Here is a 72,089-nt window from a genome sequence, read left to right as displayed (position 1 = left end):
GTAATTTTCTATATTTTGTGCATTACCTTTCTTAAGCAAAGGTACAACTTTTGCTTGCTTTAACTGCTCTGGAAATGTCCCTGATGTGAAAGATTCATTTATTTTTTTTTGTTCAGGGGCCTTGTATAAGCACTATGCATTGTTTCAGTACACAAAGAAATGGCTCTGAACACTATGGGACTTAACATCTATGGTCATCAGTCCCCTAGAACTTAGAACTACTTAAACCTAACTAACCTAAGGACATCACACAACACCCAGTCATCACGAGGCAGAGAAAATCCCTGGCCCCACTGGGAAACGAACCCGGGAACCCGGGCGCGTACACACATTGGTACTTCATCTAAGTCGACTGCCATTTTAGTTTTTAGTTTTTGCACAGTTTTATTGACTTCATTCGCTGTGGTTTGGAGTAACATCATTGTATTTAGTGCAACATTATTTACAGGTGTTATATTTGTTTTGGGAAATCTCTGCTGTAGCTTCTCTGCAATACTTGCAAAATGCTCGTTTACATAGATTCCTATGTGTTGTTGGATCATTTGTTAACTTATCCCCCTCCCTTAGAAGTATCTTATTCTGTGTCTATTTACCTCTCCCCGTTTCCTTTCTTATAACACCCCATCCTGCTTTGCTTTTATTCCCTGCATTATATATTATTTTGTCATTAAAGGACTTTTTTGCAGCAATCAGCACCTTCCTATAGATATTTTTGTATCTACGATAGAAATTTAAGAATTCTGGATCATAGGAAATCTTTTTCATGGAACTGAGGTGTTTAAGTCTTTGGGAGGACTTCTTAATACCTGCTGTTATCCATCTGTTTTTGTGAGATGTTGATACAGATATGCATACTTTAGAAAATGCTTTTTCAAAGTTTAATTTAAACGATGTGGAGAATTTAGAGAATTTCATATTCACATTGGTTTTCTTATACAATTAATCCTAGCTTTGTTTTGCTAGCTCTTTTGAAAATCTTTTATTTTGATTTCTAATAAATGTCGTTTGTAGGTTTGTAGTTTAGGGAATGATTCGATTCCTGATTCTTCTGTTGTTATTTGACAGAGATGGGCTGATAGTCCGAGATCTGTTTCAGCTACATCACATTTTCCCTATCCATATTTGTGGCCACATGGTCAATTACTGATGCAGTCATTGCAGTAACCCTTGTTGCACTGTAGACCAATAGGGAGATGCCAAAACTTTAAACGATCTTTATGAAGGTGCTGCTAGCTTCATTTATGATATTAGTGTTGATGATAATGTCCCTACACATAATTATGTTGACCTTTGTACTTGAGTCTTTATCTAAAACCTCTGTTGTTTTATTGAAAAAAGTGACCACACTACCACTGGGAGATCTATACACACACAAAATTATATCAAGTCATTTTAATTCAACAGCTGATATTTCAAAGTGTTTGTCTTCGCTTACTGTACTAGGGTCATGTCTTGATTTCAAATGTGTTCCTTTTCTGATATAAATGCATGATTCTCCACCCCTTGAAGCAGTTCTGCAGTAAGAGTTTACCCTTTCATCCAGTGATAATACTACATGTTGGATTTCTGTATCTCTACACCAGTGCTCAGTGTCACAAACTACTGTGCAGTTCAAAGATTGGAGCTCAGCTTCTAATAGTTGTATTTTATTTTTAGTTGGTTGTTTAAGTGTCTGAAATGCCCCATTTTACTCTTTCGAACGGTTTGTTTTTCTTTGTGACATCTGCTATGTGTGATATTTGAAATGTTAAAATCTGTCTTGTGAGTGATTGTTTCAGTGTTTTTTAAATTGCTGGAGATACTTTTTATTCAGCAGAACCTGTTGTCAGGATTTATCCTAAAAAAACTACTTTTCCTACCCATGACCACATGTATTTGTCCATGGGTGGCCTGAGATCCACCACCATTTCATGAATCAGCTGTGCCAATCTTCCCTTCCATGTAGTCAATGCATAGTGAAACTCCATCTGTTGATAATCCCGCTGGGCACCAGAGAAACATAAGCCAAACTGGTTGTCGTCAGAGCCATCCCTGAACCCACATTGATTCACCTCACAGCTCCATCAAGGTGTAGTCAATCATGACACTGAAACAGCTCAACAAAATGTACATTGGTGCCATGAGTCAGGGAAGCTATCTTGTCCACATCATCACCTACGTCCTATGCCCCATCCCTGTCCAAACTGTTTGCTCTCCCACCCACTATCACTACATCGTCCTCTTTTGTAAAGTCCTTACATTAAGTCCCTAAGTCCTCTATCACATCACTTAGCCCTGCATTTGGCTTGAAGATACTGATGGCCTGGTATGCTGCCCATAAACTCTCCTGTAACTGTGGGCCTACATCTCGCGCTACCAGCAGCACTTTGTTCTTCCTAACACTTTGTATATTTCTAGGCTTCTATGCCTCAGTTGAAGTGTGCTGAATATTTCCTGATCCTCGTTCTACCTGAGGCTCTTCTCCACTCAACTCTGGCAATGTTAGATACTTGTTTTTGGTGTTGTTGATAAAATTGTCAGATCGCGTTCTCTTTCTTCCTATCCACCTACCAGCTACGAGTTCCCAACTACACTCCTCCCCCCCCCCCCCTATTTCCCTTTATCCTTATGAGTTTCTTCCTTGCTTCCTCCAACTGTGACTGAAGGGTACAGATTTTCTTTTCCTGTTCCCCAATCAAAATGTCCCTACTGCATACTCTGCAGTTCCAGGAGAGAGCCTCTTCTGTTCTCCCAACGTTCTCCACACTGCATCCCCCCCTTCCTACAAGATTGGCAACAAATGCATCTATTCACTACCTCTTGGGTAAAATATTCCCGAGGCAAAATAGTCCCCATTCGGATCTCCAGTTGGGGACTACACAGGAAGACGTCGTTATCAGGTGAAACAAAAGTGGCGTTCTACGGATCGGAGCGAGGAATGTCAGATACCGTAATCGGGCAGGTAGATTAGAAAATTTAAAAAGGGAAATGGATACGTTAAAGTTAAATATAGTAGGAATTAGTGAAGTTCGGTGGCAGGAGGAACTAGACTTTTGGTCAGGTGAATACAGGGTTATAAATACAAAATCAAATAGGAGTAATGCAGGAGTAGGTTTAATAAGGAAAAAAAATAGGAGTATGCGAAAGCTACTACAACAGCATAGTGAACACATTATTGTGGCCAAGATAGACACGAAGCCCATGCCTACTACAGTAGTACAAGTTTATATGTCAACTAGCTCTGCAGATGATGAAGAAATTGATGAAATGTGTGATGAGATAAAAGAAATTATTCAGGTAGTAAAGGGAGACGAAAATTTAATAGTCATGGGTAAATGGAATTCGAGAGTAGGAAAAGGGACAGAAGGACACATAGTAGGTGAATATGGATTGGGGCTAAGAAATGAAAGAGGAAGCCGCCTGGTAGAATTTTGCGCAGAGCCTGACTTAATCATAGCTAACACTTGGTTAAAGAATCATGAAATAAGGTTGTATACATGGAAGAACCCTGGAGATACTAGAAGATATCAGATAGTTTATATAATGGTAAGACAGAGATTCAGGAACCAGGTTTCAAATTGTAAGACATTTCCAGGGGCAGATGTGGACTCTGACCACAATCTATTGGTTATGAACTGCAGATTAAAACTGAAGAAACTGCAAAAAGGTGGAAATTTAATGAGATGGGACCTGGATAAACTTAAAGAACCAGAGATTGTTCGGGGTTTCAGGGAGAGCATAAGGGAACAAATGACAGGAATGGGGGAAGGAAGTACAGTAGAAGAAGAATGGGTAGCTCTGAGGGATGCAATAGTGAAGGCAGCGGAGGATCAAGTAGGTAAAAAGACGAGGGCTAGTATAAACCCTTGGGTAACAGAAGAAATATTGAATTTAATTGACGAAAGGAGAAAATATAAAAATGCAGTAAATGAAGCAGGCAAAAAGGAATACAAACGTCTCAGAAATGAGATCGACAGGAAGTGCAAAATGGCTAAGCAGGTATGACTAGAGAACAAAAGTAAGGATGTAGAGGCTTATCTCACTAGTGGTAAGATAGATACTGCCTACAAGAGACCTTTGGAGAAAGGAGAACTACTTGCATGAATATCAAGAGCTCAGATGGAAACCCAGTTCTAAGCAAAGAAGGGAAAGCAGAAAGGTGGAAGGAGTAAATAGAGGGTCTATACAAGGGCGATGTACTTGAGGACAATATTATGGAAGTGGAAGAGGATGCAGATGAAGCTAAAATGGGAGATATGATACTGCGTGAAGTGTTTGATAGAGCACTGAGGGACCTGAGTCGAAACAGGGCCCCGGGAGTAGACAACATTCCTTTAGAACTACTTACAGGCTTGGGAGAGCCAGTCCTGACGAAACTCTACCATCTGGTGAGCAAGATGTATGAGACAGGCGAAAAACCCTCAGACTTCAAGAAGAATATAATAATTCCTACCCCAAAGAAAGCAGGTGTTGACAGATGTGAAAATTACCGAACTATCAGTTTAATAAGTCACAGCTGCAAAATCCTAACACGAATTCCTTACAGACGAATGGAAAAACTGATAGAAGCCGACCTTGGGGAAGATCAGTTTGGATTCCGTAGAAATGTTGGAACACGTGAGGCAATACTGACCTTACGACTTATCTCAGAAGGAAGGTTAAGGAAAGGGAAACCCACGTTTCTAGCATTTGTAGACTTAGAGAAAGCTTTTGACAATATTGTTTGGAGTACTCTCTTTCAAATTCTGAAGGTGGCAGGGGTAAAATACAGGGAGTGAAAGGCTATTTACAATTTGTATAGTAACCAGATGGCAGTTATAAGAGTGGAGGGGTACGAAAGGGAAGCAGTGGTTGTGAAGGCAGTGAGACAGGGTTGTAGCCTGTCCTCGACGTTATTCAATCTGTATATTGAGCAAGAAGTAAAGGAAACAAAAGGAAAGTTCGGAGTAGGTATTAAAATCCATGGAGAAGAAATAAAAACTTTGAGGTTCGCCGATGATATTGTAATTCGGTCAGAGACAGCAAAAGACTTGGAAGAGCAGTTGAACGGAGTGGACAGTGTCTTGAAAGGAGGGTATAAGATAAACACCAACAAAAGCGAAAGGAGGATAATGGAATGTAGTCTAATTAAGTCGGGTGAAGCTGAGGGTATTACATTAGGAAATGAGACACTTAAAGTAGTAAAGGTGATTTGCTATTTGGGGAGCAAAATAACTGATGATGGTCGAAGTAGAGAGGATATCAAATGTAGACTGGCAATAGCAAGGAAAGCGTTTCCGAAGAAGAAAAATTTGTTAACATCAGGTATAGATTTACATGTCACGGAGTCGTTTCTGAAACTAATTGTATGCAGTGCAGCCATGTATGGGAGTGAAACGTAAACTATAAATAGTTTGGACAAGAAGAGAATAAAAGCTTTCGAAATGTGGTGCTACAGAAGAATGCTGAAGATTACATGGGTAGATCACATAACTAATGAGGAGGTATTGAATAGAATTGGGGAGAAGAGGAGCTTGCGGCACAACTTGACTAGAAGAAGGGATCGGTCGGTAGGACATGTTCTGAGGCATCGAGGGATCACAAATGTAGTATTGGAGGGCAGTACGGAGGGTAAAAATCGTAGAGGGAGGCCAAGAGATGAATACACTAAGCAGGTTCAGAAGGATGTATGCTGCAGTAGGTACTGGGAGACGAAGAGGTTTGCACAGGATAGAGTAGCATGGAGAACTGCATCAAACCAGTCTCAGGACTTAAGACCACAACAACAACACTACCTTATAACAGCTCCCGTATTTCTCACTCATGGTCAGTTTCGATAGAATAATTAAATTTAAAGGGTGTTTTAAATTTGTGAAGAACGCGAGATTGGCTGTGTGTAATCAAAAAAGACACAAAGATCTTATGTGTGTATTGTTTTTTTTTTTTGTACTGATATAGAGGTACGATGACAGTAGAATGAATTTATAATGACTTTGCTTTTAGAGAATTTACGTTATCAGGCGTGTTTGGTCAGGTTTTTAACGTTTATAACTAGGAAAATTTAGGCCTGGATCAACTCTATCTAACTTGTAAATAATACGAATTGTGTTACCTAATACGATTTAGAAACGTTTGATTACACTTCTTTTGCGACAATAGACACTGATGAAACTACTGGCTGAATTTTTTTAAACCGATTTTGCACTATTAAGAAAACTTGAATAGAATTTTTTATGTTTAAGTCATGCAAAATTTCGAATTATGTCGTGATTATCGGGACTTCAGATAACACAAAGTTTTTTCGAGAACAAACTCTGCTGAGACGCTAATATTCAGTTGTTTGACAAGAACGGACACAACAGGAAGTATAGAAAACAAAGAAAATTTAAATTTGACACTATTTCCTCTTAAACAAGTTATTTTTGGCGGACGAAGAAAATACCTGTGATCTCACTCGGCGGTCATCTTGAAAACAGTTAGATCCCGAAAGCGAAATTGAATGGTCGGATTCGGTGGACTGTTCCTATGTCGAAAATTTCGTTATACTTGACGCCAATGAAGGTGCAAGTAACTGCAATGTTGTACCAACCAATGATGGTGTTTCCGAACAAAATCTAGTCGTTGTTACTGAAAAAATAAAGAAAGAACCACCTGATTATACAATACCACTGCAATGAAGAGTTCAAGTAATAAAAAACTTTCAACTCAAGAAACCGAAGAAGCCACCTGATATAGGTGAACGGCATATGAGGGAAATAGGAAGGCTGTAAAGGACTTATTGTTACCCTAATCATGGAGCATGGGGCAGATTTGTATCTGAATTTGAGAGTGTAATGAATACCTTGTCTCATGAATCTACTAGGTTCACAAATGAGGGATTGTTACTCAGTAATAAGAGCAAATGTTTAACTGGGGAAATACTATAGCTCCCACCATGTACAGATTTTTGGTTAGCCCAGATGAAGGAACTGGTAAAAGAAAAAAACAAAGCAGAAAGCAGAAGCGAGATCTAAAAGACACAATAGGAACCTGAAGTTGGCCAGTTTCAAGATCAGAGACTGTTTTCTGAAGTCTCATCAAAATTCACGTGAACTTAACCATGAAATCTCAAAATTAAAATATATAAATAATGGGGCATTCATAATACAAGATACACCTCAGAACAATGCTTTTAGTCCATCCAAATTCCAAGAAGCTCGGTGGTGTACGTAACATAGTGGATTTCAAACCATATGTCCCTAGAAATGAGTAACGTAGTATATCCAGACATGATACAAGAATAAAAATGTGTACTGCACTGTAAACGAATTGTATAGTTATCTTATAAAGTTACTGTACGTCGTTTAACTAAAATTTATGTCTTAATAAAACTGTTGGTATCTCCATAAAATTGCTGATACTTCGTTGTTAAGTTTCACATTTAAAATTTTTTATAAAAGATGTGAAACCCTGTATTGAAACGACTAAAGGCAAAATGTTGCCAAATTGAAGAGAAATGTGGACTGCCTTAAATATGGAGTGGGCAGCATAAAAGACGTGCTAAAGTGGGGCAAGAAAGTAGACTGCCAAAACCCAAAGTTAGGCAAAGATGAACGGCCAGATGCTATAGCAGCAGGAAAATTACTTGATTATTACCCTGGATATTGTTGTATGCATTGTGGCATGGTTTTCAAAGATGAACTGTCTGTTTGAAATAAGGGCAGTGAGAAAGTAACACTAGTTTCCATTTATTTTAAATGTATATGTAAACATCAAATAATTGACTGCTATTATTATAAGCTGCATTGCAAATTTCTCGCTTAATAATTTCAAAATTGTGCTATAGGATGTATTACACATACAGTGTTAGAATTTCCTGTCATATTGTTAGGTTTACACTTGTATATGTATACCTACATGTTTTGAATGCTTACAGCATGCTACTCAATATTCTTGGTAATATAGAAAAATTTTGTTTGCTACTTAACTTACTGTTTCACAAAATGAGTCAATTATCATAGGTGTACAGAATTGAATGTTGATGCTTGTGTCTTGTTTTGGTAGTGATGTGTGAAAGTATATTGTGTTATAGTGTATTTTGTGAAGTATTTTTTGCATGTACAACTCTGGTTAGAATTTTTTTGACTGCTCGACATCATTTAGGTGTTATTGAGGTTTCGTTGATGTATCCCTAACAGGAAACATCAGTGAACCATGGGACATCTGTTTTCAAACTATTTTGTATCTGTACAGATATTTTTGACTCAATTGGTAGTATTCCTTATGTAGACTGTTGTATCTGTCATGGAAATTCTCTGACTAAGTACACATGTTTCACGTATGTGAACCTTGTGAAAGACGTTGTTTACATTAAGCTTGAGGATTTAAATAGTTAATGGTTCAAAATGGTTCAAATGGCTCTGAGCACTATGGGACTTAACATCTATGGTCATCAGTCCCCTAGAACTTAGAACTAATTAAAAATAACTAACCTAAGGACAGCACACAACACCCAGCCATCACGAGGCAGAGAAAATCCCTGACCCCGCCGGGAATCGAACCCGGGAACCCGGGCGTGGGAAGCGATAACGCAAAAATAGTTAATGGAATGACTGTTACGTAACGTACTGTAAATGACTTGGTCCATAGTTATGGAACATAGGGTTGAATGTAAAATATTTGGGGAAGCCCCGCAGCTACAGAAGTAGCCCGGCAGAGTGGAAAACGTGTGGATGTTGCAAAGTGGCAACTTGTCCTTTGTGACAGGTAAGGTGTCTGGACTGAGCAGTGCTGCGGTTAATATCTGGTTAGCAGAAGCGCATAATTGTGGCTCATATTCGTGGCGTTTTGAGACCAGAAGAGCTTAAGGACAATATTTAAGGGCATCAGATGCTGCATTTGGTGATACCATTATCCTGGTATGATTTTTGGCTCTATACTCGTAAAAATATAATTCTGACACTAAGAAGATATATAATTGGGTGAGGCCAACAATATTGCTATGATTGCATCGCTGTCAGGTTAAGAGTCACTGAAAATTGCTCCTGCCGTGCCAGCTGCCTTGTATTTGGCTCTCTGTAAATGGACCCAGTATTTGTGATATTTGGATGATTTTAATAATAATGGTGGTTTTGCTAAGAACTCTGTCTTATTCCCGTGACTATCTCAAATCACAAACCTCGACATGAATCCAAGCCTAGTGAATTTAATTCCGAGTGTCCTAGTCTATGATGAGAATGTGATTCATCTTGAATTTAATGTTGTGTTGTCAGTTGAACAGTCAATTATATCTTCGATTAGGCCAAAATACTGCTTATGAAAGCACATTTGTTATTGAAGAGTTACACTTTCTCGTGTTTTACTTAATTAGTGATAAGAATACTTACCATGTCTTATATGTACTGGTGTAGTTTTGTTAATGAGCATGGTCCTTCGAACCATGAGTGTAAGCGTCCTCATCCACTAGGCTAGTTAGTTAATGAAGCAATGCAAAGGCTCTTTCAGAGCCAGTGTAATTAGATTTGTAGTTACTTCTAACTGAACTAAATCAAGTTGGTTAATACACAGGTACAGGGACCCTGTACTAAGCAGTGGATATAGTATGACCATTTGCAGACCTCCTAATTTAAATTCAGAATCATTTCAAGCTTTTCCTTTTTCTGTATTGCTGCAAGTTTCGTGTGTGGCGGTAACTGGTTTTGTTAACTATGGCACCTAGTTCGTTTAAGTAACTTGTTGTTGAGAGGCATATGTTACTGTTTACTATCTTATTGTCCATTTGTTTGTTAGTAGTACATTTATCTTCAAGGTTTGGTTACTGTGTTGTAGTGCGAATGGGCAGAAAGAAAGAGTTTAGGGTGTATTTCAAGGAAGGTTATATTGGCCCTAGCACTGCCTTCTGCTTTATTATATTGCTTGACACAAGAATTCCTAATTATGTCGGCGACCGGTTTTATTATGTATTGTTACAATTTGCTTTTGTGCTGGGAGAACGTTTGTTCTTGACACACCGTTTACTATTGATTATACTCTCCTGGAGTGTTTCGGAAACGAATCTCAGTTTGATCGTTCTGCTTTCATTAGGTTATCTCACGGTCACAACTACTTTAAAACTTCTCGCAGAGGTATAATGTTAACATCGTTTGCCTTTTCAAGTATTCTGTGGTACCGTTACACTACAGTAAATTTGACATTTTCTCTACCTCCACTGGCCGAAAACTAAAATGCGTTACATTACTTATAGGCCGACTGTCGTAATTGTTTGCAGACGCTGCTGCCATTTAGAGCCTAGGGAATTCATCAGAAGATCACAGCCAATTCAAAAAAGACTTAGACACGATATTTTTATGGTACGAACAGTGCAACTGTTTGAAGAAGGGAACGTGTCAGGTCACAGAAATGAGTATGAAAAAAAAATCCTTTAAATTTCCGTTACACGATAAATTATACAAAATTAAAGGATGCCACGTCAAAAATACAGGGTGAATCATCTATAACTTGTGAAAAGAGTGTACTGGGGCACACTTATATTCGGCATCCGAATATTGTAATATTACTAATGTAGACTGCAATAAAACTATTATATTATAGACGATGCAAGCCTCTGACGCGTCCTATAAAGCGGATCCCTGACTGTGCACGATCACCAGAGCCAAAGATACTGATTCTGGTTAGAGGAAAAAAAAAGTTCAAATGTTTTTGAATTCGTAAGGGACCAAACTGCTGAGGCCATCAGTCTCTAGACTCACAAACTACTTGAACTAACTTAAAATAATTTATGCTACGAACAACACATACACCCACGCCCGAAGGAGGACTCGAACCTTCTTTGGGAGAAGCCACACAATCCGTGACATGGCGCCTCTAACCGCAGGGCTATTCCGCACGGCGCTCCTATGAGGTTGTAGTGTTGCAGTAAGAGAGGACTTGGCGCAGGGCAGTGAGTAGTTGTCTATGAGCGAAAGAGGATGGGATAGACCGTGGTTGTGGTGTGCTCTGTGAAGTCACCAAGTGTTAGATTATAATGTAGGAATTACGAATACACGTATTATTGTAAATGTAAATATTGCAGCAGAAGTCTTCTCGCAAGCAAGGTAAAGATGCTAAATATTTATGGCTTTCGTTTTGTCAGCGCGTTAGTGTAGATGAGTTGGCTGTTAATTAGAAGTTGTTGAGTAACCCATAATGTACGCAAATAGGTTTGATATAATGGCTAATTACAGTTCCCTTTTGTAAGGTTTCTAAGGCTAGTTAACACAGATATACATAATTTGATGATTTGTCTTCATACTTTTTTAGTGGCGTTAGATACTAATCGCTGTATAAATCTCATTGTTAGGGACTCATTTAGAAAAAGGATGTAAATTTTCTGAGTAATGTAATTTAAATTACCAGATGTTTTAGAAAGTCATACTTAGCTTAGAATACAATGTCGCTATTGAAATTTTCAGTGTTAGTAAATCACCAAAATCAGTACCGCCTACCTGTCCAGGTCAAATGTTTTTCAAAGACATTGAATTTCTGTTTATCAGCCCGAAAGAATTTCATGTATATTTCAAAGTCTTGCTGTCAGCATTGCACACTGCTGTGCCTGTAGCTAGAATATATTATTCTTGTTTATGAGAGACCAGAATATATCGCCATCCACCGTTGCTCCTCTAGGGGTAAGACGATTTATTTATTTGTTATGTGCAAAGCCAAATTTATCAGTTTTGAACAGAGCCAGTGCATTCATTGCCTAAGGGGATGAATGTATTTTGCAATGACTGTTCATTCATTGGTATTGGGAGTTGCTTTGCCCGTTCACATAAAGTTTTGGCTAACAGTAACACAGAGTAAGTATACCATTTGCAGTTACGACACTCTACACGACATTTCCAATTTTTTATTCATTCCCAATTCAGGTATTTATTCAATGCATTACTAAGAAGATCATTTACTGAACGTTACTCTTTCTTCCAAGTAATTTCTAATACTTTAAAGAACGTTACAGTTGCACTGCAAATACTGTGGAAGTGGAAAGTGCTACTGATGAGCAGAGTTCACAGAATGAACTGACAGTAAGGGACTTGTATTGTTACCCAATACTTAATGTAGGTTGCAAGTGCTACTCTGAGATGAAGAGGTTAGCACAGGAGAAGAATTCTTGGCAGACGCATCAAACCAATCAGAAGACTGAAGACGAATAAAATAATAACACTTATAAAGTGTAAACTTAAAAAATGTATTTCTGTCCAAACATACGCTTTTTTAAATGCAACAAGGCCTATTGACATTACCACACTTAAAGCAGAGTAAATAAGACGTCAGTGATGTTTGTTGGAGGATTGTAGTCGAGTAGTTTACGAGAAAACGTGTTTTGAAAAGTTTCCACACAGACACTTCTTGTGGCATTCAACCTGAGCACTTGCTGCGTACAAAGTTGTTTTGTTTGTTTACAGTGTGCTTGTGTCTTCCTTGCGAACATTGCGACTTGCTAGTCAGTTAGTGTAAGACCGTCCAAGTAGTAATTACGTGTAACACCTAGACAACGTATTAGTAGGATACAATGGACGACATTTGAAGAGGAAATTAATGTTCTGGCTGCTGTCACAGTTGATCGGCATGTAAGCTCCCGTAAAATGGCGCGACGAATTGACATGAGTAGGGCAAGTGTCCTATGCGTTATCCATCGACATAGATTGAATCCCTGCCACATCTCTCTCCTACAAGAGATGCATGGAAACGATTATGAGACTCATGTTAACTTCTGTACATGGGCATTACGACAGGATACTCCAAATGTATTCTATATCTTGTTCAGTGATAGAGCCACACTTTCCAATCATAGCTAGAAAAACCACCGAAACCTGCGCTTTTCGTCAGTTGAGAATCCCCTTTGGCTTCGTCAGATGAGATCTCGGAGTCCATAGGTTGCAGAAATGTGGAGTGGTAGAGTGAACCATCAGATCACAGGACTGTTTTTCGTGGACGGAACACAGAACTCACACAAATATCACAGCCTCCCAACAGTCCATTTTCCACGAATGCTACAAGACGTTCCCCTCCAGACTACGAGGAACCAACATGATGGCTGTCCAGCGCATTGCGCACCAACTACTACAACGTGTCTTCACGAATTGCTTCCAAATCGTTGGATTGGGCCAGGGGATCTGTACTTTGGTTGGCCCGTTCAGGGGATATGACGCCTGTAGACATTTTATGTGGGGAAGCTGAACGACGCTGTCTACAAGGACGTACCAACTGCACCAGATCATACGCAACGAGATATTTCTGCAGCGTACTCGGTCATCCCCGCTGAAACGCTAGCACGAGTGCATCAGTCGATCCATACCAGGCAGAAAGCGTCCATTGCCGGTGCCAGTAGTCTTTCGAACACATCCTGTGATGGTCAGTTGTCTCGTTACTGGTCATAATCCACATAACTAGTGTTGTTATTTAGTATGTGCTACCACAGGTATTGCATAAGTGTTGATGCGGGAACTTTTCAAAATACGACGTCTCTTAAACGACTGGCTTGAGTATCCTGCAACAAACACCACAGACATTATAATTTACCCTATTTTTAGTCTGTTAAGGTCAGTAGTCCTTTTCCATTAAAAAAATGGTATAATTGCACAAAAAATAACTTTCTTCGTATTGTTACAATCTGCTGATTACTTAACAATACGAGCGCCTGACTACCAATTCAGTCAGTGAGAAGCGCACATCAATAGCACTTCCCATTTCCGCAATATTTGTGGCGCAGTATTTAGGTGATTAGCTCTGTAGAACGACTTAAATAGGAACTGCCCCACAGATAACATAGTGGTGAATGCAAACCAAGGCTTGCGTTCTATTGGGAGAAGAGCTAGAAGATGCAACAGATCTACAACAAAGACTGAAGACGCGGTTTTGCGAAGGGCATCGAAAAAGTCCAGAGAAATATGGAAGATGGTGCCACGGAACTGATACGTGAGTTGGGTGGCAAGCTTTAAAACAAAGGCGTTTTCCGTTGCGGCGACATCTTTCAGCGATATTTAAAAAAAGAAATGGTTCAAATGGCTCTGAGCACTATTGGACTTAACATCTGAGGTCATCAGTCCCCTAGAACTTAGAACTACTTAAACCCAATTAAGGACACCACACACGTCCATGCCCGAGGCAGGATTCGAACCTGCGACCGTAGCGATCGCCTAGAACCGCTCAGCCACACCGGCCGGCAGCGAAATTTCCCTCACTGACCTTCTCCTCTGAATGGCATAATATTTTTCTTTTCTGGTCGCCATCCTACATAGGAAGGAATGATCATCGTAATAAATTAAGAGCAGCCAGAGCTCGCGCAGAGAGAATTCGTTATTCGTTTCTTCCTTGCGCTATCAGAGAGGGAGAGGTTAGAGAAATAGCCTGAGGGTGGTTCAAAGATCCCTTAGCCAGGCACTTAAGTGTGAAATGCAGAGCAGCCATATAGTTGTAGATGAAGTAGGGAGAATAAAGAATTCATACCGGCAGGAGAAAGTAAAGCATTTCGGAAAAAGAGGAGTCTCAGGTGATCTTGTGTGTACTTACTGTTGTTCTTTCGATCAGTTGACCATCATCGCACCACATTTAAGGCAGCACTGACTTGGGCTTAGAGGTAACACGGAATAGTAATAGACACACGCATGGAGCAGAAGACATTCGACTGACCAAAAACACTGACACTAAATAAACCCGACGGAATCTCCTTTTTACGATGAAGCCATAGCAGTCACTGTAGTCGAATATACGTTAAGTCTCAAGTTAAAGTGAAATTTATTTTAAAGTTGCATATGTAGAAACTTTAGGAAAAATTTGTTTGAAATACACTCTAAGACGAAAGTAACTACACACCGCGAAGACATTTTCCGAATGGGATGGAGTTCGTCGGCTGTGATATACAAGTAGAGACAAGCAAATGATTTCAATTTTAGAAAGATTGGATGAAACAAGAGAACATAAATTAAGCAAGTCCGTGACGCATTTGTGAACCATCGGCCCTTATGCAAGCAGTTATTCGGCTTTGCAAGGACTGAAAGAGTTGTTGGAGGTCCTCCCAAGGAAAATGTGTTATTTTCTTGTTGTTGTTGTTGTGGTCTTCAGTCCTGAGACTGGTTTGATGCAGCTCTCCATGCTAATCTATCCTGTGAAAGCTCCTTCATCTCCCAGTACCTACTGCAACCTACATCATTCTGAATCTGCTTAGTGTATTCATCTCTTGGTCTCCCTCTACGATTTTTACCTTCCACGCTGCCCCTCCAGTGCTAAATTTGTGATCCCTTGATGCCTCAGAACATGTCATACCAGCCGATCCCTTCTTCTAGTCAAGTTGTGCCACAAACCACTCTTCTCCTCAATCCTATTCAATACCTCCTCATTAGTTACGTGATCTACCCACCTCATCTTCAACCTTCTTCTGTAGCACCATATTTCGAAAGCTTCTATTTTCTTCTTGTCCAAACTATTTATTGTCCATGTTTCACTTCCATACATTGCTACACTCCATACAAATACTTTCAGAATCGACTTCCTGACACTTAAATCTATACTCGATGTTTACAAATTTCTCTTCTTCAGAAACGATTTCCTTGCCATTGCCTATCTACATTTTATATCCTCTCTACCACGACCATCATCAGTTATTTTGCTCCCCAAATAGCAAAACTCCTTTTCTACTTTAAGTGTCTCATTTCCTCATCTAATTCCCTCAGCATCACCCGACTTAATTCGACTGCATTTCATTATCCTCGTTTTGCTTTTGTTGATGTTCATCTTATATCCTCCTTTCAAGACGCTGTCCATTCCGTTCAACTGCTCTTCCTAGTCCTTTGCTGTCTCTGACAGAATAACAGTATCATCGGCGAACCTCAAAGTTTTTATTTCTTCTCCATGGATTTTAATGCCTACTCCGAACTTTTCTTTTATTTCCTTCATTGCTTGCTCAATATACAGATTGAATAACATCGGGGAGAGGCTACAACCCTGTCTCACTCCCTTCCCAACCACTGCCTCCCTATCATGCCCCTCGACTCTTATAACTGCCATCTGGTTTCTGTACAAATTGTAAATAGGCTTTCGCTCCCTGTATTTTACCCCTGCCACCTTTAGAATTTGAAAGAGAGTATTCCAGTCAACATTGTCAAAAGCTTTCTCTAAGTCTACAAACGCTAGAAATCTTTCTTCTAAGATAAGTCGTAAGGTCAGTATTGCCTCACGTGTTCCAACATTTCTACGGAATCCAAACTGATCTTCCCCGAGGTCGGCTTCTACCAGTTTTTCCATTCGTCTGTATATTGTAGCTGCGACTTATCAAACTGATAGTTCGGTAATTTTCACATCTGTCAACACCTGCTTTCTTTGGGATTGGAATCATTATATTCTTCTTGAAGCATGAGGGTATTTCGCCTGTCCCGTACATCTTGCTAACCAGATGGTAGAGTTTTGTCAGGACTGGCTCAACCAAGGCCGTCAGTAGTTCTAATGGACTGTTATCTATTCCCGGGGCCTTGTTTCGACTTAGGTCTTTCAGTGTTCTAGCAAACTCTTCACGCAGTATTGTATCTCCCTCTTCGTCTTCATCTACATCCTCTTCCATTTTCATAATATTGTCCTCAAGTACATCGCCCTTGTATAGACCCTCTGTATACTCCTTCCACCTTTGTGCTTTCCCCTCTTTGCTTAGAACTGGGTTTCCGTCTGAGCTCTTGATACTCATACAAGTGGCTCTCTTTTCTCCAAAGGTCTCTTTAATTTTCCTGTAGGCTGTATCTATCTTACCGCTAGTGAGATAAGCCTCGACATCCTTACATTTGTCCTCTTGCCATGCCAGCTTAGCCATTTTTGAGACGTTTGCATTCCTTTTTGCCTGCTTCATTTACTGCATTTTTATATTTTCTCCTTTCATCAATTAAATTCAGTATTTATTCAGTTACCCAAGGATTTCTACTAGCCCTCGTCTTTTTACCTACTTGATCCTCTGCTGCCTTCACTACTTCATCCCTCAGAGCTACCCATTCGTCTTCTACTGTATTTCTTTCCCCCATTCCTGTCAATTGTTCCCTTATGCTCTCCCTGAAACTCTGTACAACTTCTGGTTTAGTCAATTTATCCAGGTCCCGTCTCCTTAAATTTCCACCCTTTTGCAACTTCTTCAGTTTTAATCTACAGTTCATAACCAATAGATTGTGGTCAGAGTCCGCATCTGCCCCTGGAAATGTCCTACAATTTAAAACCTGATTCCTAAATCTCTGTCTTACCATTATATAATCTATCTGATATCTTCTAGTATCTCCAGGATTAATTTCTTATTGTGCTAATTTCTGCCCAATTAGAGCGTTAGGTCGAGAAAATACCGAGCTGCTTGGAGAGCATTGCCCAAAATGCTCAAATCGTTCTGTATTGGGGAGACACGTGGCGACGTGGCTGGCCAAGGTAAGTTTTTGTAAGCACTAAGACAAGCAGTAACTTTTCTTGCCATGTGTGGGTGAGCCTTATCTTGCTGAAATGTAAGCTTTGCATAGCAGAAAACCTCTGGTTGTCATCTGCAGCACCCTTACACTACAGCGGTACGTCGACGATATAGTGCGTCCCATTATGTTGCCCTTAATGATAAGCAGTACTGGGATTACATTTCACTACATAACGGCAGTCAGCACAAGTCGAAAATCTGTACTGCTTTTCTTTGTGATTGCCAAATCCTGCCTTGGCCAGCAAGGTCACCATATCTCTCCCCAACTGAGAAGGTTCAGAGCATTATGACCTGGCCGTCCAACCATCTCACAATCTTTACGATCTAACGCACCAATTGGACAGAATTTGGCACGCTATCTCTTCGGAGGACATCCAAAAATTCCATCAATCATCGCTAAACCGATTAGCTGTTTTCGTAATGGCGAAAGGTGGACTAACACATTGTTCAATTTGTGAAGTTCTTTCTTCTGAATAGCTCACCCTTTTTTTCCTAAAACTTAATATCTGCGTGCGTGCATGTACATAGGATAGTACCATCGTGGAACGTCTTTTTTTTTCTTCTTTGAACTGTAGAGGAAGACAGAGATTGGAATACGTCAAGCAAATAATTGAGGACGTATGTAGAAAGCGCTACTCTGAGATGAAGAGGTTAGCACTGGAAAGTAATTCGTGGCGGGCCGCATCAGACCAATCAGTAGACTGATGACCAAAAAAAAAAAAAAAAAATGTTTGTCTGGGGTGGGCCTTCCACAGATGTTAACCGTAGTCCATAATTTGTGGTAATATGAGATGTGTCACGATGATTTTGATTTTCCATTATTTCGTCCACTGCGTATCTCAGTCATGTTTTCCGTTTAGGATGCATACGAGGCGCTCCACAGATTCCCAAAATAAAGCAATAACAAATTCAAAATCAAAGACTTACGTATTTATAATGTTTTTGCTGACAAATCAGAGTCCACGTGATGTGATGCATTTCCTAACAATAGTTTCCAACACCTTTATGAAACTACAAGTGATCTGTAAAAACTGCCTTGAGTTAGTTAATCGCTAACTTGTGGATATAGTCTTCCTTTTTCTGTTCTGTCTGGAGGAATGTTGTTGTTTTGCACATCTCCAGTGCCACAGGAAAAGAACAAAATCAAAAATGAGTTTTTAAGATTTTTTTCAGCCTTTCGTACGTTGCTACTGAACAATACGTCGCTCTGACGTTTGTATTCAGGTTAGTTACGAGTGACCAACCACTGAAACAAGGACATGGTCAATCACTGTAGCATGTCTTAGCAAGGTTCACCTATATTGCCCATTAGCTTCTGTGCGAAAATATGTGGGACATACTTTGCATACAGCTACATATTGTCAAAATTTTCTGTTACGATCATCTGTAGTCATTGTTTTCGGTAATGTTCGCCATTTTTGTCATAGAAGACACCTAGTTGATAGATTAAACAGCTCCGATAGTTTAATTACTAGAGTTGCGTACAGTGGCCACTTGATTCGCGATCCTTCACGGTACTACGGCCCTCGTGAATACACTTTTGCCAGTAAAAAATTATTGTGAGGCTGTGTGAAAAATCATCTGATTTACAGTATCTGATATGTCTTGGTCGCCGAAGAATTAGCTTTCATTGTCCGTCTTTACATCCGTCTGCCTAGTGTGGCACACTGCACCTCCTTTAAAAATATAATGTCTGTACTTTTAAGCAGTTCGCTGTACCAATGTAGAAAGGTCAGATCAATGAATTTTCCAATTAAATACTCCTATAATTATTGAAAATGACGTGCCCTTTTTCATCGACGATACTGTACGGTTAGAATAAGTACATTCGCTATTATGGCAACAGTGCCTGTTATTGAGTGTAGTAGCGCTTGAACTGTGCTTTGCATACCATTCCTATATAGTGTGTCATCTATTGCTGCACATTTGAAGTTTCCGCCGCTTGAGCTGCGTGTTCTGGTAATTTGGATTGGCGCTTTCCGCAAGAGGTCGCTTTCAGATTGAGGGTGACGATGCGGGGCGGAGCGGAACAGGCTGACAGTTCCTTGTGGACCACCAAGTAAGACAAGAGGCAAGCAACATGAAAAGAGTTGCAGGTGAACACCGGTCGTGGCCAACTGTAACGCGTACATTGACAAGCTGCGGTTGTGATTCACTACTAGTTACCAGTGTCTTCTTGTTGGTGTTCAGGAAAATACGGCTGCTTATAGTGAGTTGGTTATGGTAAGACTGTGCACAGCACAAAGCGACGTGTGCTTTTAAGGGTCACATTTGCTGGTTGAAATCAATGGTAGTTTAAAGTGATACCGACTGTATTTCAGTGTGGCGGTGTGCACCAGAATAGGTAAAACCAGCTTGATTCAGTTCACTGTTGTGTAAAATCGCTTCACAGTTATGAACACACAGTACCAATATTTCACCATCCTGTATCTAATTTTGTTAACACTGCTATGTCATGAAGTCACAGTAAAAATGAACAATAATAACGAAAATCTAAGATTTTCATTTTTTCCTCACATATAGTTATGCCTGAATTGTGCACAAATTTCTGTTGTATGCTTTTAACACTCGCAATAAGTCTGTGGTGGTTACTGGCTCATCCCAGTACCGGGTCATGTTAATATAGTTTTTAAAGTATTTTCTTAAGGAACCTGACTTCGGATTGTACATTTCTGAATTGTAAACAACATTATGGAGTCGCTCTTGAGTAGACGCTGAGCACAATTGATCAAGGAACGCCTTCTCAAAGTCGTGGAAAGTCTTGCAAGTTTCTGCTGCATTTAATTCCCAGAGCGACGCATCACCAGATATATGTGAAACCACAAACTGTATTTTTTGTTCTTCCGACCATGATTTTGGAAGAACACTTTCAAAGTTTCGAATGAAAACTACTGGACGGAGATGTATGTTTTTCTTACTTTCTTCGCTAAATATTTGAAACTGTCTATGCTTAATCAGGCTTTCTTCATGCATCAAAGTAGTTAAGTGCATGGAATTGCTATCATTCGCCGGTGGTGTGGTTACTTTATTACAAGTACATTCAATTTCACCATTGTTGTTCCTTGGTGTCACATATTGCTCTGGTAATATCGGTTGATTACCAAAATTTGGTCCTCCTTGTGGTGCATTATAATTAGCCGTTAGATTATCTGCGATCTTTTGCCTGTCAGTACCAGTGTTGTCATTACTGCGTACTGTCAGATTTTCAAAGTTTTGATTGGCAGAGCTCAGCACCCTGGCTACTTCTGTTCGGACTTGCTTTCGGATTTCCGAGGGAATGTCCTCCTGCATTGTTTCCATAGCGCTAGCCAAAGCTTTAAATTGGTTCTCTAGTCTATCTACTTCAGTTTGAAGGCTATTGACCTGAACTGGAATGTTTGTGAACGTTTCAATAGTGGTTTTTACTGCATCGATCTCCTGCTTAAAACGGGTAGTAATAACATTATCACGATCGACCAACACTTGATTTCTCCTACGGACAGTTTCTTTATCTCTTTCCAGAAAAATATTGTTTATATTTCCCATAAATTTCATTTCCTTTTCTTGGTACGTGAGCTCCTGTTGCTGTTTTTCTATAAGCTTTTCCTGTCTACGTTTTTCCTTTTCCTGCTGACGTTGTCTTTCACTCTCCTGCTCTTTAAACTCGCGTTGTTTTTCACGCTCCTGTTCTTTAAAAGTAAACTTTTCAAATAATGCTGCTAGCATATCCTGTATGGACATAGCTTGAGCATTGCTAACTTCTGCCCCATGCCCAGAAGAATTACTGTCACTAATTCCTAACTGGTTGAATGCAGGAGTGTCAGTTTGTTTTGTCAACTCCTCAGTTTTACTATCACTCGGGACATCAGTTTCTAAATTATCATTCATAATCAAATTTTCTTATAATTCGACAGAAATATGGGTAGATTGTTCTACCTGAGACTCTAATGTCATCTCTGGATCAGTATGCTCATTCGGTTTATTCTGTTTCTTTTGTTTAACCATTCTATCACCAATATACCATATCAAATATATAAATCACTGACAAGCACCAATAGACACAAAATGATCTTATAACTAATACATATACAAATAACACTTAAAAATATAATTCTCGCAGCCACAATATTCAATCATTACTACTTATGGTTGCAGGTAGTGAATTTAACTTGTAATTGCATATACAGGAATTGATAATCGTATGCTGCCGTTTAATTACTGAACACGAACATCTGTTTCTATCTGTGTTAATTGAGAGATGTGGACTGCACTGCTTATATGAGGTTATTCGTGTGTCTCGCACCAGCGCAGATACAGATTCGTACAGCAGTTCGGTAGGAAGATGTCAATGCTCATGAAACAAGTAAATAAACAATGATTAATAGTGTGTTTTGGTACCCCGTATGTGTAGTAGATCAAAATTTCAATTATTAAAATGAATAAATGTGGATTGGTAGCCCCACGTTGGGCGCCAGTGTGGCGTTCGCTGTGTTATTCGGTGGTTTGGTATTTAACTAATTTGTAAATGAAAATGATAATATTATTTTATTACATTGAATAATTACTAAATAATTATTGTCCCGGCTAAAGATTTGGTCAAGTTGCTAAAGAGCTCCAAGTTAACGTTGTGTTAAAGTGTTGTCTGTCAGTTGTGTAAGTGTCACTAAATCACAGTTCATACAACAGATTCTATACAACTATTGATTATGATGGAAACAGTTACCTTCAGCAAAATAATCATTAAAACCACCGATTATCACTCGCGCACAACACCTACGTATGTTACCTGAAACAATATTATTCGCAACTCGTGCGTAATTAATGTCGGCTCCATATATCAGCTAGAAATGTTTGTTATAACGGTCGTGCTATGAGCACTGTTTATAAAGAACCAATCTGATTCGAATTACTTTCATTAAAATGAGTTCGGAACCACCGGTGCACATTTATTTTAACACATTTGTATTACCTTCGGTATTTCTGTCTGCAGAGTTGCGTCATTTGAATTTGCCACTGAGATAGTTGTTAAGATGGCGGCAGACAATTGGTAGAGACTTTCTATTGTTAGAGCAAATAAGATAAGTATTTGAAATGATTATTATACTTTACTTTCGTATTGTGCACTATTTAGACTTCATCAAGCAAACATTTGATTATTTTCTAAGGAAAACACAGACAAAAACGCGATACAACTCGCTATCATCAATGGCTGCGCTCCTTGCAGCGGAAAGAAATACACTCCTGGAAATTGAAATAAGAACACCGTGAATTCATTGTCCCAGGAAGGGGAAACTTTATTGACACATTCCTGGGGTCAGATACATCACATGATCACACTGACAGAACCACAGGCACATAGACACAGGCAACAGAGCATGCACAATGTCGGCACTAGTACAGTGTATATCCACCTTTCGCAGCAATGCAGGCTGCTATTCTCCCATGGAGACGATCGTAGAGATGCTGGATGTAGTCCTGTGGAACGGCTTGTCATGTCATTTCCACCTGGCGCCTCAGTTGGACCAGCGTTCGTGCTGGACTTGCAGACCGCGTGAGACAACGCTTCATCCAGTCCCAAACATGCTCAATGGGGGACAGATCCGGAGATCTTGCTGGCCAGGGTAGTTGACTTACACCTTCTAGAGCACGTTGGGTGGCACGGGATACATGCGGACGTGCATTGTCCTGTTGGAACAGCAAGTTCCCTTGCTGGTCTAGGAATGGTAGAACGATGGGTTCGATGACGGTTTGGATGTACCGTGCACTATTCAGTGTCCCCTCGACGATCACCAGTGGTGTACGGCCAGTGTAGGAGATCGCTCCCCACACCATGATGCCGGGTGTTGGCCCTGTGTGCCTCGGTCGTATGCAGTCCTGATTGTGGCGCTCACCTGCACGGCGCCAAACACGCATACGACCATCATTGGCACCAAGGCAGAAGCGACTCTCATCGCTGAAGACGACACGTCTCCATTCGTCCCTCCATTCACGCCTGTCGCGACACCACTGGAGGCGGGCTGCACGATGTTGGGGCGTGAGCGGAAGACGGCCTAACGGTGTGCGGGACCGTAGCCCAGCTTCATGGAGACGGTTGCGAATGGTCCTCGCCGATACCCCAGGAGCAACAGTGTCCCTAATTTGCTGGGAAGTGGCGGTGCGGTCCCCTACGGCACTGCGTAGGATCCTACGGTCTTGGCGTGCATCCGTGCGTCGCTGCGGTCCGGTCCCAGGTCGACGGGCACGTGCACCTTCCGACGACCACTGGCGACAACATCGATGTACTGTGGAGACCTCACGCCCCACGTGTTGAGCAATTCGTTGGTACGTCCACCGGCCTCCCGCATGCCCACTATACGCCCTCGCTCAAAGTCCGTCAACTGCACATACGGTTCACGTCCACGCTGTCGCGGCATGCTACCAGTGTTAAAGACTGCGATGGAGCTCCGTATGCCACGGCAAACTGGCTGACACTGACGGCGGCGGTGCACAAATGCTGCGCAGCTAGCGCCATTCGACGGCCAACACCGCGATTCCTGGTGTGTCCGCTGTGCCGTGCGTGTGATCATTGCTTGTACAGCCCTCTCGCAGTGTCCGGAGCAAGTATGGTGGGTCTTACACACCGGTGTCAATGTGTTCTTTTTTCCATTTCCAGGAGTGTAATTAACGTAGATAATGCTTACTGAGAGAGGAATTAAAGTTACAAATATATATTCACTCATATTTATAATAATAATGAACTCTATTCTCAAGTAATAATTAACAAATAATTACAATTCCTTAACAGACCTCAGTTTGATATGCATCCGCAACCTGCAAAAGCCAACCAACAAAAGGTAAAAACAAAGGAAGACAAACGCAGATCATAAAAGCAATTTACAATTATCATTGCCTTTGTATAATACACATCGGTATGTCCAATTACATCATAAAATATTATACAAATAATTAATATTTATCATCGTTTTCACAGTTTCTTTTATATGTTTATAACTGTTAGAGGCATAATTTCCTCTCGTCGCACTGTCGCTAAATTTATCTCGTGGATGTTACAAATGTACCCACGTTCTGTATTTTAATTTAAAAAACCCACCCGTTAACAACTGTTCTTCTAAAATAGTGAGCCATATGTTTGTGACTACTACAGCACCATCTATCACAAAGTGAAAAAGTGGTCCAACTAAAACATTCATATCTCTTTACGTACTACACGAATATGTAATAAAAAATGGGGGTTCCTATTAAAAAAAACCGCTGTTGATATCCGTTTGAGCTATGGCAGCGCCATCTAGCGGGCCAACCATAGCGCCATCTGGTTTCCCCTTTCAAGCTAGACGAGTTTCGTTCTTTGTAGTTTTTTCGTTTGATGCTTATTTCGTGAGATATTTGGCCCGGACCACTATATATATATATATAGCGGTCCATATATATATATAGTGGTCCATTGATAGTGAGCAGGCCAAATATCTCACGAAATAAGCATCAAACGAAAAAACTACAAAGTATATATATATATATATATATATATATATATATATATATATATATATATATATATACTTTACTTCGCAACAGACACACCTGTTTTTAATCGTCAAAATAACGAAGCGTTTAGTACAGTGCTTGATTTCCCAATTCTTAGGTGCTGGAAAGCTACTCTTCAACCATACATCCTCCCCATCCACCCTCTCCCACCCGCCATAGAATTCACACGTTTCGATCTTTGAACACTTGTGATAACATTTGTAATGAAAACTCATTTTCCACAAAATAATGTTCTAGTATAGAAGTTTCTGAAACACAATTTCTTATAGTCAAAACATTAAACCATATATATATATATATATATATATATATATATATATATATATATATATTAAACCAAATGTTGTCACAAGTTTTCAAAGATCGAAACGTATGAATTCTATGGCGGGTGGGAGAGGGTGGATGGGGGAGGATGTATGGTTGAAGAGTTGCTTTCCAGCACCTAAGAACTGGGAAATCAAGCACTGTACTAAACGCTTCGTTATTTTGCCGATTAAAAACAGGTGTCTCTGTTGCGATGTAATCGAATTCAGACGTGCGCCACCTCCACGCCCGTTACAACACGGCTCCGTGGGCAGTTCGACAGGGGCGCCTGCCTTGCCCTTACAAAGCTGCCAGGTGGCTGCAGAATAATGTTCAGTTGTCAGTTGCACAGCTATTTTTATTTTGTTTTATCAGTTTCAACAGATTATTCGTTCATCTTCAGAAACATACAAAATTTGTGATAATGTAAAACATAAGAACTTTGCCATAAACTTATGTAAAGTATAAGAAGTATAATACTAAAATTTACTTAATATTGGTTTAACAAACGTCAGTATCTTCTTCACCATAGAATAGTTTCGTGATATGACCCAAAATATTCCTGTGGTATGACAGGAGTTTAATAATTTACGGTACATATGTCAGCTTGCTGCACACAGTGAAGCTGTTGTGCTAGCAGCAAGGAACGTACATAAAAATATAAATAGTGTAACTAAGGTGTGTACATGGAGTGATATATAACACATATGAAAGATATTTCACGTAATTCCAGTTAAGCTATTATTGGCATTAATATCTAAATGGAACGCACTAATTTTTACCGTTTGCAAGAGATACTATGTAGTCGAAATAGTGTGTTCTTCAGTCGAAACTATAAAGCAACTCTCTGGATTTTAGGTATTTCAGACTATTTCAAGTATATGCAAAATTATCATGTTAAGTAAAGATGAACGAAGAGTGTGTTTCTCAGTTTCGAAATGTTCTGCAAAAGTAGACTTACATGAATTTTTACTGTCTATTTTGAGCAAGTGTTCAAGAAAACAGGTCTTAAATTCTCTCCCTGTGTATCGTATATAAAAACTCGGATATATATAGCATTGAATTTTATACACTGCATATTTGAGACATTTGTCAGTTGGATGCTTATCATGGAAATAATGGAAATGTTTGAAATGAGTAGTGGCAGCCATAGGCAGGTGGCAGCACTGCGGGTTCGAGACAGTTAGCGAGTAAACAGTCTGCCATTTGAGTAATCATGGATCAGTGGAACGGGCAACAGCGTGCGTTATGCTTAAAAATGTTTTATAAAAACAATGATAGTTTGGTAGCGGAGCGGAAGGAGTTTCAACGTTTTTATAATTTAGGAAATCATAATGCCGTTCAGTCAAAACGGGCAATAAAATGTTGGATTAATAGCTCTGCGGAGACTTGATCTGCCCTCAAAAACAAACCAACAGGACGATCAAGAAATCTGCGTCCTAAAGCGAACATTGATGTTGCACGCGAGTCTGTCTTACGGAGCCTACGGCGCGGCGTTCAGTTCGTAAGGAAGCAGCAGTGGCTGGAATGTCCAGGGAGAATGTTCCCAGAATTTTTTATCTTGATTTAAAACTTCTTCCGTATAAACTATAGATGGTGCGACAATTGAAGGACAACGATTACCGGTTACGATTGGGATTTTGTCAACAGATGACAACAAAAATAAAGAATGACTATAAATTTCTAAAGTAGTTGTGGACGTTGGATGGGGCACAATTTCATCTCACAGGTTATGTGAATAAACAACTACTGTTACTGAACAAACACAAATCCTAAAGAGGTTCATGAGCGCCCTTTACACGCTAGTAAAGTGGCAGTATGGTGTGGTGTTTCATCACATCGCACCGTATATTTTCGCAAACGAACAGGGAAACACAATAACTGTCAATGCCGAACGTTATGTGTAGATATTACGAAATTTCGTTACACCTGCATTGAACAACTTTCGAAACATTCAAGAAGCCTGGTTTCAACAGGACGGAGTGACATCACACAATGAACGGCAATCAATGGCATTTGTGCGAGACTTGTTTGGCAACCGTGTGATCTCACGTTTCGGTAACATTCCCTTGCCCACTTGACCGCCAGATTTATCCGTTTGCGATTTTTGCTTGAGGGGCTCCCTCAAGAGCAAAGTCTAGACGACTCGACCAAGAATCCTGGCTCAGTTAAAACAAAGAATTCGGGATGCAATTCACAGTATCCCAGCTGAGATGTTGCAGCGGTCAATGAGGAATCTCGACAAATGGTTTCACGAATGCATTCGTACAGGAGGACGCCATCTAAAGAACGTAATTTTTTTGAAAAAAAATGAAAAATGCCATAAATATTTCGTAAATGGCAAAGTTGTAAGTTTTTAATTACTATGAATGAAAGTTCTTTCCTTCATCACTTCTAGTTTTATTCTATTGTGGAAATGTTCCTGTTTTTCTGTGTCACCCTGTATTATCTCAAATTTTGTATGCTTCTGAAGATGACAGGTCAAGATGTCGAAACCGGCAAAACAAAGTAACTGCGCAGATTGTGACTGAAGTTTATTCTGAAATATGCACCATACTATATTTGCTTAGAAAATATCAGCTATTAATAAAATAATAACGAATAACTTTTTTATTGGTAAGTGCTGATATTCGTTTCGTATATGTAAAGTATACTGTCTTGTCGAATAAATTATAGTTGTTACGGTGCTTTTCTGAAAATTATTTTAGGTTGCGTTCTTGAAGTAAATTGTGGAGGTGTATCCACGTAATTGTAAAAATTTATATTTGGCTTTACATCGTAATATACCCATGATTACATCAGAGATTTCAACTTGCAAATATTTCTTTTTTTTGCGGGAGTAATTTCTTGTAATGTAATTGAGTTAGCAATGTGTTTTTGATGTAATTCAATTGTGAAGATATTTTCACGCTCGTCTTGTCCGAGCCCTTCCACTCTTTTAAACTGTGTCAGTTATAGACAAATGAAGTTAGCACGCTGTTTGTGTTACTACATTTGATAAAGCTAACTACTGACGCGACGCCGTAAATAGTTACAAGCGAAGATTTTAGTTGCACACAGAGTAATCAATATTCACATCCAAACAATAAAAGGATAATTGATCGCCACCGAACTTACAACTCTTAATCATACTATTTCTAACTCCGTGTTCCAGAGGACCGACTGTAGTAATAGAAGCTTCATGCCAGTCTTCCCGCTATACTGACTGCTAGAGAAGCCCACCGAAAGACGTGTCTGGAGTCACTTCGTCAGGGAGGAGGTGGCTAATGGCCAATAACTCAGAGTTGCCTGAAAGCGTGAGGTACCGCGTGAAACAGGGGGATAGAAAACGCGTGGCCGTCACAGCCCTGGCATCGCCCGGTAACGTTTATGAATAGAAAGTAAGGGATCCTACCCACTCATGTAATATAGGGTGCCTTGGAAGCTGCTTTCTCGGATAGCTAAACAACAATACAAAAAATATTATTAATGGAGTTTATTACAAAAAATTGAATTGACATAACTTTTCTTTCTCACAAACAGATGTCGCAAGCAATTGTTGACATGGAAATAATTAATGTCCTTCGATACATACAATTTCCATGCAAGCAAGACATAAGTCAGGACTAAAGAGTTAAAATGGCGGCTCGTCTTCTAGTGCGGCTCTTCTAGTGCGTCTTTTAGTGCGGCTGAGGCTAGCTGGAGCGGCGCTTATATTCTCTTCGTACAGGTGCCGCTCCTGTCGTGGTGTCGTCCTAATCAACGTTCTGCTTGTCTTCTCTGCTGTTACGTTTCGGGCCGATGTGCTGGCGCTTGATGTTACGTCGGAACATTCCTTACCCCGAAGCGACGGACCTTCTTCGTGTAGGGAGGGTGATAACGGCGCATGAGACCGGAGGGTGGGCGCTGCGCAGGACCCGAGCCTGTGGCTGCAGGGGACGTCAAGCTTCCGTCCGTACTCCGCCATCCGACTTCGCTCTTGCGGAAACGTCCCGCTGAAAACGACCAGGAGGATACGCGTCCACCTCCGGAGGCCAAAAACCAGATGGGGAAGCTGAGGGCTACTGCGGTGTGGGCGTGTCCAGCTCCATCGGTAGGACGAGAGGAGGCAGAGGAGGCGAAGGCTTGCCTCTTTGTCGTGATGACACCCTCTGGCGGCTGCTGTGGCCGCACTGTCCTCGAGATCCGTGAATATGGGGGACGAGACATAGAGAGATCATCGTGCACATGATAGTGGTGAAGCTGATTGTGATGTCGGCGCAGCATGCCGTATGCTGAGGAGGGTAGAGCAGTCTCCGATGGAGGCGACCTTGAAGCAATTTCATCGGCGATGGTCCGTCCCGTGGGAGAGAATGGTAGGAGGCGAGAAACAGTTGCCATGCTTGATCCCTGGTGTGTGCGGAGCGATGTTCGCCCATCTGCTGCTTGAAGGTTGTGATAAAACGTTCCGCTTCGTCATTTGACTGTGGATGGAGCGGTGCACTAGTTAGATGCTGTACACCACTACGTTCACAGAATGTTTCAAATTCACTTTAATGTGAACTGAGGTCCTTTGTCAGACATTAAGACTTCAGGTAGACCTTCGAGGCAAACACCTGAATTGTGGTACGTGACGTTGTGGAGTTCATTGGCACAGCAAAAGGAAATTTGCTTTACGAGTCAACCACAATCAACCAACGAGTGTTCCAAACAGGTCCTGCAAAGTCTATGTGCACACGTTGCCAGGGTGACTGAGACTTAGGCCAAGCAGAGAATTTTTGAGGCAGAGAGGACTGATTTTCCTCACAAGCGTGATACTGTGACGTCGTCTGTTCTATTTGGGTGTACATACCCTGCCAAGTACAGTATCGACTCGCTAACTGTCTCGTACCAACGATTCCCCAGTGTAGTTGGTGAAGTAACTGCAACATATCTTTTCGAAAATCTTTAGTGATCAACAAATGTGACTGTCCACTGCCATTTCGAACAAGAATCACGCCATTCTGTACAGTGAGACTAGGCCGACGTGCAAAGAATCAGCACACTACAGACTTCTTTATGCTATTCATGAAACGAGACCAAGATGTACGAATGTGTGTTAGCAAAATGTTCAAATCAGAATCAGCTTCCGTGACCAGTGCAATTTTCCTACAGTTGAGCTGAAAAGATAAAAGCTATTCAGAGTTGTGAGCATCGATATGACAACGAGATTCAGCAGAAGCGTCAGAGTATCTATCAGCACCAGTCGGAAGAAGTGAAAGAGCATCCGAATTACCATGTTGGCCGTAGGATGATACACGATCTGGTACTGGTACTGAAAAGACAACAAAGCCCAATTTTTGCAATTTTTGGGCAGTTCGTACAGGAACCGGTTTCGTCGGATGAAACACGCAGTGTAAAGGCTTGCGATCCGTTGTTGTTGTCTTCAGTCCAGAGACTGGTTTGATGCAACTCTCCATGCTACTCTATCCTGTGCTAGTTTCTTCATCTCCCAGTACCTACTGCAACCTACATCTTTCTGAATCTGCTTTGTGTATTCGTCTCTTGGCCTCCCTCTACGATTTTTACCCTCCACGCTGCCCTCCAATACTAAATTGATGATCCCTTCATGCCTCAGAGCATGTCCTACCCACCGATACCTTCTTCTAATCAAGTTATGCCACAAACTCCTCTTCTCCCCAATTCTATTCAATACCTCCTTATTAGTTATGTGATCTACCCATTTAATCTTCAGTAATCTTCTGTCGCACCACATTTCGAAAGCTTCTATTCTGTTCTTGTCCAAACTATTTATTGTCCATGTATCACTTCCATATATGGCTACACTCTATACAAATACTTTCAGAAACGACTTCCTGACACTTAAATCTATAGTAGATATTAACAAATTTCCCTTCTTCAGAAACGCCATCCGTTAGTGTGTAGTGGTGTAGTTCGGCGAGATCATACACAGTAGCCAAAGCTTCTTTCTCAATTTGTGAATAGTTAGACCGAGCTTTGGACAACATTTTCGATGCGAAAGCAACGGGCCTGTATCACCAATTCTTTGCGAAAACCCTGCACGTATTCCGTAAGAGGAAGCGTCAACTTACAGGTCGTTTTTCAGGATCAAAGTGAACTAAGCATCGATCACAGAGAAATTCATTTTAAGTATTTCGAAAGCTACTTGGCACTCATCTGTTCAAACAAAGGGAACATACCTGTTACGCACTGGAGTGCGATTTGTGCAGCATTCGGTATAAACCGAATATAAGAGTTCATTTCCCCTAAGACTGACTGCAATTATGTGACACTGCGAAGAACTGGCAAATCTCGTATGGCAAACAAATGCGAGTAAAGAGGATGTACAACTTGACTCTTTATGACATGACCTATATACTGCAACTAAGGTTTAAAAAAATCATATTCGTCCAGTCTACAGGTTAGTTCTGCATCAAGTAACACATCAAACAAAGCATGCAAATTAGGAATATGATCTTCACATGCACGACCTGCTGCGGCAATATCGTCCAAATAGTTTGAAGAGTTTTATAATTGCGTAGTCAGCTGCTGGGAACTGGCGAGTACGGAAGCACCGACATAAGGCACACACAAATATTTAAACAAACCCAAATAAGTATTCACTACACATATCTTTTTGGAGTTCTTCGTCGAACATTGTTTGAAGATACGTGTCTGGCAAATGAATTTTTGGAAAGTAGCGACCAGCGCCTAGTCTGTCTGGGTGTCGCAATGGGCAAGTATCAATCACAGTTTGTGGGTTGAATGCAGACTTAAAGTCAACACGAAGGCGAATTCGACCTGAAGGTTTGGGGAGCAAGACCAAGTGACTTGCCCACTGATTAGCTTGTAAGGGCGCAATAGTTTCGCTATCGTGCAATTCTTTAGGTTCAGCAGTGACTTTGTCCCGTAATGCAATGAGAACAGTTGTGGTCTGCCAAAATTTCGACTGAGCATTGTCTTTCGTGGTAATACCTGCAACAGAATTATCAGCCTTGCCTTCAGGAAAGACATTGTCCTGAATGTTAAAGTCAAACAAATCAAATGAATCAATACCAAATATGTTCACACAATCGTATGACTGTAGCACCGTAAAAGTCACTGTTTGCAATATGCTAGCGACACATGGCAGACAAAGTAGGCGAAAGTGGGGCAAGACGGGGAGGTGGGGTAAGACGTGGTAGGGCTATAAGCTACAGTTAGAGTGCTGCCTTCTGTGGATAGCTACGTCAACATCATCAATACACAGGTCTCAGTGTGTTGACATTGCTGAACGTTAGTTTCGCGGCGGTTTCTGTGAGCTTTGCAAGGTACGTACAATTGTTATACGGATTTGCAATGTTTTACACCTTTCGAGGTCCTAAAACATGTGTTTCGTGAACATTTGTCCAGACTGTATACAGGGTGAGTCACCTAACATTACCGTTGGATATATTTCGTAAACCCCATCAAATACTGACGAATCGATTACACAAACACACCTGAATTTTCATTTCCTGGTCTGCCCAGAAAATCTGTTACCCACTTGTGATAAGTTTGTTTTGACCGTTTTTGACAATTAAAGAAATGAGACCTAGCTGACACCACATTAACTTGTTGGTCATAATAGTTAGTGAATCTACAATCTGTTCATACGAAAGTTCACTCAAGAGTAGTGTTAGGAAAGAGTTTGTTGATGAGGTGGAACTCTGCACTTAATACAATTGAGAAAAAGTAATGGCTTTTCACAGTACAATGGCACTTTGTGAGCAAGTACTTCAGTGTCAGTCTGTGGCAGCCAGTCGAGCCATTCCTCTTCTTGTTCACGAAACTGGCGAAAAGGCTGTATTGATGTAGGTGTCGTTGTAGGTGGTGCTTGTTCTGTCGGGCCCACAGCGTTGGACAGTAGCTGCTGCACTATGTTGAGCAGTGTAGATATTTGCTGACTCTGGAATTGAAACATCTGCATTAGCCGTGTTGCATCTAACACAGGCGGTTGTAGCACCTGATCGGTGGGTGGGGGGGGGGGGGGGGGGGGTAGGTATTTTGGAAGAGACAAATGCAAAAAATAAACAATGAAAACAAAGGAAATTACTGTATCATCGACCTGAAAACACGGATTAGCAAAAGAGTTAGTTAAAGCAAGTAAACGCCACTGCAGAGAAGAGACAAGGGAGAGTTGAGGCGCCAGCAAAACACGAAAGAAAATTCCTTGACCGTCAGGCACTGACTTCTTTGTATAACTCATCGCCAATGGGGGACCCTGCCCACTGGTGTAATATAACATACCTAGGAAGCTGCTTTCTCGGATAGTTAAATAACAGTTCCAGCAAATCTTATTAGTGGAGTTTATTACAATAAATTGAATTGACAATACTTAACTTTGCTTTTAACAAACAGGTGTCGCAAGCAATTGGCGACATGCCAAATATCAGTGCCCTTCGATACATACAATTTCCATGCAAGCAGAACTTAAGTCATATCTAAAGATCTACTGTAGGAGGACGGCTGGTCTTCTAGTGCGGCTCTTCTATAGTGCGTCTTCTAGTGCTGCTATTCTATTGCGGCAGAGGCTAGGTGGAGCGGCACTAACATTCGCTTCGTATAGGTCCGCCCCTGTCGTGGTGTATTCCTAGTTAGCGTTCTCTTGGCTTTCTTCATCTCACAGCCTTCTCTGCTGTTATGCTTCGGGCTGACATGCCGGTGCTTGATGTTAAGCCGGAACAGATGGAAATACTAAAACCTTCCAGAATAATGCGAGATGGCTTTCACAAGATCAATCGCAAGTTACGCTTTTTGAAAGGACGGAAAGCTTGTCTCTACCGGCAAATTCGAGACCACCAGCCTGGTTGGAAAAAAAAGCCCAAGATACGCCACAGAGAAGGAAAGAAGGAAACTATTCTGATTTGCTACTACAGAGCCATGCTCGTATCTCATGTATCCTAATGAACCAGGACTTGGTACTGAAAAGGACGATGCTACCGATCTTAATAAATTGATAAAACAAAATAAAAATGTCTCAGTGAATTCCTCCCTCAAGGATAGGCATGTGATAAAAAAACGTTGCTGATACAAGCAGAACTGCTGTAAAAGAAACGTATATCATGGAACAACAAGATAAGACAGTGTACCAAAACAAAGTAGGCCTTACACCAACGTATACAAATTAGAATTATCGTGTGTTGTGCGACACACCATGTAGGAGAAGAAAATTTTCAGAGCCTGAGGGTGTTTATTTTCTCGTGCAACTTTTGGCATTTTGAAACAGTTTTCCGGACCGGGAGTAGAATCTCTGTCGATAGGTTTTCGCGGTCAATTGCTATACCGACTGACCTCTCCCAGTATGACTCACGACCCATTCTCATAGCTTCAACTCCGGCAGTACCTTTCCTCCCAACTTCCAAACTTCACAGAAATTGTCCTGCATGCCTTCCAGCGTTCACACTCCTGGAATCCCCTAGGCAGTGTCTGAGCCATGTCTCGATAGTATAATATTTGTACCAGATGTGCTAGTCTCACAGGGTACGCAAAAATTCTGTGGAATTCGAAAGGTAGGAGTACAGGCGCTAGTGAAAATGAATATTTAAAGGTGGGTCATGAGTCGTCGTCTTTGTGTTACAGAGTCGGTTGAGAACTTGTCCACGAAACACAGTAACCACAGATTCCAGTCCCGATTTGGTATATAGTTTTGATCTCCCAGGAAGTTTCAAATCAGCGCTCACTCCTCAAGCTAAGAGGAAATCTATCCCGCATTTATCTGTATTTCAAAACAATATGTCAACGAGGGAAAAAAATAGTTGTCGAGTTGTAGTCTTAGCTGCACGAGGCACTCAGCATGTTCTTCCCCATTTACGCTCACGAAGTACAGTAGAGGTTCGTTTGCTCTCCATAATTATCCAGCTCATCTGACAAGACGACGGTTTTCCAGTCATCTAGGATCCAACGGACACGGTCACGAGCGCTGCACTTAATTTCGTGCTGTTAGTAAAGGCACTAGCGTCGGTAGTTTACTGCCATACCGTAATAACGCCGAATTTCGGCGCGTGCCCTTAACAGATACGTTATGCGTACGGCCCACACTCATTTCTGCGGTCGCTTCACGCAATATTGCGTTTCTGTTAGCAATGACACCTCTACGCAAACGCCACTCTCAGGTCGTTAAGTAAAGTCCATCGGCTTTTACATTGCCAGTGGTGAGAGGTAATACCGGAAATCTGATATTTTCGACACATTCTTGATACTGTGGATCTCCGAATATTGAAGTCCCTAACGATATCCAAAATCGTCTTGCTCCAACAACCATTTGACGTTCAAAGTCTGTTAATTCCCATCGCGCGGCCATTATCACTTCGGAAACATTTTCGCATCAAGCATCTGAGTAAAAATGACAGCTCTGCAAGTGCACTGCCATTTTAGTCCTTGTGTATGTGGTATTACGCCCATCTGCACGTGTGCGTATCGCTATTTCATGACTTTAGTCACATCAGTGTACCGCTTCTCGAGACAAATCTACTGGCTCTGTATAGTTAGGGCTACACATGCGGAGCAGCGGTGCGTCACTAATCTGTAAATAATTTCAGAATTTTTATTCTGAAAAGGTGTTCTCGGTTTCTATACTAGGGAAGCAAGGGAGTGCTTAGTGCTGAGGACGTTGCTTCAGGCGCTGTCCTGCATTAAGTTTGCGGTCATTGCCCTTCGTCGAGGTTCGGTAACATCCAGTGTAAGGCTTCAGCTTCTGTTGGCCCTACCCCACCCCTTGCCCTCTCTGATCTCCTCCATCCTCCATTCTACCGCAGCAGCGCTCACAGCTCCTCCTGTTAGACACGGCAACTGTCGCCTCTCGCAAAGGGGCCTTCTAATTGCTCCTTTCATCAATATGCACTTCGCTTAGTTTGCATGTTTAGCAGGCGCGGCGAATGTCCCGTGGCGGAGGAATCTCGTCCGCGCCCGCAGGCCGGCTCCTGAAACGAACAGGCGTGGATGAGCGCTCATGCATGCGGGTCGCGCTACAGCGGCAGGGCAACGCCACGCTTCATTAAGCTATAAGCGCCGGTTGCATGCTGCCTACTGCCTACTGGCCCCGGGGCGGCTCACGTCTGTAGGCTCGGTGGCACTGTGCGGTCTATTGCAACGTCCCGGGTTCTGCCTGTTTAGCTCCCCAGGGTGCTTTCTGCTTTCTGTTCCCACTGGCTCCCTACACGAGGTGATCTACCTTAAGGGTGCTACTATCGACAGTTTCAATAAAGTCGATATTAGAAGCTCGTTTCCAGTGATTGCGATATCGATAATGTTGTTGAAGTTTCTGAAAGTCACAATTAAGCACCAGTGGTAGGATATCGCAAGAAGACTGTGAGCGCATTCGAGATGCTGGAGTGAGTCTGTCGATGGCTTGTTGCCTAGGGAGACGATCGGTATGTGGCACAGTTACACGGACAGAAGTACAATATTGAACTCCAGTCTGTGTGAAGGGGATAAGGGGGGACATATCTGAGTCCTGTTCGTGATAAAAAAAAATTCATGAGACGTAATTTTGTGAAGTAAAAATACGTAGAGTGGTGAAGCTTGAGTACTCAGATAACTTACGAAAATGCAGGGGGGAGACATCATCGACACCCGCCGATATTTCCACAGGCGCACACCCTACCATTTTAAAGGCAATATTGCAGCAAGTAGGCGCTGTTAAAAGGAATTTAAAACATCGGTTGACACAGACACTTCGGAAAGATCACACACACACACACACACACACACACACACACACACACACATACACACACACGCTGTAACAAGCAGGATTCCATGCAGAATTTAAACAAAAACCACCAACTTTATTTATAGGGCTACTTGCTAATTAATTTAAACAGCTTCATTAATAGTGCTATCCCAATAGTTGGAAGAACATGCTAGAATCTCCGTGTTATGTTTCATAGGATGCCCCGTGTCAAGACAATGTTCTGCAACGGCGTGTTTGCTCAGCTGTTGTCAGCATGTGTGCAACGTTCAGTATACCCGTCCTACACAGTCTGATAGTCTGACCAACTCACTGTCTTGGCACCTGTCATCCTATGGAATATAACAACACGGTAATTCTAGCGTGCCCTTCCAGCTATTGCGATAGTGTTATTAAGGAATCTACTGAAATTAAGTTAGCAAGATGATAATTTTTGTTCGAATTCTGCATCGAATCCTGCTCTCTCCCTTCTCAATCTATGCTAGCTCACCCGTTCATTATTAACTTCGCTATTGATGACTTCTGACGTTGGTCATCTTTGGTTCGTGATTACGTTAGTGTTTAGATTTTGTATGAGTGTTATCTTCCCAGAGTTTCTCTGAAAACCGAGGTTTGAAATTCCCTTGCACAGCGCTTACTTGCCGCAGTTTTGCACTGAAAACGGCAGGTCTGCTCCTGGCGAAATACCAGCGGTTATGGACGACGTCACCCTGCTGTCTTTCCGTAAGTTATATGAACATTGTATAAGCCACGAGAAACTCAGATCTCACAACTATGAGTAGTCTTCCAATGGCCTTGTCTCGCTGATTAGACTGGTTCCCGTCAACTCACTGGAATTAAGCAAAGCCGGGCGTCGCCAGTATAAGGATGGTTAATAGCCCGGATACGTCATGCGCTACTGGCAATTTTCCCGTTGCGTTCCCGGTAAAGGAGAAGAGGGATGGTGAAAAAATGGTTCAAATGGCTCTTAGCACTATGGGACTTAACATCTGAGGCCATCAGTCCCCTAGAACTTAGAACTACTTAAACCTAACTAACCTAAGGACATCACACACATCCATGCCCGAGGCAGGATTCGAACCTGCGACCGTAGCGATCGCGCGGTTCTCGACTGAAGCGCCTAGAACCGCTCGGCTACAACGGCCGGCTGGGATGGTGATATCCACTTCCAGTTTATCGGGCACTGAGGCAATGTCCTGGGCTAAATTTCAAACCTCTCTGCAATGTCTCATGGAGTAAGAGCCGACACACTGCTGTTGGTGACCCAGCTGTCACGCGGGGACGTCAAGTTCAGCGGCCCCGTTGATGTTATTGGAGAGCAGTCGGCTATACACCGACAGCACATCATCATAAATCGCAAACACGACACAGCACTACATAACTCAATAGTCATCTATACGTATCAGAGACACTTGACACACAAATTTCACACGTTGCGGAGGAACGGCGCCAGGATAGGAAAAACCCGTCCAATTAGGGTGCTGACTCTGCACCTCACAATCTCTCAACCAATCATGTCATAAGATTTTACTTTTTTGTGTCTAGTTAGAAGATCTCAAAATACCATACGAATAACAGTCATTAGTAGCACATGGCAATTTAAGCTGATTATGTAGAAAAGAAGAGGTCTTGAGCAGTTCCTGGTGAACCAACAAAAAACAAAAACAAACATTGTAACATGAAATACTAGAAAGAAACCATCATATGTGGCTACACAAACTGTGTGATATTGGTATGAGAGAAACTGATGAGGGATCATGAGCTGGCCATCAGTGAATAGCTGAACTGCAACCTGAGAGCATTTCTTCACTTCAGATCAATTATACAATTCTCTATCATATTCGATGTAGTGTGCGAGTTAGTTTAGGCACCGTTCATTTGAACAGCCGCCTGTGTATCCAATGTAGTGAATCACCGCTCACTCTACAACACCACAACGCAGTACTTCATATTTTATGCATTCTTTCTTTTCTTAATTTTGATAGCAATGTGAGATTATAAACGTTCGTACTTTATCAGGTTATTGTTAGTAATAATTATAGGAAACATTTTAAAGCAAATTTTCCGCAACATTAGAAAATGTATAGTAAAGTAATATGGTAAGCACGTTGACGAAGTCAGGATTTTGCTATTTATATTAACCATGCAGGTAAAAGTAAGGGCAGAAGGCGCTACAGACTTACGCTATACGTGGTTTCTTTCAAGCCGGCGACGCGATGTTATATGACCCAAAACAATGGCAGGCTATTGCTTACATATATACTTTTTATTATTGCTTTTAGTTTGTAATTTCTGTCATGAGCACGCGGTACTTGTTTTAAACAGTAAATACTATAGTTCTTGTGCTAACAACAAAGTGCATTTTCAAAGTTTTTTCTGGTCTTAAATGAGTATTTGATTCACTAATAAGATCCATTTGTCCTCATATATATAACTTCCCATTTGTTTGCACATTTCAAATAACGAATGAGAGAAGTATGTGATGAAAATTATGCTTTCGTACTTCATTTAAATCCTCTTTTGCGGTATTTGCGTCGATAGTTGATGTAGCTAGAGCTTCAAAAACAATGCTTTTTGCTTACTGGTACTGATTCGTTACATTTTCAACGTTAAAATCATGTATATAACACGTTTAATGTTCATGTTTGCAAAAAACATAGCTATGTGTTCTTTGTTAGCCCTTAAATTTGTGCCATGAGGAAAGAATTAAGTAAGGCATCTTATCATGATTTATGGATGTCAACAGAGCGAAAGATTATTTAAATATGGAAGTAAGAGTAACTGTAAAAGCGGATGCCAGACTTGTGTATGAACTTTGTGGCGATAAAAATGTCGTGGAAGGAAGTGTGAAAGTAACGAATTACATCAGGAACCACAGTGCCATCTCACATTAAGTTCGTGTATGTGGTCTCCTTTACAGATGAACCACACTTCCCTAGAATTTTTCCTATAAGCCGAAGTAGGCCATTTGCCTTTCCTATCACAATCCTCACATGTTCGTTCCATTTGACTTCGGGTTGCAGCTTTACGCCCACAGTGTCAAGCGAGACACTAATATTTCTGTATCTTAGTCTTACAGGTTAGTTTCTCCTACTCATCTGCGTTAACTTACATTTTTTTCTAAAGAGAGCTACCTGTCATTGCTCACACCAACTAGGAATTTTGTCTAAGTCATCTTGATAATCTTACAGCCACTGAATTTCGGCGCCTTATCGTACACCACAGAATCAGCAGGAAACAATCGCAGCTTACTGCCCACCCTGTTCGCCAAATCATTAATATATATTTAGAATAGTAGCGGTTCTATAACATTTCCCTGGGGCTCTCCGAAAGATATTCCTATCTTTCATGAACACTCGCCGTCGAAACTAACATGCTGGGTTCCATAACTTACGAAGTCTTCGAGCTGTTAACCTATTCCATATGCTCGTACCTTATTCAACAGATTGCCGTCGGACACCGTGTCAAACGCTTTCCGGAAATCTAGAAGTATGGTATCTGCCTGTTGCCCTTCAACCATAGTTCGCAGTATATCAGTGAGGAAAGGGCAAGCTGAGCTTCCCACAAGTGCTCCTTTCTAACACCATGCTGATTCGTGGATATGGGCCTCTCGCTGTCAAGAAAATTTATTACATTCCAACTGAAACATGAAATTTATTTTGTGTGGATCAAGTCACTCTCGATACTTAACTTCCATGCGGATGTGTTGCACTAAAATACCAATAAAATGTTCTATTTTGAAATGTTTTGCTTGTTTCGGCACTGAGACTTTTGTTCTGTATGCTCAGCTCTCATACCCTAGCAAATGAGTGAGATGATCTAAATTCCACTGTAATGTTTATACCATTAGTGTCTTAGCTTGCTTAAATACGAATAAAAGTCCATTTTCGACCATGGTTTATTGGGAACAGATATTTGAAATATTTTCTCTGTTTATGTTAACGTTGCTGGATTCATTGTAAGTACTAAGCAACACCTGGTAATAAAGTAAATATCAAGGTAATTGTAGATAGTTAAGTGACCCAAAGGCTAAGTAGTATTTGCCGTGATATGGAACCCAAAGAATTACACCTAAAACATTCTGTGAACTAATTCTATAACCAACAGCTCACCACATCCACAACCATGCCCTACTACCAGAGTATGATGTAACAAGAAATTGTAGGGCATTGTTAAGTAGTAAGTATTCATACATTTAAAACTTCTATTTCTGCTCTTACAAAACCTATAGGGGTATTTACTGAAATCCAACCACAAGTGCCTGAAGAGTATCAAATATTTTGTAATTGACTACAGCCCTCTCAGTCAAGGCAACATCTAAAACCAGATAACAGGCTCCAAAGATACTAACCATAATATCAAACACAAATAACATAGTAAAACTACTCTTGGATAATCCGAGAAATGGGAGCAATTTAAAAACACACACGCATTGGGAAAATGAATTGATTGTACATGGTTCAGAATACCAGATACTATCTTCGCATAAAACTAGGAACATATGTATGAAAGTTTGCTCTGAATAATTGTGCCAAAAGGCTGTCCAATAGTACAGCAGGACAAGAAATCATACATACACTGATGGAAAGAAATATAGCAGCACCGTGCAGTTCATTTAGAGTAATGAAATTTGGCGAATAAATAGATCTAGGTAAGATATTTAAGTGATTAACATTGTAGAATCGTCGGTTAATGTGACTGCCAGATAAGCCATTGAAAATGTTCAATGCTGGTACATTAATAACAGGTGCATCCGCTAGATGTTGGATGCAAGTATGCAGACGTGGTTGCACTGTGTAGTACAGGTGCCGGATGTCAGTTTGTGGGATGGAAATCCATACCTGTTGCACTTGGTCGGTCATTACACGTAAGGTTAATACTGTTTGTAAATGATGCTGGAGTTGTCACCCTGATACCCCATACGTGCTCGATGGGAGGCAGATCTGGTGATCAAGCAGGCCAAGGCATCATGTCGACAATCTGCAGAGCACGTTGGGATTCGACAGCGGTAAGTGAGTGTGCGTTATTCTTTTAGAAAACATGTAAGGTATACTGTTCATGAATGACAGCACTGCAGGCCAAATAATCAGACTGAAGCAGAAACTTTTAGTCAGGGTGTGTGGGATAGTCACGAGTGTGCTCCTGCTAGTTCTAGTGTGTCTAGCAAGCCGAAAGTTGGGTGCAGGCCCTCAAATGGTGTCGCCCTAACCAACACACGGGCATCACTGACACCAAGGCAGCATCTGCTTTCATCAAAAACCACAACGCACCTCCGCCTGGCCCTCTAATAAGCTCTCGGTAGACACCAATTAGGTTCAAGTGGCGGTGGTGTGGGGTCAGTGGAATGCACGCTACAGGGCTTCCTGCTCGGAGCTGTCCTTGAAATCACCCATTTGTAACAGTTCTTCGTGTCACTGTGGTGCCAACTGGTGCTCACATTTCTGCGGTAGTCTTCCCTCTCGTTAGTGCCACTTGACAGTCCGGAGTCCGGTCTTCTTGCTACTACACATTCTCGAGACAGCCGCTGCCAGGAGTCACGTACAGTGGAGTCATTCCTGTCAAGTCTTTCTGCAATATCGCAGAAGAAACATCCAGCTTCTTGTAGCCGTATTAGACGAACTCGTCCAAATTCAACGAGATGTTCATATTAGTGTCTTTGTCGCGTTAAAGGCATTCTTTAGTAACCTTAACTCACCATGTCCAGTCTCAAAGGCAATCATCGCTCAAGGCCATTACAGCACACATGATTTACATACTCATACTGGCGCTATTAGCGCCAGTCTTATACCACTGGCGTCAAATCTAAACGGATATCACCTTTCAGACGTAGAAACACACCTACCAACTTCCGTTTATGTTGCACAGCTCTTTCTTGGTGTTACGTTATGAGCGACAACATTAACACGGATATGGAAAGTTCACAGCTCACCAAAGTGGTAATTACAACAACACTAGATCGAAGGCACCAAAATATGCCAACGGTTTGGTTTAAGTAGATGTGCTTACATTACCTGGAGAAAAGTACAGTAACACAACCTGGCGTATAGCGAGAACTACAGTACGACTAGCCGAAATGATTACAGTACAAGTACTCAGAAGTAGGTGAAATCTGTCATAAAAATTCTTAACTACCGCACAAGATGGCTGCCCTGTTTGCTATGATAATTCTGAGTATGTCATGTGTCACAAATGAGTTAATTTGTAAATCTGATAAATGTACCATGCCCTGTCATAGGCCTTTAACGTTTCCTTTATAGTCATGCTCTCTGGAGCTATATTCGTGACCAGAGACGCTGGTCAGCGAGCACAGTTTTACTTTGGCCAGAGTAACAGTCAGCGTGTGTCAGACAGTCTGGCAATGAAATTTTTTTAAAAGGATGGAAGTTAGCCTACCGTGCAATGGAGGGAGCATAATTTAAAAAGGATTTTGTAATAAAATGTGGTGTTGGAAAATATTGAGTAAGTGGCATTGTATTAATGGAGGAGTTATGTAAGCCAACGTGTAAGATAATCCAGTTTTTTATATTTGTAATTGTATAGTTTCTTATTGTTAGAACACTAAATATGATTGATGTTTGGTGTAGAAATTTTATAATGCCACATGTGGTTTTGTCTTGGGGGGTTGGGGTTTGGTTGATTTGGTGGAAGAGAGCAAACGGCGAGGTCAATGGTCTCATCGGAATAGGGAAGGATGGGGAAGGAAATCGGCCGCGTGCTTTCAAGGGAACCATCCCGGAATTTGCTTGAAGCGAGTTAGGGAAATCACGGAAAACCTAGAGCAGGATGACCATATCCGGGAGTGAACCGTCGTCCTCCCGAATGCGAGTCCAGTCTGATACCACTGCGCCACGTCGCTCGGTCAAGGTTTTATGTTGTATTTGAAACGATTGTCAAGGAAAGTAACTGTATAAAGGAAAATTGTTAAGAAATATTTTGTTAAAGTGTCTAGTTCTGAGAACTGTACGAAATGGTGTAGTTATGGCTTGGTGAAGCATAGTTCTACTTGGAGGCTTTATTCTCATTTATCAGTAGTTGAATTTAGTTCCTCGTTTTTCATTATTTACCATTATGAAAATGGTTGTGTACTGACATTGCACATCGCGGGTTGTGTACTGCAGAATCCTTTTCATAAAAAGTTATAAGGAATCGTCTTGCATTGGAATTAGGTAAATGAAATTTGATTTCAACAGTTTGAAGATAACCTTAATAGTAACAGGTTGCTGAAGAGACGAGCGTTTCGTTCGCACAGGTAGGCCGATGAATTTAATTATCATCAGACGTCGTGTTTACTGTGAGGCACAGCGATCGTTGAAATGTATTCGTGAATATATCATATCAGTTCAGAGATTCAATATCAGTAGAAGCTCTCAGTAAAGTGTTATCTTGTGACTTCTCAAGCATTTTTATCAGAAAGTCAGATGTGGTGTCACCGCTAGACACCACACTTGCTAGGTGGTAGCCTTTAAATCGGCCGCGGTCCGGTAGTATACGTCGGACCCGCGTGTCGCCACTGTCAGTGATTGCAGACCGAGCGCCGCCACACGGCAGGTCTAGAGAGACGTCCTAGCACTCACCCCAGTTGTACAGCCGACTTTGCTAGCGATGGTTCACTGACAAATTACGCTCTCATTTGCCGAGACGATAGTTAGCGTAGACTTCAGCTACGTCATTTGCTACGACCTAGCAAGGCGCCATTATCATTTGCTATTTATCTTGTGATGCATGTACCGTCAGAACGATGTTTACCAATTATGGATTAAAGTTAAGTATTCCAGAAGCTATGTACTATTTTTAATAGACTCAACTCCTTTAACTGTTCCAGACCTCACGCCAGCCTGCGTGAGCTTAAACGCGTGCCTTTCGGCTATCTCATAGTGGCTTGGCTGTCTTGCCAAGTCACAACATCAGATATGTTAAATTTCATGTTCTTTTGCTGCGTAATTAGAATAACAGTACTGGTATGTTGATTGTAACAGTCAGATAAAGATTAGCTATTGTCACGGTCGACATTTGTAATCGGAATCATTTTGTTCCGCAGTCAAATGGAATCTCTCAGTAATCGGAATACTTTCTCTCAGGCGAATTGTTTGAGTATTGCCTAGTGTCCGTGTAGGATCGTGCAGCGGGAGCTTTACGTACTTCTGTTCTACATGTAATTTTAACGAAGTTCTGTTGTCCTGCACCGAGGTTTCTACATTTCGAAAACAAAATAAGTTTTATACATGTGCGAACCACGCACTTACAAACACGAGCTTAGAAATTTCAACAATAATATTTCAACAGTAAACAGTCAGCCTTTCACAGACAACGGTCTTATGCAGACACGAATAACAGTCTTCTCTTACGTATAAGAGCGATACCGGTCTTGAAAGGGAGGGAGTTAACAACTTACGCAAGAAGTGAAGGAAGCGGTGTATGGCAGCACATTCACACAGCTCAAGACGCTGCCCAAATTCGTGCTTTCTTGGAACTGCCAGGAACAGACTGCTCTACAGCAACGAGCACCAGACGTGCCGTACTTCCACTGTTCGGACAGCACACTCTTATAATCAGCTGTAACCTAGACCACGGCAACCAACGCACCTGGTCAAACCCATCCTGTTCGGCTGCTCGGTGCTACTCCAGGATTCCCTCTCATGTTACTCGCTCGGTAGTACTCTCAGTTCTGCGCGTTGTGTCCAGCTGGTCTGGCGCGCCAACGCCGGTGTCGCTGCACTCTCGCTGACACCGCCCTCGCGGAGTCGCTCTGCAGCAGCCACAACTCTATAAGCTTGGGTTTTCAAATTGCCATACCTGAGTGACGTCTTGTGGTGGCACATTCGCAAATGAACTCGTTGATGTCGATGATGCTTTACTTTCTATACAATTCAGACTAAGAACAGCCGACCAATTGCAAAGGATAAAGTAATCTTTACCTAGGTTTCAATAGATATAAATCTATCTTCTTCAGAAGACACAATATTATAACAACATGAAGTGATATGTCCTTATCGTTTAGGCAGACATCTGCATAGTTACATTAATCATATAAAATATAGCCCTGACACCAGGTGTCAGGGCTATATTTTATATGATTAATGTATATTTTATATGATTAATGTAACTATGCAGATGTCTGCCTAAACGATAAGGACATATCACTTCATGTTGTTATAATATTGTGTCTTCTGAAGAAGATAGATTTATATCTATTGAAACCTAGGTAAAGATTACTTTATCCTTTGCAATTGGTCGGCTGTTCTTAGTCTGATTTACGTGGAACCATTGCTGTAGCGCAGCTATGTTTAAAATTCTATACAATTGTTTTTTGCAATTACTTATATACGAATAAAATATTTTCTGTTTTTGTTCACCAGGAAAAGATATTTCAATTATTTTCTCCACGTTTACTAAGGTAAATGGGTTTATTGCATACAGCAACCCAAATTTAATTATTAATAAATCAAAAATCAAAGTAGGTGCAAGAATTACACCAGTTCCAAAGACTAGTTAAATTTTTCAGTGACAACAGCTTAATGATGGCAGTAATTCCGCTATTTAAGAACCCATATAAGTCTTGGATGATACAGTATCAGTCAAGTATGTTAGATTAAAGGTGATTTTCCTGCCAAGAATTAGCATAGAATTTAAGAATTGATTTTGATATGTCTGGGATATTTTTCTTAATTTATGTGGTACATGAACTATTGAAAGACCGAAAGAGAACAGGCACCATTGATGCTAACCTTTGAGACGTGGCATGCTTATTATATCGTGTGTAAACCAGATTATTAATGAAAAGTTTATTCGATAAATAAATGCCGTGGGCTTAGTATCCGTCTGTCTTCAATTGTAACCCTGGTAATGAAGCCTTGCAAGCCACTACCAGAGGTATTTTGTTACCGTCTGTACCATACAAGATGCTCTCTGATGTACTCCAAACCAGAACTGAAGGTCACTTTGACAATTAGGTGGGTGATAATTAGGTGGGTGATAATTAGGTGGGTGATAATTAGGTGGGTGATAATTAGGTGGGTGATAATTAGGTGGGTGATAATTAGGTGGGTGATAATTAGGTGGGTGATAATGCGGTCGGTTTCAGGGAACGACGTCCTTGTCCAGAGCATATTTAGTACCTGAAATCATTGTTAGGCACACAACTGAAAGGTAGTTTTTATTATATTCATTAATTTTTAAAAAAAAATATGTACGATTTACTTGACCGTGGGCCATTATTCGGTGTTGTGGAAGAAATGTAATGAAAGACTCTGACCGACTCAGTGTCAAAAGTGAAATTCGTTGGTAAGAAGTCGGACCCCATTGAAATCAAAACGCCCCCAGGGGCTCAGCATTCATTTGCTGGGTACGGGCTTGGCGACCCCGGGGTTCCTGAGCTGGGGACTGGTAAGCGCCGCCCGTCCCCTGTCACCGTAGCCTCTGAGCATACTTCAGCGACCAACGTGCGGCGCGGCGGTGGAACGTTGTGTGTCTCAGGGAATGGGCATCTTGGCTTGACCGCCCGGATCGCGAGGATGGAATAAACCTCTATAAAAAATACCTCAATCTCAAGGTGTGCTGCGCGCTGATGAGATGCATGGCTGTTGAGGTGGAACAGTCGATAGCGGGCAACCTCTGGGGAACCTGCCGCACCTCAGTTGTATAAGGCTTACCTAGGCACGCGGGGCTCTATCTAGGTGGACTTCTAGTTCCCTAGCTGCTCGTGGGACCGCGATGGATCCTTCGAAATCCTCTTTTCTTCCTCCCAGCGGAAAGGGTGGGCCGCTGGAAGGTTCTAACACCCAGTCTCTTAAGAGGGCCCGTGCAGTCAGTCCCCCTGACTCCGGTGCTTCTTTAAAAAGTCCAGTCTTAGGTAACAGAATGCATTCTGGTAATCCGAATGTGTTTCTCATTGTGAAACGGAAGGAGGGTAGTTTTGAGAAGGTTTCGCCCTTCTATATACATAAGGGTCTGGAGGGCATCTGTGGCTCCTTAAAATCAGTGAAGCGTTTGCGTAGTGGGACCTTGCTCGTGGAAACTTCCACTTCCAAGCAAGCCACTAACCTGCAAGCTGCTAAATGCCTTGGGGAGTATGCCATAGCCACTGAACTGCACAGCACCTTGAATTATAGCAAAGGTGTGGTGACATGCCGGGATCTAGTTGATATTCCCAAGGAAGAACTGCAACGTGAGTGGGCTCCAGAAGGTATCGTTGACGTCCAACACATCATGAAGAGGGTTGATGGCACTCTTGCCAAATCCGACTCCTTTATTCTAACCTTCAGTAGCACAAAACTTCCTGAACATGTAAAAGCTGGCTTCCTTCGCCTTAGTGTGAGGCCTTATTTCCCGGCCCCGATGCGCTGTTTCAAATGCCAGCGTTTTGGGCATACGACCCTCGGCTGTAAAGGCGAAGCGACTTGTGGAAACTGTGGTCGGGCTGCTCATGAAGGAGTTGGTTGCTCGTCTCCGGCTAAATGTATTAATTGCTCTGGGAACCACCCTGTTTGGCTTCGGGACTGCCGCATATTTTTAGAGGAACTCAAGGACCAGGAAATAAAAACGACCAAGCGTATCGCCTATGGTGAGGCCAAGAAGATTTATAAGTCGATGCAACCTCCCACATTTGCTACATCTTTTGCATCCCTGGTACAGAAGCCTACTCCAAAAGTCGATGCCTCGACGCAGACTGAGGTGGTGAGTGTTGGCACTAACACCTGCAGCTGTCAGTGCACTTGCACCGCAGCCGGTGTTTCAGAGCCAGTAGCCCCTACTCGAACGGCAGACAAAGGTACAGTGGCGATCTTGGTCCAGCCCCTTGCGCCTCCAACAGCTGAGGTTGTCCCCAAGCCCAGTGCGCCAATTACCACTCCCACATCAGCTCCCTCGAAGTCCACCAAACCACAGAAAGCTACTGTACAGAAGCAACAGCGGGTCTCCCGTGGTAAACCATCTGACCATGCGGATGTTGTTTTACGCGAGGCTTCATCTGACTCTTCTCCAGAGCTGATGGAATACGATGCATGTGTGGGGCACTCATCTCGTCCCACGCTTGCCCCTCCACCTGCTGCGGTCTCCCCGCCCCGTCGGAGAGACAGGATAAAGGTGCTACCCCCAACATAGATGGCTCCCATGCTCCAGTGGAACTTGCAAGGGTTCAGGACGCATGTGGAGGAACTTCGTCTGCTTTCTCAGGGTAGACCACTGTGTCTCTGTCTCCAGGAGACGTATTTCCATCCATCGTACTCCCCTGAGATACGAGGCTATACACTCCACAAAAAGGACGACCTGCGTGGAGAGAGAGCTAGAGGAGGCGTAGGTATTTTCGTCAGGACAGACTACCTCTCCTCGCCTCTCTCACTTACGACGACTCTACAGGCTGTCGCTGTGTCCGTGCACGTGCGTCATCCATTGACTGTATGTTCACTTTACTTGCCCCCACATGATGCTCTTGATGAAGCGGCCCTCACCGACCTTCTTACACAGCTCCCCCAGCCATTCATTATTTGTGGTGATTTTAATGCCCACAATGTGCTTTGGGGCTCTGCAATTACCTGCCCCAGGGGTAGAGCAATTGAGAGGCTTCTCCTGTCATCCTGTGCCTACTTGCTCAATGGAGGGCAGAGTACTCATTTTTGCGCAGCGACTGGGCCGTTCTCTGCCATTGATCTCTCGCTTTGCTCTCCAGCTCTTGCCGCCAGTATTCACTGGGAAGTGGTCGGTGACTTGCACGGCAGTGATCATTTCCCAATCTGGATTCACCTGCCAGATGGCGTGTGCCCCGAAAGGAGACCGCCACGATGGGTGCTCAGTGGAGCTGACTGGACACTTTATAGCCAGTTGGCCCAATTCGAACACTGTGCGAATGTTGAGATGTGGGTGGATCATATTACCAACACGGTCCACCACGCCGCTGCAGCATCCATTCCACAGTCCACAGGCCACCGGAAAAGGCCACCTGTGCCTTGGTGGAGTGCCGCCTGCCCCTCTGCAATCAGGACCAGGCGTGCGGCTCTGCATCGGTTCAAGTGTCGGCCGACTGCTGAGAATCTTGCAGCCTTTCGGGTGGCAAGGGCAAGATGTCGCCGCATTATTCGTGAGAGCAAGAAGAGGTCGTGGCAAACGTTCCTGAACACCATTAATCGTTCCACCAAAAGTTCCATTGTGTGGGAGACCATCCGGCGAATTTCTGGCAGAGGAGGGAGGTGCACCATTGCTGCTCTAATGACTAACGGCACTCTCCACACGGATCCACGAGACATTGCCCAGACTTTGGCAGCGTATTTTGCCACAGTTACTGCAACAACCAGTCAGGATCCAGGTTTCCAGCGCCATAGAGCGGTTGCTGAGAGATGTAGTCTGAACTTCCAGTCCACCTCTCTTGAAGTGTACAACTGCCCATTCTCTATGTGGGATCTGGATTCTGCTTTGTCTGGAGCTCGTGACACATCCCCTGGTCACGACAGGATCCATTACAGTACGCTATGGCACCTCACAATGCGCAACAGGGAACTCCTCCTCGCACTTTTTAATGACATTTGGGCGTCGGGTACCTTTCCTGACGCGTGGCGTGAGGCAGTTTTAATCCCTTTTTTAAAACCTGGGAAAGACCGCACGAGCCCAAGGAGCTACCGTAGTATTGCCCTCACTAGTTGCATAGGGAAGACCTTGGAGCGGATGGTCAACCGCCGCCTTGTCTGGATGTTAGAATCCCGGCAACTCCTTAGTCGCTTTCAGTGTGGGTTCAGGAGGTTTCGTTCCACCTTCGATAACCTTGCCCTCCTGGAGGCAGCTATACAACAAGCTTTCCTCCGCCGTCGTCACCTTCTCGGTGTATTTTTCGACATCGAGAAGGCCTATGATACCACTTGGAGGCGTCTCATCCTGGCGCAGCTTCACGTATGGGGTTTTCGTGGTTGTCTTCCTCTTTTTATTCAGTCTTTCCTCTGGCCACGATATTTTAGATACCGAATTGGTGACGTCCTGTCTGATCGCTTTTGCAGGAGAATGGTGTCCCTCAGGGTAGCGTTTTACGTGTGACTCTCTTTGCCATCGCTATTAATAGCATTACGTCCATGATGAAAAGTCCAGTCCAGTGTTCTTTGTTTGTGGATGATTTCTCTTTGTTCTGCTCTTCTTCAAGCCTTGCAACGACAACTCGTCAGTTGCAACTTACGATTAGGCGTTTGGATGACTGGGCGCGGAAGAGTGGATTTAAGTTTTCCACCTAGAAGTCTGTATGTGTTCTTTTTAACCGTTCTCGTTCGATTTTAACCTTTCCTGAGTTGCGCTTGAGGGACACTATTCTTACTTTTAAAGACACGGTGAGATTTCTGGGGCTCATTTTTGACTCGAGGCTCACGTGGTTACCTCATCTTAAAGACCTGAAACGGCGGTCGCTTCAGGCTTTAAGTATTTTAAAATGCCTTAGCCACAGTACATGGGGAGCTGACAGGACTTGTCTGCTCCAGTTTTACAGGGCGTTTGTGCGATCTCGGCTCGATTATGGGTGCACGGTGTATGGGTCTGCGAGGCCTTCTTACTTAAAGATTTTGGACGTTGTCCACCATGAAGGGCTTCGGTTGGCCACTGGGGCATTCCGAACTAGCCCCATACCAAGCCTCTGTGCAGAGGCAGGTGAACCGCCACTTCATTTGCGGCGACGGCTACTTACGGTACGCCAGGCGTATAAAACTTTGTCCACACCCTACACAACTGCATACCATACCGTTGCTCAGCCTCCTCTGGCACGGTTGTTTCATCACCGGCAACGTGCGACGCAGCCCTATGGGATTCGCGCACAGGATTGCCTCGCTGCGATGTCTGTGGCTGGTCTTCGTGTTTTACGTCGCGGTTGGAGCAGATCTCCACCTTGGCTCCTCCGGCGTTCCAAACTTATTTTAGATTTGACTCGTTTTAAGAAGGATGGCACGCCAGATTTTACATTCCAGTCACTGTTTTTTAACATTTTAGATGTGCATCACGGTTTCACTGTCGTTTACACTGATGGCTCCAAACAGGAGAATTTCCTTGGCTGTTCTGTGGTGTTCCCTGATCATGTTACCCGGATTCGCCTCCCTGCTGAATATACCGTTTTCGCAGCGGAGCTCCACGCGATCCTGAAGGCACTGGAGCAGATGCATCGTGTTCGGGGCGATCGATTTCTTCTGTGCTCCGATTCTCTTAGTGCCTTACAATCACTGCAGAACCTATACCCGACTGAGGAGATGGTCCAGCTGATACAGGACCAACTGTACTTGCTCCAACAGCGGGGTAAAGAGGTATCCTTCTGCTGGGTGCCTGGTCATGTCGGCATATGGGACAATGAACAGGCTGAAGGGCTGCCAAGGAGGCCTGCAGAGAGCCGGATGTGGTCCAGTGTCCTATCCCCTTGCAGTCAGTCATCGCTGCACTCCACAGGAAGTGCATGGAGTTGTGGGAGGACGAATGGCTGGCGGTGACGGCCAATAAACTGCGGTCGGTAAAGTCAACCACTCGGCCGTGGCGTTCCTCCTGCCGGTTACTCAGGCGGGAAGAGGTGGCCCTCACACGTCTTCGGATCGGGCACTGTCCTCTCACACATAGCTTTTTATTACGGCGGGAGGATCATCCGTTTTGTGATGCTTGTGGTGTGCACATCTCTGTCCGGCACATTTTAACAGACTGCATTTTATACCGTGATGCACGGGCAGAAGCACAAGTTGATGGGGGTCTACCTTGTGTTTTAGCTAACGATGAGGCGTGTGTGTCTAGGGTTTTTAAGTTTTGTGATGTGTCTGGACTCTGGTCTAAACTTTTAGGCTGGAGGTTTTAGTGTGTTGCAGAGTGGCTGACTCCTCCCTTTTTTCCTTGCGGTCAGCCAGCCACTTCCATCTGCTACATTGTTTTAGCTCCCTCTACCATTTTCTTCCTGTGTTGTCTATGTTTTACTGCTGACGCCCTGCTTCATCCCACGCTTCGGTGTGGGTGAGCACATTTTTTCAATGATTGTTCCCCGTGTTTTATGTTCCGCTTTATGTCAATGTTCTGAGGTTTTTTTCTTGACACCCGTCTCACTATGATACTGGACGGGCGCTGAAGACCTTGCTGTCGTGCGCCCACAAAACCCCTCTACTACTACTACTACTACTGAAATCAAAACGGGCGTTAGACTGAGTGTTGAACTCTGCCTGAGTTTCAACTGAGCCCAGGGAAAGGTCATTTATGAACAGAAGAATACCCAACAAAGAAGAGAAGAATGAAGAACGGTTCAAACACCAGCTGAAATTTGATTGCCTGGCCTTTATGGATGACCTACTCATTTTTTTACAACGATGTTAAGTTACCATGAACCATAGACCTTGCCGTTGGTAGGGAGGCTTGCGTGCTCAGCGATACAGATAGCCGTACGTAGGTGCAACCACAACGGAGGGGTGTTTGTTGAGAGGTCAGACAAACGTGTGGTTCCTGAAGAGGGGCAGCAGCATTTTCAGTAGTCGTAAGGGCAACAGTCTGGATGATTGACTGATCTGGCCTTGTAACACTAACCAAAATGGCCTTGCTGTGCTGGTATTGAGAAAGGCTGACAGCAAGGGGAAACTACAGCCGTAATTTTTCCCAAGGGCATGCAGCATTACTGTACGGTTAAATGATGATGGCGTCCTTTTGGGTAAAATATTCCGGAAGTAAAATAGTACCCCATTGGGATATCCGGGCGGAGACTACTCAAGAAGACGTCGTTATCAGGAGAAAGAAAACTGGCGTTCTACGGATCGGAGCGTGGAATGTCAGATCGGGTAGGTGGGTTAGAAAATTTAAAAAGGGAAATGGATAGGTTAAAGTAAGATATAGTGGGAATTAGCGAATTTGTTGGCAAGAGGAACAAGACTTTTGGTCAGGTGAATACAGGGGTATAAATACAAATTCAAATAGAGGAAATGCAAGAGTAGGTTTAATAATGAATAACAAATTGTAGTCAGGGTAAGCTACTACAAACAGCATAGTGAACGCATTATTGTGGCCAAGATAGACACGAAGCCCACGTCTACTACAGTAACACAAGTTTATATGCTAACTAGCTCCGCAGATGACGAAGAAATTGAAGAAATGCATGATAAGATAAAAGAGATTATTCAGAGGGTGAAGGGAGACAAAAATTTAATAGTCATGGGTGACTGGAATTCGATAGTAGGAAAAGGAAGAGAATGAAACGTAGTAAGTGAATATGGATTGGGGGGAAGAAATGAAAGAGGAAGCCGCCTGGTAGAATTCCGCACAGAGCATAACTTAATCATAGCTAACACTTGGTACAAGAATCATAAAAGAAGATTGTATACATGGAAGAAGCTGGGAGACACTGACCGGTTTCAGATAGATTATATAATGGTAAGACAGGGATTTAGGAACAAGGTTTTAAATTGTAAGACATTTCAAGTGGCAGGTGTGTACTCTGACCACAATCTATTGGTTATGAACTGTAGCTTAAACCTGAAGAAACCGCAAAAACCTGGGAATTTAAGGAGATGGGACCTGGATAAACTGACTAAACCAGAGGTTGTACAGAGTTTCAGGGATAGCATAAGGGAGCAATTGACAGGACTGGAGGAAAGAAATACAGTAGAAGAAGAATGGGTAGCTTTGAGGGATGAAGTAGTGAACGCAGCAGAGGATCAAGTAGGTAAAAAGACGAGGGCTAGTAGAAATCCCTGGGTGACAGAAGAAATATTAAATTTAACTGATGAAAGAAGAAAATATAAAAATGCATTAAATGAAGTAGGCAAAAAGGAATACAAACGTCTCAAAAATTAGATCGACAGGAAGTGCAAAATGGCTAAGCCGACTAAATATAACGATGTAGAGGCGTATCTCACTAGGGGTAAGACAGATACCGCCTACAGGAAAATTAAAGAGACCTTTGGAGGAAAGAGAACCAATTGCATGAATATGAAGGGCTCAGATGGAAACCCAGTTCTAAGCAAAGAAGGGAAAGCAGAAAGCTGGAAGGAGTATATAGAGTGTCTATACAAAGGCGATGTACTTCAGGGCAATATTATGGAAATGGAAGATGATGTAGATGAAGATGAAATGGGAGATACGGTACTGGGTGAAGAGTTTGACAGAACACTGAAAGTCCTAAGTCGAAACAAGGCCCCGGGAGTAGACAATATTCCATTAGAGCTACTCACATCCTTGGGAGACCCAGTCCTGACAATACTCTACCATCTGGTGAGCAAAATGAATGAGACAGGCGAAATACCCTCAAACGTCAAGAAGAATATAATAATTCCAATCCCAAAGGAAGCAGGTGTTGACAGATGTGAAAATTACCGAACTATCAGTTTAATAAGTCACGGCTGAAAAACACTAACGCGAATTCTTTACAGATGAATGGAAAAACTGGTAGAAGCCGACCTCGGGGAACATCAGTTTGGATCCTGTAAAAATATTGGAATGCGTGAGGCATTTTTTTTTTTTTTTTTTGGTTGGGTTTAAGGGCGCTCAACTGCTGAGGTCATTAGCGCCCAGTCACTGTTGTTAGAGCACATGGAATCTGTGACAACTCAAGGGGATCGGGGGACACCAGAAGGACCTGACAAAGATGCAGATAAAATAAGTAAAAAGGTTAAACGTCTTTGGACAAGCCAGTTAAAGTTCAAAAACGCAGAATACGAGCAGCTGCTCGAGCGTCATCAGCTAAAACATCCGGTAAAGTAGATGGCAGGGACAGGACAACACGAAATTGACTAAAACAGGGACACGACAATAAAACATGGCGCACTGTTAATGCCTGACCACAAGGGCACTTCGGGGCTGGGTCACCAGAGAGCAGGTAGCGGTGGCTAAACCGGCAATGCCCAATCCGCAACCTGGTCAGAAGGACCTCCTCGCGCCGAGATGGTCGGGAGGATGTTGTCCAAGCAGTTGGGAGCGGTTTTACTGCCCGGAACTTGTTTCCTTGGAGGGATGACCAAGCATCCCACCACAATGACACAAGCCTCTTACATACATCTCCACGAACGTCAGATGACGGGACACAATAGGAGGCTGGCCGAGGCAGGAGGAGTGCAGCCTTGGCTGCAGCATCCGCAGCCTCATTCCCAGGCACTCCTACATGTCCGGGAACCCACAGAAAGCTGACAGAACCACCATTATCAGCAAAAGAATGGAGGGACTGCTGTATCCGTTGAATCAAGGGATGGACCGGATAGGGAGCTCCAAGGCTCTGAAGAGCACTGAGTGAGTCAGAGCAGAGTACGCACGATGAATGGCGGTGGCGGCGGGCATACTGAACGGCCTGATGGAGAGCAAAAAGCTCGGCCGTAAAGCTGGAACATTGGTCGAGGAGCCGGTATTTAAAGGTGGCGGCCCCGACGACAAAGGCACAGCCGACACCATCGTCGGTTTTGGAGCCATCGGTGTAAATAAAGGTGTGACCGGCAAGGCGAGCACGAAGTTTGACAAACCGTGAGCAATACACTGCAGCCGGAATACCCTCCTTCGGGAGTGAGCTGAGGTCGAGATAAATATGAAGCGGAGCCTGGAGCCAAGGTGATGTTGGGCTCCCACCCTCTCTGAAGGTGGTAGGGAGGGCAAAATCCAATTGTCGAAGCAGGCGACGGAAGCGGACTCTGGGGGGCAGCAGGGCAGACACATACAACCCGTACTGACGGTCGAGAGAATCGGCGAAGAAGGACTGTTAAGAGGGGTGGTCGGGCATAGACAACAGCCGGCAGGCATACCGACACAGCAGTATGTCGCGCCGGTAGGTCAATGGTAACTCTGCAGCTTCTGCATAAAGACTCTCGACAGGACTAGTGTGGAAGGCTCCGGTCGCAAGACGTATCCCCCGATGGTGGATGGAGTTGAGCCGGCGTAAGAGGGATGGCCGAGCGGACGAGTAGACGAAGCTCCCATAATCCAGCTTCGATTGGACTATGGACCGATACAAGCGAAGCAGGACAGTGCGATCCGCTCCCCAAGATGAACCGCTAAGAACTCTGAGGACATTAAGGGAACGTGTACAACGGGCCGCCAAATAAGAGACATGTGGAGACCAACACAGTTTCCTGTCCAACGTGAGCCCTAGAAACTTAGTTGTGTCCACGAATGGGAGAACAACGGGACCGAGATGTAAGGATGGCGGAAGGAACGCTTTATATCGCCAAAAGTTGATACAAACCATCTTCTCTTCAGAGAACCGGAAGCCATTTGCCACGCTCCATGAGTAGAGGCTGTCTAGACAACGCTGAAGGCAGCGCTCCAGGAGGCATGTTCGCTGGGCACTGCAGTAGATCGCGAAGTCATCGACAAAGAGAGAGCCTGAGACATTAGGTGGAATGCAATCCATAATTGGATTGATCGCGATGGCTAAAAGGGCTACGCTCAAGACGGAACCCTGAGGCACTCCGTTCTCCTGGAGGAAGACGTCGGACAATACGGAACCCACACGCACCCTAAACTTTCGATCCGTTAAAAAGGAATCAATAAAAAGGGGCAGGCGACCGCGTAGGCCCCACCTGTGCATAGTGCGGAGGATACCTCCTCTCCAACAGGTATCATAAGCCTTCTCCAAGTCGAAGAACACGGCTACCGTTTGGCGCCTTCGCAAAAAGTTGTTCATGATGAATGTCGACAAGGTCACAAGGTGGTCAACAGCGGAGCGGCGGCGACGAAAGCCGCATTGGACATTAGTAAGTAGTCGTCGAGATTCAGGAATCCAGACTAACCGAGCATTAACCATGCGCTCCATCACCTTACAGACACAGCTTGTAAGAGAAATGGGGCCGTAACTAGAAGGAAGGTGTCTATCCTTCCTGGGTTTGGGTATAGGAACAACAACGGCGTCACGCCAACGCCTGGGGACTTGACCTTCGGTCCAGACGCGATTGTAGGTACGAAGAAGGAAGCTTTTGCCCGCCGGAGAAAGGTGTGTCAGCATCTGAACGTGAATGGCATCTGGCCCCTGAGCAGAGGATTGGGACAGTGCAAGCGCACGTTCGAGTTCCCGCATAGTAAAGGGGGCATTATAAGTTTCCAGATTCAGCGAGTGGAAGGAAGGTCGCCGAGCCTCTTCTGCCTCTTTCCTGGGAAGGAAGGCAGGGTGGTAATGGGTGGAGCTTGAAACCTCCGCGAAAAAGCGGCCAAAGGCGTTAGCCACAGGATCAACAAGGACCTCGTTACCTGAGGTCAGGCCAGGTACTGAGGAGTGGGCCTTAATGCCCGACAGCCGGCGCAGGCTACCCCAAATGACGGAAGAGGGAGTAAAACTGTTAAAGGAGCTGGTGAAAGAGGCCCAACAAGCTTTTTTGCAGTCTTTGATGATTCTACGGCATTGCGCTCGGAGTCGTTTGTATTCAATACAATTCGCCAACGTAGGATGGCGGCGAAAGGTGCGTAAAGCACGTCGTCGAGCACGGATAGCGTCCCTACAAGCCTCGTTCCACCAGGGGACGGATCGCAACGTGAAGAAGAAGTAGTACAAGGAATGGAACGTTCGGCAGCATTGATGATAACAGCCGTGAGGTATTCGACCTGACTGTCACAATTGGGAAAATCGTGGTCCGGAAAGGTCGCCAGGGAGGAGTAAAGTCCCCAGTCAGCTTTCAGTATGTTCCAGCTCGAAGGACGTGGGGATGGGGTGTGGTGCAGGAGACGAACGACACAGGGGAAGTGGTCGCTCGAATAGGTGTCAGAAAGGACATACCACTCGAACCGATGGGCAAGAGTGGTAGAACAGATCGAGAGGTCCGAGTGGGAGTAGGTATGAGTAGAGTCCGAGAGGAAAGTCGGGGCGCCGGTATTGAGGCAGACAAGATTGAGATGGTTGAAGACATCCGCCAAGAGTGAGCCTCTTTGACTGGATGCAGGAGAGCCCCAAAGGGGATGATGGGCATTGAAGTCGCCAAACAATAAGAACGGCGGTGGAAGCTGAACGATCAGGTGCATCATGTCAGCCCGACTAACAGCAGATGACGGTGGAGTGTAGATGGTACAAACTGAAAAAGTAAAAGCAGAAAGAGTAATGCGGACAGCTATTGCTTGGAGTGGGGTGGTCAATGGGATGGGATGGTAATAGACATCGTCCCGAACGAAGAACATGACCCCACCCTGAGCTGGGATACCGTCCACAGGGGTGAGGTCATACCGCTCCGAGGTATAGTGGGTATAGGCAATTCGGTCAGTCGGGTGCAACTTGGTTTCCTGGAGACCAAGGACGAGCGGACAGCGCAGGCGGAGGAGCAGTTGTAATTCCTCCCGATTAGATCGAATACCTCTTATGTTCCAATGAAACAACGCCATCGCTAGTCAAAAAGTTGGGGGAACGAGACGGGGAGAGAGCTGGTCACCTCGACGGCCGCGGAGGGCCAGGTTGCGAGGGAACAACGCTACAACCGACGGGAGGCGGATCCGGTTCCATCGACTCGTCGCCAGCTGCGGCCACTGTCCCTGGTTGTGGAGGAGGGGCCGCATCATTTGCCGACGAAAGGCCGGCGGAGCGCCTGGCAGCAGAGCGTCCCGGCGAAACTGAGGACGGCCGGAAGCAGCGACTCACGGATGAAGCGTCAGACGAAACGCGCCAGGGTGGAGAGGGGGATAGAGACTTCTTCTTGGAGGCCTTCTTGGAAGGCCGCGGAGGCACAGGGATGGTGGGCTGGACGCGAAGAAGGTCCTCACGCGCGGGGTCCGTTTTGGAACGCCGGATCTCGGAAGCTGGGGTCCGGAACGTTTCCCCGATGGACGCCTGAGAAGAGGATCGCTTCTCAGGTGGCGTGGGGGGGGGAGGAGGAGGAGGAGGAGGAAGGGTGGCCACTGGGGCAGAGGGGGTGGGGGCCACGGGGGAGGAGGATTTGGAAGGGAGGGATTTGGGAGGCGGAGGCAGAGCCCCTTGATGGGCGGAGGAGGGACAGTATAGCGGTGAGGATACCGCGGAAGGAGTGGACACAACAGAGGCAAACGAAGTGGTCAATGGCACGGGATGAAGGCGGTCATACTTCTTCCTGGCCTCAGAATAAGAGAGCCGATCCAAAGTTTTGATTTCTTGTATCTTCTTCTCCTTCTGATAGGCGGGGTAGCCTTAGGATCTAGGCGAGTGGACGCCAGGACAATTAATGCACCAAGGTGGTGGGTGCATGTATGTTCCTCACGAAGAGGACGTCCACAATCGCCACAAAGGGGCTCAGCCTCACACCGTGACGACATGTGCCCAAAGTGCAAACACCTAATTCAGCGCATAGGAGGTGGGACGTAAGGTCGCACGTCACACCGGTAGCACATCACCTTTACCTTCTCTGGGAGAACGTCCCCCTCGAAGGCGAGGATGAAGGCCCCGGTGTCGATGCGACGGTCTTTGGGGCCGCGCTGGACTCGCCGGACGAAATGCACGCCTCGGCGCTCCAGGTTGGCCCTGAGCTCCTCATCAGATTGTAGCAGGAGGTCACGATGAAAAATAACCCCCTGCGTCCTATTTAGTGCCAGATGTGGGACAATGGATACTGGGATGTCCCCTAGGCGGTCGCACGCCTGGAGCGCCGCCGACTGTGTGGCGGAGGTGGTCTTGATAAGTACGGACCCTGATCACATCTTGCTGAGAGCCTCGATTTCCCCGAAGATGTCCTCAATGTGCTGAACAAAGAACATGGGCTTGGAGGTGGCGAATGTCCCCCCATCGGTTCGAGAACAGACCAAATAGCGGGGGAAGTACTTCGCCCCAAGCCGGTGGGCCTGTCCCTCCTCCCATGGAGTGGCCAAGGGGGAAAGGGCAGGAGAACCAGGACTAGAAACGGTACCTTTTCTTTTGAAAGACTCGGCCGCAGAGCGACCTGATACGTGTTGACGTTTCATCTGCGAAACGTCCGCCCCGATACCACCCACTCCGACCAGGGGCTCTCCCCACGGGCGCCACCCAGCCGCAGCAAGGGCCACCTGGCAGGATGACCATTGCCAGGAGTCCTGATGCCCCAAGGAGACGGGCATCTACTCCTTAGTCGACGTGGGGGAGGGTGCAGCTCAGGTATCGGCAGTTCGATCCCTGTGTTGTCAGGGGGCTACAACCTAGAGGATACATGACGACCCCACCACAACGGGCTGGCTACCGTGCTGGATTTCTGGTGCCATGGAAAGTCCATCATGATCGCTGGGGCAGATGGAGATGCACTATGGGCGTAACTTGGACAACCCATCAGGCGTTTAGGCCCAATTTGAGGAATAGTGGGTATGGTTACAACGCCGATACAATACTGAGTGCTAAGGTCTTAGTGCACTTAGGACCAGTGGTACACCACGTAAGGTGTCCTTTCATTCGTAAGTGGATTTGTTCAAGCGATATTTCATCAATCCATTGTTGGAAAGTGTTTCACCTTATGTATGAACTATACATTTTCCAGAATAAAGTAAGTGAATATTGAATGAATAAAATTATAGCTGCCTGCAGTAATATGCCTCACTGCTTCACATATTAACAAACAGAAGAGTCTTCCGGTCATCCGCACAGATTTTCTGGGCTTCAAATATTCGGAACCTTTCGCTTCGTGAAACTTGTCAGCTTTCCTCTTATGTAGTTTATTCTCAAGTGTTAGCTGTTGTTTCAGCTTAATCAATGTTTATATCTGGGTTGCACATTTTTCGTTGTTTATCTGTAAATTAAGTTTAAATGGTTCAAATGGCTCTGAGCACTATGGGACTCAACTGCTGAGGTCATTAGTCCCCTAGAACTTAGAACTAGTTAAACCTAACTAACCTAAGGACATCACAAACATCCATGCCCGAGGCAGGATTCGAACCCGCGACCGTAGCGGTCTTGCGGTTCCAGACTGCAGCGCCTTTACCCGCACGGCCACTTCGGCCGGCAATTAAGTTTACAACAGTCGGCTATAAATTTGTCACACATTGCACATGTGTCAGTTCTGTTGCAGTTAGCCTCCAAAATCAGTCGATACCGTTATTACGACACTGGGTTTGGAAGATGTTTTCTTGAATATTACAGGTTCATCTTTCGAATATTTCTTCTAGTTAATGTAAAACTCATTTCCGTACAGAGGTACACCTCCATGCATTCTGTTCCTTCGACATTTCGAGAATCTTCCATTTTGTTGACACTCACAAGTCACGATAGCATCCACTGCATACTTCTTTCCCTATTTCATGTATATATGGCTTAGTTAGGAGTATGTAGGTAAGTTTTGGCACAGAATAACACTGAACATGTTGTACATATGGTTGGAAAGTTGAAAATGGAGAGGTAAGAATCAGTACCAGCAACCAAAGAGGCACTGTTTTGGAGTTTTGATACATCAGCTATCGCCGCAAATACACTGAAAGAGGATTTAAATGGGCTACGAAAGCACAACTGTCCACATCACATACGTCACCTCTCGGTTACCAGAAATGTAAAATCAAAAAGAAAGTTATATTTACTAGGGCAAATGCGACGTACTGCTGGATCAAATATGCATTTAAGACTAGGAAAGTTTTTTTAATATCTTCCTGACGCTATGTTTTTAGAGTAAGCACTGTAGCGTTTACTGCTAAAAACAGCTGTCGCGTGCACACTTCGGCACAGCGGTTTCTCTTTGTCCTTTTACCTGCACCTACCTGTGAACTCATCGCAGCAGATCGCTGGTAGGAAAGCCGAGCAGAAACCTACCGTACTGTGACTCGCGCCAGGCTGCATACAACGTAACTGTTCAAAGAATCGGAAAAAAGGTCTTAATTTGAACTGAAAGGTGGAAATACTGGACAAACTCTGGTATGTTCTGAAGTTGAGAATTACAAATTCACTGCCAAGCCCGTGCTAACCCTAACACAGTCATGCACAAACTCTTCCATTCACGTTAACAAGTTTGTTGTTGTTGTGGACTTCAGTCCAGAGACTGGTTTGGTGCTGCTCTCTATGCTACTCTATCCTGTGCAAGCTTCATCTGTAAGTTCCTACTGCAATCTTACCGTATTCATCTCTGGTCTCCCTCCACGAATTTTACCCTCCACGCTGCATCAGAACATGTCCTACCAACCGATCCCTTCTTCTAGTCAGGTTGTGCCACAAAATTCTATTCTCCCCAATTCTATTCAGCACCACCTCTTTAGTTACGTGATCTACCCATCTAATCTTCAGCATTCTTCTGTAACAGCACATTTTGAAAGTTTCTGTTCTCTTCTTGCCTAAACTGTTTATCGTCCATGTTTCACTTCCATACGGGGCTACACTCCATACAAATACTTTCACAAAAGACTTCCTGATTCTTAAATCTACACTCAATGTTAACAAATTTCTCTTCTTCTTTCCTTGCCATTGCCAGTCTACATTTTATACCCTCGCTACTTCGACCATCAGCAGTTATTTTGCTCCCCAAATAGCTAAACGCATCTACTACTTTAAGTGTGTCATTTCCTAATATAATTCCAACAGTATCACCTGATTTAATTCGACTACATTCCATTATCCTCGTTTTGCATTTATTGATGTTCATGTTATATCCTCCTTTCATGACACTGTACATTCCATTCAACTCTTCGTCCAGGTCCTTTGCTGTCTCTGACAGAATTACAATGTAATTAGCAATCCTCAAAGTTTTTATTTCTTCTCCATGGGTTTTAATTCCCACTGCAATACTTTCTTTTGTTTCCTTTACTGTTCGCTCAATGTACAGCTTGAATAAGATCAAGGATATTCTACAACCCTTTATCAGACCCTTCCCAACCACTGTTTCTCTTTCGTGACCCTCGACTCGTATAACTACAATCTTGTTTTTGTACAAATTATAAATAGCATTTCGTTCCCTGTATTTCACCCCTGCCACCTTCAGAATATTTGAAAGAGTATTCCAGTCAACATTGTCAAAAACTCTCTCTAAGTCTACAAATGCTAGATACGTAGGTAACCTTTCCTTAATCTATCTTATAAGATAAGTCGCAGGTACAGTATTGCTTCACGTGTTCCAACATTTCTACGGAATCCAGGCTGATGTTCCCCGAGGTCGGCTCCAACCAGTTTTTCCATTCGTCTGTAATGAATTCGTGTTAGTATAATGCAGCAGTGACTTATTAAACGAATAGTTCGGTAATTTTCACACCTGTCAACATCTGCTTTCTGTTCGATTGGAATTGTTATATTCCTCTTGAAGTACATCCTGCTCACCTAATGAAAGAATTTTGTCATGTCTGGCTCTCCCAATGCTATCAGTAGCTCTGATGGAAAGCTGTCTCCTCCTTGGGCCTTGTTTCGACTCAGTTCTTTCAGTGCTTCGTTAAACTCTGGACGCAATATCATATCTGCCATTCCACCTTCATTTACGTAGTCTTCCATTTCCATAATATTGCCCCCAAGTACATCGCCCTTGTATAAACCTCCTCTATATTCCTTCCACCCATCTGCTTTCCCTTCGTAGCTTAGAAGTGGTTTTCCATCTGAGATCCTGATATTCATGCAGGTGGTTCTCTTTTCTCCAAAGGTTTCTTTAACTTCCCTGTAGGCAGTATCTATCCTACCCCTAGTGATATATGTCTCTACATCCTTACAGTTGCCCTCTAGCCATCCCTGATTAGCCATTTTGCACTTCCTGTCGATCTCATTTTTGGGAGGCTTGTACTACTTTTTGCCTGCTTCATTTAATGCATTTTTATATTTCGTCCTTTCATCAACTAAATTCAATACATCTTCTGTTACCCAAGCATTTCTACTAGCCCTAGTCTTTTTGCCTACTTGATCCTCTGCTGCCTTCACTATTTCATCTGTCAACGCTAATCATTCTTCTTCTACTGTATTTCGTTCCCCCGTATTCCTCAATTGTTCCCGAATGCTCTTTCTGAAACTCTCTACAACCTCTGGTTCTTTCAGTTTATCCATGTCCCATCTCCTTAAATTCCTATCTTTTTGCAGATTCTTCAGTTTTGATCTACAGCTCAAAACCAACAGATTGTGGTCAGAGTCCACATGTGAACCTGGAAATGTCTTACAGTTTAAAACCTGGTCATTAAATCTCAGTCTTACTATTATGTGATCTATCTGGAACCTTCCAGTGTCTCCAGGCCTCTTCCACATATACAACCTTCTTTCATGATTTGGACCGTGAATTTACTTACAAAAATTTTTCTTAAGAATTTACTTTATTTAATAGCGATTCATCAAGAACTTTAACACATTTAATCACACTAACAGATTAAAAATTATAAGCAAAAAACACCCTCTAAATAACAAGTTACAATTTATTCAGAGGCAGAAAGAAACAAATTTTTGAGTGTATGAGCTTTCGGAGCTTTCGGGTTTAGAACCTTGCCGCTCACTTTTGACACTGCCGTAGTCACGACCGCTTACAACAACCTCTGAAAGACTACACAGGTGCAAATCTGCAACGCACCAGATTACCTTAAAGTAAAAGTTTTAACAATTCACACAAGCACACAAACTACGCACCCTCCGTAGGAGGGATGGAAATGGTACAAAACACTAAAATTGCCACCGAAGGAGCAACTTGATTTTAACTTGTAAGAAAAGTCTTACGATGGAAGGGTGGCATCTTTATATACTAAAATGACCATTTAAATAAAAGCCCATGAAATGCAATCTTACATAAAATTACACAAGGTTGGCCAAACATTCTCTACAGTACACATATACCGCCACTCAAGATGATAGACAAGATAAAAACATATTTCAGGAATTAGGCCGTTACACTTCAAGCAATAAATTCGTTAACATACCGAATCCGACAATCATGACAGAGGCAGCTATTAGCGTACGGCAGATTGATAGGGAGATTACCGAACAATCCGAACCGCAGGTTGCTCTAACCCGCCCCTACTCCACAAGGGGAAAACTGACCACCAAACTCATAAATAACTACCTTCCCGCGGGTGGGTAAACGGAGAAAAATGGTGGGACGACCCCAAAACAAAGCGGCTGGTGACCTCACCAAGATAACAAGTAGAATTGAACAAGTAAATGAAACCACATATTACCAATCACTTAACTTCTAATAAACTGCCATTTCTGACGAAGACCTGGCGCAGCGCCTCAAAATCGCTCGCACGAAGCGTCCGCTGCCAGCCTCTTCAACGGACGCAGGAAGGCGCGCCGATCTCCCGTCTCATGGCGTCGCAGCTCGCACCGGCCACACCGATGTCGTGGGTTGACTATTGTTGCTCTCCTGTCGGCCGCGAAGCCACTACCCCTCGCTGTACGGCGCGGCCCACTGGACTCACGTGGCGACGTCACATGCGCCGACGCTCAAGGCGGACAAGTCATCTTGTGTATCAGTGCGCGACCGACCAACCGATCGATCCAACCTCCAATGACCGTTGTCTGAGCAACTGGAGCAGACTGGCGGCCTAACGCGCAGACTCAGATGCAGGAACTAAGCCCCCGGCCGGGCGACCACTCGTTGAGTTCTCTCACTGTGCCACATATTTGGACGAGAGACAGACTAGCAAGCTTGGGATGAGAGACTGACCCCAGACTGACTCCAGACTCACCCAGACTGATCAACTGGTGAGCTCATAGCTCCCCTTAAATGCACTTGAACAAGCTCCTTTCCCCTTTCCCACCAGAGGGAGACACCAAAGCTGCGATTGCCACAGCGGCGCCACCACCAGAAACGGAGGACGACTGCTTTACACAACGCGCTGCGGCTCGCTCTTCAAAACAGCAACTTTTACCACAGTTCATGATTCTTAAACCAAGTGTTAGGTATGATTAAGTTATGCTCTGTGCAAAATTCTACCAGGCGGCTTCCTCTTTCATTCCTTACCACGATTCCATATTCACCCACTACTTTTCCCTCTCTTCCTTTTCCTAGTATCGAGTTCCATTCCCCATGATTACTAAGTCTTCTACTCCCTTCAGTATCTGAATAATTTCTTGTATTTCACCGTACATTTCTTCAATCTCTTCGTCATCTGCGGTGCCAAGTGCCACATAAACTCGTACTACTATTGTAGGCGTGAGTTTCATGTCAATCTTGGCTACAATAATGCGTTCACTATGCTGTTTGTAGTAGCTTACTGCGTTCTATGTTTTTATTCAGCATTACACCTGCTCCTGCATTATCCCTATTTGATTTTCTATTTATAACCCTGTATTCACTTGACCAGAAGTCTTGTTCCTCCTGCCACCGAACTTCACCAGTTCCCTCGAAATTTATCTTCAGCCTATCAATTCCCCTTTTTAAATGTTCTAACCTACCTGCCCGTTTAAGGGATCTGACCTTCTACGCAATGATCCATAGATTGCCAGTTTTCTTTCTCCTGATAACGACGTCCTCCTGAGTAGTCTCCGCCCGGAGGCCCGAATGGGGGACGGTTTCGGCTCCAGAATATTTTACCCTAGAGGACGCTATCATCATTTAACGTTACAGTAAAGCTGCATGCCATTGAGAGAAATTATGGCTGTAGTTTCCCCTTACTTTCAGCCGTCCTCAGTACCAGCACAGCAAGGCCGTTTTGGTTATTGTTACAAGGCCAAATCAGTCAATCATCCACACTGTTGCCCCTGCAACTACTGAAAATGCTGCTGCCCCTCTTCAGGAACCACACATTTGTCTAGCCTCTCAACAGATACCCCTCCATTGTGGTTGCTCCTACGGTACGGCTATCTGATTCAGTGAGGCACGCAAGCCTCACACCAATGGCAAGATTTGTGGTTCATGGGGGGTTTATGGTAACGTATTTCCCGAAATCTGAACGTTTACTAATCAAGGATTGCTCTTAAATAAAAATGCTCGCCACACCATTAAGTTGATTAGTGTCTAATGTACTAACGTGTTTGGTCATCGATATGCTCAATATGCCACGCGGAATTACTATCTTTTCTCATATACAAAATTACTTAGAAGATGCGTACTTTCTAGAAGAAACACACCGGAACAGATATGCCTTTACTTTAATGCACTTTTGAGGCATGTAGCGCAACTAAAATCGGCTAACTTATAACTTGTAACTTCATGGCAGATTAAAACTGTGTGCTTGACCGAGACTCTTACTCTGGGCCTTTGCCTTTCGCGGGCAAGCGTTCTACCAGCTGAGCTACTCAAGTGTGACTCATGCGCCGTCCTCACAGCTTTACTTCTGCCAGTACTTCGCCTCCTTCCTTCCAAACTTCAGAGAAGCTCTCCTGCGAATCTTGCTGAACTAGCACTCCTGAAAGAAAGGATATTGCGGAGACATGGCTTAGCCTCAGCCTGGGGGATGTTTCCAGAATGAGTTTTGCACTCTGCTGCGGAGTGTGCGCTGTTATGAAACTTACTGGCAGATTGAAACTGTGTGTCGGTGAGGACGGGGCGTGAGTGGTGCTCGGGTAGCTCAGTTGCTGGAGCACTTGCCTACGAAAGGCAAACGTCCTGAGTTCGAGTCTCGGTCCAGCACGCAGTTTTAATCTGCCAGGAAGTTTCATGTTAGCGCACACTCCGCTCCAGAGTGAAAATCTCATTCTGGAAACTAATAACTTCCTTCGGTGCTCATACTACACACGACCACATCTTGGAAAGGCTGCGCTCCGACTCCTTAGAATTCTGTAAGCATTCTATAACTCCAAGAGAAAGACACACGAAGAATTCTCTGTTCTGAGTGGTCAGTTTTCTTTAATGCCAATAGAAAAACATTATTCTTCTTAGTTATTCCGTGTTTTTCATTACTAACCAATCAACAAATAACACACATTCGAAATGTAATTTTTGCCCAAGTGAATATTTAACAATCTGATATTTTGTTTACACTTTACATCATTAACTATTTTCATTTGCATCGAACTGGCTTTTCTTTTACCATAAACTTACTGAACATATTATGATACGAAATTCCCCGTCATCTGCATTCACACTGTCTTAAAACTTTCTCATACTACAGTTTTAATTAGCAAATAAATGATCTACATATTTACTTTAAACCACAATCACGCTTCTTTCACACTACTGAAAGCCTTTACAAAACTGTAAAAACATAAATAAACTGAAACGCGTTCAAGATATAAACAGAACAATTCACAAAAACATTCTCTTGACCTGTTTCTTCAGTGTCTGTCCGCTTTGTACTCTGGCGGATGAAAATTAGAGCTACGTACTCGACTGAACGCACTCCAGGCCATCTGTCACCGTGCACGCATGAGTCATTCTCCCGATACACGTTCTCTAGACAGGAGCAGTGTGTCATAACCCCTATGATTATAAAGTTTTCTGTTTTTTAATGCTGATACGAATTATCGATCTTGGCTTCAAACTTTAAATCTTTCAAAAATTTCTCATTCATATTAACTAAAGTTACAAATTGCTTACTCTGGACTTGGCAGTCTATAACTAACTTAGCCTAATCTTTTAATTTCTTTATGAAAAATCATTTATTATTTGACTAAATTGATTCAAATTTTCAACATTTTTATAACTTTTTCAACATTTTTAAATTTATGTTTCATGGAAGTCGTTTGAAGTTATTGTTTTTTTTTTTAAATAAAAAGGCACCGCGATTGGTGTCCTTCCATTTAATAATGGTATTTTATCCTACCTTAGCACAAGCAAAACACTATAGTCGTTACATGCATTTGCCTGGTTCCTAATTTTGTGTGTGATGTCGTTAGGTTTAAGTAGTTCTAAGTCTAGGAGACTGATGACCTCAGATGTTAAGTCCCTTAGTGCTTAGAGCCATTCTTTTGTCCACAACATTCCTCCATTCTCTACATCCTGTCCTTCCATAGTATACATGCAACATTGTCTGTCTAAGACTACTTTTTTCCATACAATGTAGTACACAATCGCTTATTATTACAAGAAGTTATTTACAGATTTTCTATTTCGTGTAAACTGATTTTAATGAGAGTAAATTAATTGAGTACTGTACTGCTTATTAGTTTGTGGCACAACTTGACAAGAAGAAGGGATCGGTTGGTAGGACATATTCTGAGGCATCAAGGGATCACCAATTTAGTATTGGAGGGGAGCGTGGACGGTAAAAATCGTAGAGGGAGACTAAGAGATGAATACACTAAACAGATTCAGAAGGATGTAGGCTGCAGTGCGTATTGGGAGATGAAGAAGCTTGCACAGGATAGAGTAGCATGGAGAGCCGCATCAAACCAGTCTCAGGACTGAAGACCACAACAACAACATTACTGAAGTCAAACCTTATTGTCAGCGTTTAACAGGATATACCTTAATTATTTTCCTACATAAACATAATTATGTCGTCACTTCACTCCATTACAAGTTGATCCCCATTTCTCTCACCATTAAACTTACCTTGTCATAATACACCATAACGCCGTCTGAGGTTCTCAAACACTTCATTTCTACTGATAGAGATGAAAATTTAAGATGATAGATGCAGCCTAGAATGACATGAAGTTTGGCACTACGAAGAGAACCTGAAATTACTCGAGCACCTGGTGTTCATGAAAAACCTAGCACTGTATAGGTTGCAATGCCCTATGAAGCCTCCAAGCTTAGCTCACATCTAGCTCTGGACTCATGTGTCTTTTCAGTTCTTTTTTCCATGTACCATCTTTATTTCCTCAGATTCCTCCCCCACATCATCCCCATACTCATTGTAGAGCTCTAAATATTCTATCTTTCTACAGTATCTAATAGGTATACTAGTTAATTCTTCTTTGCTCAAGATGTTGTTTTGAAAAAATAGTACAGCCCCGTCTTTCGCATTTAATTCAAAGATTAACACATTTTCATCAAAATTTTATCTCCGCTTGTATTGCTTAAGGAAATCTACGCCAATTAGGATTTTTATACATGGATCAGGAATTATAATGGTGTTGTGGAGTACTTGCACATCATTTATTTTCACTAGCAACAGAACTTCTTGTTTAACAGGTTTTTTAACTTTTACTGTAGCTACAATTATCTGCACCGCCATTACTGAAATTATTACTATTTTAACAGGTGTTTTTAACTTTTACTGTAGCTACAATTACCTGCACCGCCATTACTGAAATTATTACAATTTCGTTTCTATTTGACAACGATCCTAACCAACTTTTACTCACAGCATTCAAACCACTGCCGATATCTGCTAAACGCTGTACTTCTTCGTTACACACTTGCAGATGGACTGACTCAACACCTTCGTTTCATTGCTAGTGTCAGAAACCCTCTCCAACAAATCGTTCACAATCTCCCTTCCATTGAAACCTTCCCTGTTTCCATAAATTACACTGTTTTTTGCAGAATTACTCTCATCACATTCCATTCCCAAACTAACTACTCTCTCCATTAATGACACCCCAAAAATGTTTTCCATCTTTTCACTTTCTCCCTTTCATCTCTCTCTTGCTTTTTTCCACTATTAGTTGGCTGACTACCATTTTGGCCACCATTATCCGTGGTCTCCCTTATAGTCCCACGAATGTCGTCATTTGTAGACGCTAGTATTTCTTCTATACTAACATCACTAACCTCCGTAATTCTGCACCTTCTGTACCTCCTCCTTCCCCGGAACATGAATCGACATCAACTTCGTTGCTAAGGTCTTCCTGACAATTAGGTTCTGTCACATTTTCCGCTAATACTTCACCCATTTCGTCTGCAATGCACTGCCTAATCTACATTTATCTACACAAAACTCCCTTAAACTTCCGTTAAATGCACAGATTTTTATGTAGCTTGTTTCGTCTGTTGTTACTACCTTCTTCCGCTCCTCACTTATAATCTCAGACTGTTTAGTGCTAACAGGTATAAAGTGATTCGCTAGCGGGTTCAAATTACTACTTTCCGTCCAGTAAACGCTAGCCCTTTCACACACGGCATTTGGTTTAACAGGTTCAGGGATTATGTACCATTTCTTACGTTTACACACACTTTTGGTGTCGCCTTTTCGCAACATCATCCTCTCGCACCAGAGAATAGGATCGATAGTTGTGCATCTGCTCTCCATTATTTCGCCTATCATTTGATGGATAGCACCACCTCCCAACACCTCCACTCGTGCTGTATCCACAGTATACGCCAATTCTGTTAACGTTTACATTCTGCCGCGGTTCTACATTATTTGGTGGTTTGACATTACAATTTTCATGCTCCTCCTCATGCAACAGCTTCTCAACAATCTCCAAATAATTAGTGAAGTTAAGCGTCATCCCTCAGAGCCGCAATAACTTTGTTTCACCAGTTCATTGGTAGTTTACCTTCCAGGCCCATAACAATTTGTTCTGTCTCGACTTTATTGCTTAAATATGACAAATTTGTCATCCACTTTAACGCGAACTTTCTTATGCTTCCATTTCTGGGGTTAAACTTTTCCCCAGCTCATAATCTA

This window comes from Schistocerca piceifrons, chromosome 1, assembly GCF_021461385.2.
Source record: "Schistocerca piceifrons isolate TAMUIC-IGC-003096 chromosome 1, iqSchPice1.1, whole genome shotgun sequence".
In the NCBI taxonomy this organism is placed as follows: domain Eukaryota; kingdom Metazoa; phylum Arthropoda; class Insecta; order Orthoptera; family Acrididae; genus Schistocerca; species Schistocerca piceifrons.
The sequence above is the reverse complement of the archived record's forward strand: the minus strand, read 5'-3'. Positions refer to the sequence as shown.